General features: G+C 46.2%; 1 protein-coding gene across 1 annotated transcript; it reads left to right on the top strand.

The window, feature by feature from the left end:
- The first annotated feature begins 23,962 nt into the window (after positions 1-23,962).
- On the top strand, positions 23,963-62,609 carry LOC148524856 (fatty-acid amide hydrolase 1-like). Its single transcript, XM_088471591.1, has 13 exons — positions 23,963-24,014; positions 24,931-25,084; positions 26,418-26,624; positions 29,835-29,875; positions 33,939-34,063; positions 34,307-34,432; positions 36,121-36,215; positions 44,216-44,315; positions 47,156-47,199; positions 50,876-50,915; positions 58,393-58,501; positions 61,029-61,174; positions 62,198-62,609. The coding sequence occupies exons 1-13, from the start codon at positions 23,963-23,965 to the stop codon at positions 62,324-62,326; spliced, it is 1,368 nt and encodes a 455-aa protein (XP_088327717.1). The 3' UTR covers positions 62,327-62,609.
- Positions 62,610-72,089: the final 9,480 nt, after the last annotated feature.

The following is a 72,089-nucleotide window of genomic DNA, read 5'->3' as shown; positions in this document are numbered from 1 at the left end:
AGTGTATTACTGAGCTGTAAAAATTTTTTCCAGGTTGGAAGGTTCTAAATATAGCTAGGATTACAAGGGTCCATATGTAAATAAAGCGGTTACCAATGAGACCCGGGATCTAGAATGGGTACAAGTGTTATTTCCCACCTATAAGATATGATACCTCATTGTCACTGATGGAGGGACGTACTGTGGACCGCAGCGTTAATCACGCTGGGCTCCACGGGTTATACACTTCCTAGTGCGGAATAACATATTATTGGATCGTATACCGCTGTGGAGGAGGAGTCCCAGTGGAACGCAACGTTGTACGGCGTTGCGTTCCACAGGCCGCTCGCTTCCCAGCGGGCTGATCCTTATGATCTACATCTTTTAGCTCTGTCATCTGTTAGCTGTCAGAGGATCAAAACGAGGTTTGGGACGCAGGGATACTTAATGCCGCGCCCCTCCCCATGGCTATTTCTCCCTGCCAAAAAACATGTGGTTTATATACACCAATGGGAGATAAGCATATAATCCTCTATAGGACGGAAGATATGTCCATACAATTAGAATATAAGTAAGTGGGTTAATATCCTTATTATATTATATAAGAGATCGGTTTGCCTCCATTTGTGTTTTATATAAAACTTAATTTTGTATTAAGGATAAAATATGTCAATGTTTTGTAGATTTTAAGGGTATGAGTGATGCAATTACACTCAGCGGAAATTAATCAATTCTAATGGGAGGCACTATTTAAGAGGCACATTTGAGAGACCACAGACACCTTGAAAAAGCTGCCAGAGCGGCAGTGAAACGCGTTGGTGTTACACCAGGATTCAGGCATCATCTGCACCTGCATTTGCACTTCATTTGGAAACCTATTATCGTTGGGACTCAGTCCTTATTTGAAGAATTCATGATCTTCAGCCTGGTACCAGGAACTGTGGACATTGAACTGTGACTTTGAGCATTTTTCTTCTCAGACCACCGCTACTACGAATTATTGGACCACCCTTCAGAGACTTACAGAGGTAATATTTGTCCATGTAGGAGGGTCCATGCGGTGAGGACAAATTATGTGCTCAGTCACTTATTGGATTTCCTTTTTCGGCTGATTGTTCCACCCAGATCCACATACTGAACCCATTCCAGTGCTAAACATTTGGTGCGGTATATTTTGTATTGCCTGATATAGGTGTATATTGAGGATATCAAGTCTACATTCATTTTTTGACATGCATGTCTATTTTTTATCTTAAATAGTGCCTTTTTATATTATTTTTATTTTTAATTTTCTCTATATATTTTTTACTACTTGCAAGTAATATTTATAGGTTGAATGCTATTTAGTGTTATTTTATTTGATTTAATGTGCTTTTGGTATTAACCAATAAATGATTCAAAGATTTAGCGCTGCTTTTTATATTTAATTTTCTGCATTTAGTTACAGCTCATTATACCTGTATTCTGTTTTAATCTCACCATACTTGTATACTGGACTATTCCTGCCTGTCACTATCTGGACATTTTCTCATTAACCCCCACTACAGTAACCAAGTGCACTTTAGTGCTATACCTGGACTTTTTCATTTGCCATTCCCATGTCTTCTAAGTCACTTATTAAAAACTTCACTTTTTCATTTAAGTCTGCTTCTGTGTCTGCTCCTATCACCACCCCGGGTCCACAACAAATTCAGAACCTCACAGCCATGTTTATACATATATATTTAATGTGTGTGTATGTATATATATATATATATATATATATATAAACCCCCCTCCCCCCCTAAAAATCCTGCATTTGATCCCTGGGCGGCGGAAGCTGTGGCTGGAGCGTGGATTCAGCTAAGTGTATTTTTTTATTTTTTTTTACGTTTGTATCTGCACTGCATCGGGGGGGGGGCACTTCTGAGGGCATCACTATTGGGGTTGGGGATTCTACTGGGGACTACTATTGGAGGGGCTACTGCTGGGGGCACTGAATCGGGGGACCTCTACTGGGGGGGTACTACTACTGGGGGGGAACTACTGCTGGGGGCACTGTATCAGGCGGGGGGACCTCTACTGGGGACTACTACTGGGGGGCACTGAATAGGGGGATCACCACTGGGGGCATGCATACGGGGGACCACTACTGGGGGTACTGCATAGGGGAGACCACACCTGGGGGCAATGTATAAGGGGCACTGAATAGGGGGGATCACTACTGGGGGCCTGCATAAGGGGGACCACTATTGGGGGCACTGCATGGGGGGGACTACTACTGGGGGCACTATATAAAGGGTACTGCATAGCGGGTACCACTACTGGGGGCACTGCATTGGGGGGGACTACTACTGGGGGCACTATATAAGGGGCACTGCATAAGGGGGACCACTACTGGAGGCACTGTATAAGGGAAACTAATGGGGGGCTGCATTTGTGGGACCACTCCTGGGGGCATTGCATGCTGGGGGTACAGTATAAGGGGAACTAATGGGGGCTGCATAAGGGGGACCACTACTGGTGGTACTGTATAAGGGGCACTACTAGGGGCCTGCATAAGAAGGACCACAACTGGGGACATTGCATACTGGGGGTACTGTATAAGGGGCACTACTGGGGTTAAGTAGTGTTCCCACTAGGCTGTTTTAGCAGGGCGTGATGCCCTGCCCTCGTTCTGGAGGGCAAAAAGCACCCTGCCCTCACAGCCTGTGGATCCCGTCTTCACCCGCGAGTCGCAGTGTCTCGCGGGTGGGGAAATGTGCGGTGACCCAGTCACCGCCGGAGAATAGACGCTTGGCGCATGTGGGGCACTATATAAGGGGGCTGTCTGGCGTGTCCGTAAGTGCCGGGCACGCCCCCAAGAGTGATGAAAAGGGGACGCGTCTTATAAACATGTCCCCTTTTCAATGGCCACGCCCCCTTTTCGGGCGCGCACACCCAAGGTGCGCGCAGAGAAGTGCCCTCTCTAGCTCCAGCGCCCTGCCTGCCACCGGAGCTAGAGTGAACACTAGTTAAGGTGCATATGGAAAGGAATGTTCAGAGCGACAAGAAAGGGGTGTGTGTCATGTTGACACGCCCTATTTTTAAGTGACCACATCCATTTTTTTGACGCGCACATAGGGGGGTCTCCATTTTTAAATTTACCCTGGGCTCTAAATACCCTTGTTACGCCACTGCTTGTATGTTGTTCTAAGATTAATTATATTTGTATGAGCATAGACTAAGAAGAAGGAGGGGTCATGAATAGTAAGGGGAGGAGGCTTTGCCTGGAGCCAGATGCTGACGCGAGGTGGGTCTGTCTGCTCTTGAAATGCCAGGGCCTCTCTTTAGTCCCAGTCCGGCCCTGGATCAAGGAAAGCCAAGCCTACCAGGTTGGTATCTACAAATCTAGGCTGAAAAATGGCATAGGAGTATTTTGCAAGTATACCTATTTGTGATTTTAATTGAAATAAATACATTTTGAAAGTAAGAGTCAGAGCAGCAGTACAAACGCACAGTGCTTATATCATACCTCCCAACTGTCCCGCATTTAGCGGGACAGTCCCGTTTTTCTGGGACTGTCCCACTGTCCCGCCCGCGGGCCGCATGGTGCCGCGGTGGGGGGGAATTTGGGGGAAGCATACACGCTGCTCTGCTATGCGTGTATGCAATAGACCTCTGAATGGACAGCGCAGCACATCCCTAGATGGACAGTACAGTGCCAGATTAATGTCCACATGGGCCTGGAGCTGAAATTTATGAAGGGCCTATTGTGTGCCGCTGCAGGGGGTGTGACCAGCGCTGCAGCAGTGTTACTGGTGATGTGGGGTCATGACCAGTGTGGTATAGGTGTGATTTACATAGGGGTGTGCAGGTGGCGGAACTACCGGCAGTGTAGCTGGTGCATTCCACTGGGGCCCACTGCAATAAAGGGTCCTGCAGCTGGCTGCATTATAATGAGTCAGATTGACTGATTATACACCACCACGTGACTCCAACCCGTCCCAGTGGTAACATTATGGAATGATGCGCTACCTATGGTCGTGGATATGATCCGGCCGGAGTTGGCTGGGCCCCCCTCTCCTCCCCTTATATCCTCTCTCCTACTTGCTCCTCCCGGTCCCGCCCTGCTTTTCCCCAACTGGCCTGGCTCTTCCTCTCTGAGGTAGTCCTTGCTACTGGTGCCTGGGATCTGATGTCACAATTTTGTGACTGTCCCCGTTGTTAAAAAAATCCAAGGAGGAGAGGAGGATCCACGAGCTGCAGATCTGGGATCACGTAAGTAAATAGTAATATAAGTAATATATTTGTCATCCACTGCCTGTCACCCAGTGCCTGTCACACACTGCCTGTCACCTCTGCCTGTCACACACTGCCTCTCTCCCTGTCACCCTCTTCCTGTTACACACTGCCTGTCACCCTCTCCTTGTCACCCTCACCCTGTCACCCACTCCCTCTCCCTGTCACCCAGTCCCTGTCACCCAGTCCATGTCACCCTCTCCCTGTCACCCTCTCCTTATCAGCCACTGCCTGTCAATATCTCCCTGTCACCCTCTACCTTTCCCTGTAACCCACGGCACTATGAACTTGGGGTGGGGCAAGGAGGGGGGAATTGGTATGAAAAAATACCGCCGTGCCTAACCCTAATCCCCCCTCTAAGTGCCTATCCCTAACCACCCCCTTCCCCGCTGCCTACACCTAATTCCCCCATGGGGTGCCTAACCCTAACCCTCCCTCCCCCTAGCCTAACCCTAACCCTCCCGGGGGGTGCCTAACCCTAACTCCCCGGGAGCCCTAAATCTAAGTCCCCTCTCCCCCCCCCCGCGGCTGTCCGCTCGCAGCGCCCGGCATCACTACGATCGGGATGCCGGGCGCCGGTCTCCCGGCGTCGGGGAAATGCCGGGCGTCTACATCTAGACGCCCGGCATTTCACCCTTGCCAGGATATGACAGTCGGGAAGCCGGCTGCCGGTATTTAGGCAATCGGCTTCCCGATTGCATACCGAGGAGGGGGGCCCAAAACATATTTCTGCACATGGGCCCACCAGTCACGAGTTCCGCCACTAGGGGTGAAGCCTGTGTTGTGGGTGTGTTTTGACTGTATACAGTGCCATAACTACAGGTATGCAACTGGTGATGCTGCACTGCTCTGTTTGCAGCACTGTCGCTACCCCATGGCCCTTGTTACTGGCTAGCAGGGTGCTTGCACCCTGCAGTCAGTATCACTCCTGCAGTGCTGCCCAGTCAGACACCCTGCAGTCTTTACAGCATCTTCAGGATGCTCCGGGCAGTGTTGCAATTCCAGGCCCCTCTACGGGACAGCATGATGTCATGCACTTGGGGGGCAGTGCCAGACACAGGGCGGTCTGGAGTAAGCTGATTGCGTGTGTGTGTATGGGTGTGTGTGTATGGGTGTGACACTCTGGATGGCCTGTATAAAACACACTGACCCGTTTATGTAATCAATGTTTCAGAACTTGTATTTGTCCTTTTGGTAATCCTAACAAAGGAATGAATACAAGTTCTGAGACGTTGATTACTTAACTGGATTTTAGTGTGTTTTATACAAGCAGACAGTAAAGCTGACTGAGAGAATGCCAAGAGTGTGCAAAGCGGTCATCCAAGCAAAAGGGGGCTACTTTGAGGAATCTAAAATATAAAACATATTTTGATTTGTTGAACAATTTTTTTTGTTTACAACATAATTCCATATGTGTACTTTCATAGTTTTGATGTCTTTAGTAGTAATCTACTAAATAATTTAAATAAACAAAAACCATTGAATGAGAAGGTGTCTCCAAACTTTTGACTGGTACTGTATGTATGTATATATATATATATATATATATATATATATATATATATATATATGTGTATATACAGTCAGGTCCATAAATATTGGGACATTGACAGAATTTTCATATTTTGGCCTCTATTCACCACCACAATGGCTTTGCAATGAAACACACAAGATGTGCTTTAACTGCAGACTTTCAGATTTAATTTGAGGGTAATTAGATCCAAATCAGGTGAACGGTGTAGGAATTACAACGGTTTCAATATGTGCCTCCCACTTTTTAAGGGGCCAAAAGTAATGGGACAAACTAAACAATCCTAAATATAACTTTCACTTTTTAATACTTTGTTGCAAATCCTTTGCAGGCAATTACAGCCTGAAGTCTGGAACGCATAGACATCACCAGATGCTGGGTTTCATCCCTGGTGATGCTCTGCCAGGCCTCTACTGCAAATGTCTTCAGTTCCTGCTTGTTCTTGGGGCATTTTCCCTTCAGTTATGTCTTCATCAAGTGAAATGCATGCTCAGTCGGATTCAGGTCATGGGATTGACTTGGCCATTGCATAACATTTCACTTTTTAGCCTTAAAAAACTCTTTGGTTGCTTTTGCAGTATGCTTTGGGTCATTGTCCATCTGCACTGTGAAGCGCCGTCCAATGAGTTCTGAAGCATTTGACTGAATATGAGCATATAATATTGCCCGAAACACTTCAGAATTCATTCTGCTGCTTTTGTCAGCAGTCACATCATCAATAAATACAAGGGAACCAGTTCCACTGGCAGTCATACATGCCCACGCCATGACACTACCACCACCATGCTTCACTGATGAGGTGGTATGTTTTGGATTATGAGCAGTTCCTTTCCTTCTCTTCTCTTCGCATCACTCTAGTACAAGTTGATCTTTGTCTCATCTGTCAATAGGATGTTGTTCCAGAACTGTAATGGCTTTTTTAGATGTTGTTTGGCATACTCTAATCTTGTCTTCCTATTTTTGTGGCTCACCAATGGTTTGCATCTTGTGGTGAACCCTCTATATTCACTCTTGTGAAGTTTTCTCTTGATTGCTGACTTTGACACATATACATCTACCTCCTGGAGAGTGTTCTTGATTTGGCCAACTGTTGTGAAGGGTTTTTTCTTCACAAGGGAAATAATTCTTTTGTCATCCACCACAGTTGTTTTCCATGGTCTTCAGGGTCTTTTGGTGTTGCTGAGCTCTCCGGTGCGTTCTTTCTTTTTAAGAATGTTCCAGACAGTTGATTTGGCCACACCTAATGTTTTTGCAATCTCTCTGATGGGTTTGTTTTCATTTTTCAGCCTAATGATGGCTTGCTTCACTGATAGTGACAGCTCTTTGGATCTCATATTGAGAGTCGACAGCAACTGATTCCAAATGCAAATGTCACACCTAGAATCAACTCCAGACCTTTTACCTGCTTAATTGATAATGAAATAACAAGGGAATAGCCCACACCTGTCCATGAAATAGCTTTTGAGTTGATAGTCCCATTACCTTTGGCCCCTTAAAAAGTGGGAGGCACATATAGAAACTGTTGTAATTCCTACAACGTTCACCCGATTTGGATGTAATTACCCTCAAATTAAATCTGAAAGTCTGCAGTTAAAGCACATCTTGTTTGCTTCATTTCAAAACCATTGTGGTGGTGAATAGAGGCCAAAATCTAAAAATTCTGTCAATGTCCCAATATTTATGCACCTTACTGTATATATATATATATATATATATATATATATATATATATATATATATATAGTGTTCAGTCTAGCTCCGGCGGCAGGCAGGGCGCCGGAGCTAGAGAGGGCAACCCCAAAAAGGGGGCGTGGTCATGAAAAGGGGGCGTGTCTATAAAATGCGTCCCCTTTTCGTCATACTTGGGGGCGTGCCCGGCGCTTACGGACATGCCGGGCAGCCCCCAAGCGCTGCAGAAAGGGAGAATAGATGTCGGGCGCATGCGCCCGGCGTCTATTCTCCGGCGGTGACCGGGACACCGCATGTTTCTCCACCCGTGGGACACTGCGTCCCGCGGGTGAGAGCGGCACCCGCAGGCTGTGAGGGCAGGGCGCTTTTTGACCTCCAGAAGGAGGGCAGGGCGCCACGCCCCGCTAAAACAGCCTAGCGGGAACGCTATATATATATATATATATATATGCTCCTGTACCCACCTAATTTAACACACACACATATATATATGTATATTATATATATATATATATATATATATATATATACACACACACAAAACATACATAAATAATACACAGAGGGTCTGATTCAGACCCGCTCGCAAGCGCTATGCGCTCACAAGCGGGTTGATGTTTGGCCACTGCGCATGTGTGAGACCCGGCTAGCGACGGGCGCTCCGTCGCGCCGGGTCTCGCACCAAAAGGGGGCAGCTGTCGATGTTGATCGACAGCTTGCCCCGTTTTGGAGACGGGCAGGGGGGCGGTTGGCCAAATGGAGGCGTTCCCAAGGAACGCCTGCCATTTGGAGGCGGCCCCACTGACATCACGAGTGATGTCAGTGGTGAGCTTCCGGCTCTATTAAAAGCCAGAAGCTCACTGGGGCTTGCGGGATTGAGCCCCTACCACAAGGGTCTCGTCGCAACCCCCGATGGTTGAGACCATCGTGACCATCACCTGGCCGCTCGCAATAGCTGTGGATGGTCACCCACAGCCATGCGAGCGGCCAGGAGGCCGCACAAAAATTATTAAAAAACGCCCTGATTCAGAGCGAGCGCTCTTTCAGAGAGTCCGGCTCTGAATCAGGCCCAGAGGCCAAACCTTACACTGACCTTAAGCTTGAGCTTAAGGCACATAGAGGCAGAGCTTCGACTGCAAGTGGTGGGTGGGGCTTAGGTCGACCAGCCGAGAGGGGGTTGTGGAGGTTACGATGGGCTCAGCTTTGTGTGGCCGGGAGGTGAGTGAGCTGGGCAGTAAGTTCGGCTGTCGGTGGTGACAGGAAAAAAATCTTTTTTCCTGTCTGCACTGCAGTCAGTGTATCCTGTGGGCCTATTTTCAATGGGAGGTCTGGAGCTGTAGCTCCACCCGCCCAATTGTTAATCCGGCCCTGGGACAGTACAGCACACTCAACCAGCCAGCCCTCTCTGCATGGAGACTCGGAACCTGAGCCTGACTTGGATCCTACTTGGAATCATTATGTTTGGGTTGGTCCGGTTCTACACGTGACAGTATCCCACACACGGAATGACAGGGTGGGGCAATGGAACTGGGACTGGTGTACTGTGAGAAGACCAAAAATGAGACAATACAAAAATATCCTCTGTAAATCAACTCAACATAAGTCATGACAGTCGGTGGGTTAAATATCATTGCATCAACTGACCCACGATTTCTTGGAGTTAAAGAATTGATGCCCATGGGGCAGCTGGATCATGATGACATCACACTCTAGACCATTTGGGATTTGGTGGCTTTGGATGCTGTGTTTAGAAGAACTGTTTGGTGGAAGTGTCATGGGATCCAGTGAGATTTCAAGCTTTGCGAAGAGTACTTGGTCCCGTTCCACTGCTTTCAGACTGAGTATTGACTTGTCTTTAAGGGCTTGAAAGGGGAAGTACCGAGGATACTAATAGCTGTGCTGGTGTTGATCCCTTGTGATCAGTTGGAACTCTCAGAGACACTCAGTTGATTAGGAGGATTTTGCTAGTTAGAGAATATGGACAAAGGTGGGAGGGTCAACACAGCAGAGAGTGAATTTCATCAAAGCACATATGGTTAGAAGGACAGATTCACATATTTGGAATAACAAGGAGAAAATGATTTTAGCCAATGCAACGCACAGAACAGGTCTTTGCAATGTGGTCTCTAAAACGACCACTAGGTGGTGCAACAGGACGGTAATGTAACACTTAACCAGAAAAAAAAGCCTTATGTGGTTAAAAGGTTTAAGGCTTTAAATGTAATGTGATAGTTCTATAATATAAAAAAGGGGTTGGGGGTGGAGTCGAGTCTGCATTCTTAGAGAAAAGAAAAGCAAAACGTAACTTTTAAAGAATTTTTTTTTATAGAAGTTGATGTGCCTTACATTTTCTGTAATGGTTAAAAACACAAAAGGACAGTAGATGCAAGGAGTTTCTGCATGCAACCCTGATCGCTTACATCTCTAAGAAAACATACAGTACATGCATGCAAATGTGACTGAAATCACATATGTAATGGGTAGAAGAGACATTGGACCTCATTCAGAGGCGGTCATAAGCGGCCGCTCAGTCGTACGCCTAACGACCGAGAAACTGAAAAAGGAAGCAATCGCACAGCCGGTCGGTCGCAACCAAAGTGACGCCCATACGTGAACAATACACCTCCTCTGATAGTAGCTAGCGATCGAGTCAGTCGTTGTGACGCCCACAAAAATTAACAAAAACCATATAGAATAAACCATCCCCATGAAATGTATTTATTCTTATTATTTGCTAATGCAAACTCAGCTGAATCAATTACGAGCCAATTAACAGTGTTATTAGCTACAACAAACGATTATTAGCTGCTTGCATTGTGTGGCACAAAATAGATACATCAATCCTAACATCAATAACATTCAATAGTGTCGATTGTACGCTGGGGCTTGCGGGAGCTCCTACCCTACCTTAAGCTGTACGATCAGCCAGGCCTCTAACCTGCTCGCAGAGTGACGTTTTACTACTTCCGGCCTTCTATGTCGGTCGTAGCAGGTAATTTATGTACGCCCCTAAAATGCCCTGAAAACGGTGAGGAACGCCTGCGTTTTCAGACCACCACCCCCGTCAACACCCACAAACGGCCTTTCATGTCAATCAACTCTCGGAAGCCACTTCCTGCTCGTAAGCCGTACGATCGACAGCATTTTGGAACGCAAAGCATCGTACGCACATGCGCACAACTGACCGTATGCATGTGTGGTTTGGAAACATCATATGCGTACGACCGAGCGGCCGCTTACGACCGACTCTGAATGAGGTCCATAGGCCGGGATGTACTAAAGGCGAAAATGCTGTAAAACCCCTGAAAGTGCATTTTTAGCGGGTTTTACTGCATTCCCCAAATGCTAAGCACCGGAATGCGCCCTAAGAGGTATATTTACTAAAGTGCAGGTTTTTAGAAGTGGAGATGTTGCCCATAGAGTGTACCGTCACGGCCGCCCAATAAATGGCACCTCTTCCCGGCACCTGAGAAGCTGCCATAACCATATACTAATGGAGAGCTCAGTTTCAGACCACTACCTGCCGCTTCCGTCTATATAAAGCCTGTCTCCGCTCATTGGTATCGCTGCCCCTCAGCAACTTCTTATGCCAGTGTGACACATACGGTGCCCCCCCACTCACCCACAACTGCCTGTCCCACTTTCCCCTGGCAGCAGCCCTAGCCATGGACCTGTGCAGCAGTCCCTGTGCCCCCCCCCCCCTCATCCACAACTCCTTGTCCCACTCCTCCCTGGTGGCAGCTCTAGCCGCAGACCTGTGCTGAGGGCCTGAGCATAAACGCGGCTGCAGATCTTCTTGACCTGGATGTCAAGAAGGATGCACCAGATAGAGCTGCGAGTAAGAGGGCATGGGCAGTGTCGGACTGGGTCATGAAGGGCCCACAGGGAGAATGCAATGGTAGGGCCCACTGGGGTGCGACGGCATAAAGCTTAAGGTGTGGCTAGCAAACTGAGGGTTGTGGCAGAAAGTGTTACAGTGCCAGTATTATACAGAGTGCATTGCAGTGGCCGGTATATAATACAGAGACAACGCAGTGACCATCATATTATCCAGAGAGCAGTTATTGCCATATAATACAGGGAGCATGCAGTTAAATGCCAACAGTGACCCATAATATAACACAGATAATATGAATACAATCCCCACCACCACGCGCACACACACAGCCCAAAGCAGTGACTGTGAGCCTGTTGCTGCCCGCAGGTCCCAGTCAGACTCCCACAGCACAGTTATTTCTGGGCAGACAGCAGTAGCATGTGTGACTGAAGCACTGTGTCGCTGTCTGTGTATGCACATAGCTTTGCGAGCTTTACGCCCAGACAACACTACTTCCTAGAACCGTGGGCAGAATACGGAAACAGTACAATTCCCAGCATGCCTTGCGTCTGTGTAATGGCAGAATGGCATCACCAAGTCAGCCAATTGGAGAGCAGTTCTATAATAGTACAGTCCATTGCAAGCATCTCCAGTCTCCTCCCCTCTGCCAGAGCACAGCAGGTATAACTGATGGTCTGCAACCACCGCATTTTGATGTCCATCCCTACTACACTCTAAATAGCACATACTGCCTGACAATGCACAGGCCACAATAGACTGTGCACAACAGACAATACAAAGGTATATATTATATATATATATAAATTGTACAGGACACACTACACAGTGTACAGCAACACACATCTATAGCAATAGGCAGGTCACACTACACAATCACATATATAACAATGCAAAGGTCCTAGTGTACAATACAAATAAACAGGTCACACTAGAGACAGTACACAACATAAACACCTATAGCAATGCATAGGCATCACTAGAGCGTACTTGACTACTCTCCAGAAATTGTCGGGAGCCTCCCGAAAATCGGGTGTCACTCACGGCCCCCCGGAAGAGTGCGCAAGTCTCCCGGCCGCAACCACTGCCGGCGACCGTTCTCACCTTGCATAGGTGACCGGTCCTGTGGGAACTGATGATGAGATTCGTGTAGAATCGCGTCATCGTGGCCCCGCTCCCGCCTACACATTGCCGGTAATCTCAGCATTGTGAAGCAGGGGGGGGGCCACGATGATGTGATCCCGCGGTCCCACCCACAAAACTGCGTCACTCCCCCGCTTACTATGCCGAGCTGCCTCTCTCTCCCGGAAAAGGCAGCCAGATTGTCAGCAAGCCTGCACTAGAGTGTACAGCACACATACACATACAGTATACTGTATAACAAGGTATAGGTCACACTACACAATCACATAACAATGCAAAGGTCCTAGTGTACAATACATATAAACATATATAACAATATACAGATCACACTAGACAATACAGAACACAAACACCTATAGCAATGCATATTTATCACCACATACACATATATAACAAAGCATCTATCATACTATTGTATAAAATGCATTTTACATGTATAACAACATACAGGTCACAACACAGTGTACATAACCACCTACATCAATACATAGGCCTCACTATATACAGTGTACCTAATGCCTCAATTCAACCCCCACCCCTTCCCCCACTCACCTCTTGCAGAAGGATCTTTCATCTGCAGTCACTGAGCAGGCAGAAGGAGGTAACAGGTCCCGCAGCTGTGAGGAGGAGGAGCAGCCATGAGACAAGACAGACAAGACACTGTGAGTGTAGTGCTCACAGTGAGAGGGAGTCAGGTCACTGAGGGTTATAGGACAATGTTGCTGGCTACTAGGACTGATGCTGACAGGACGGGCTGTCTGTGAGAGCAGCAGGAATCTCCCCTGTAGTGCCCTCAGTATGTGTCTAACGCGGTAACCTCTAATGTGGCCACTGTGTGTGATTCACCTATTGCCAATAGGTTATTGGGCAATTTCACTGTTGCTAGGACTCTGCATACAAATACTTTCTTTCTCAACATGAACTGTGTCTGTCTCCGCCTGCCAGGTCTGCCAGATCTCAGAAGAGAACTGTCCCACAACATCCTGTGCTGAGGCCACTCCCCCTACTGTGCTAAATGGTTGACAGGCATGCCTGTTTTTAATCTCTGCTGCTGATTGGACTAAAACACACAAGCAGCAATGTATACAGCCTATTATTTTACCTCCGCTGCGCTTCTGACACAGTGTCCAGGACACATGCTGTGCAGCAGCACCCGGCCTCCCCCTCCTTCCCCGCTGCCGCGATCGCTGCCCACTAAGCCCCGCCTCCTCGCTGAAAGGGACGTGGCCTCGGAGCAGTCGGGCCCACCGGGGAATTACCCGGCTCCCCGCTGGGCCAGTCCAAGCCTGGGCATGGGAGGCGGGGGCCTGGGGCACCAGCGACTGAATATGGGGGCAGATCTTTGGTAAAGCAATCTTCCCGGAATGTGAAGTAGGCGGCAGTAGACTGGGAATTTTGTGATTTGTAGTCCCACCACAGTGGCGGTCTTACAATATCTTGACTCAAACTCAGTCCGTGGTTTTCCCCTCCATCAGTGGTATCAGGTGGCTTTCACCTCCATCAGGAGGACTCTGAGCCTCATACTAATTGCACTATACAGGTCACTATCTTATCTGTCCAGCTGGTTTGGTGTTCGTATTGCAGCATCTTACGCCATGCATGGCGTGAGACGCCCTCACGCAATCCGGGACGTGCAATAGCATCCCCATTCAATCCTATGGAGACGTACTGCCGCAGACGTGCAATTGCGTCTCCATAGAACTTAATGGACACGCGATCCCGGATGTGCCATAGCGTACTGTGGTGCGTGGCTGTATATACTATATGATAGATAGATAGATAAATAGATAGATACCATATTTATTTTCCCTTTTTTAGGAGGGGTGGCCAAATTGTAACTTGGCTCCGGGCGTCTGGGATGAACTTACGCTACTGTTTGAAACCCCTAAGCTGTAGGACAGTGGTACATCATAGCTGTATAGATAGTAGAGGGTTAATCTTTCTCAGTGTGTAGCCAATGGTAGAGTTATTAAGGCGTGGTGTGGGAGGAGCTACAGTTTACTTAGGGCAGCTGCAGATATGAGACGACCTCTTTTCAGCTTTTTCCCCTCTCTCCCAATTCTTTATTTTAATTTTTCTTTGCCTATTTTTGATGTCGCTTTTTTTCTTTGGCGTTGGGCGGGAAAGAACTGCAGCCGGGAGGTCAGTGGGCTGATTAATAGGTCACTCCCCTTTGATATACCTTTTGGCTGATTGTCGCTGTTGGGGTCAGCAGCCTTGGTTGGCTAACCGTGCGTTGGAAGGTATGGGGGAGTCTCATGTGACCTATGGACTTTCTGAGTGGGCAAGTGGCCCTGCAAGTTTTTCTAGTCATCTGATTTGGTAGTTGCTGACCTCTGATGGCTGCTGTTTCTTTCGGCCATCACCATAGTTAAGTTATTGATTGATTGATAATTAATAAAAAGGCTGACCAGTTTAATATATGCATTTAAGTTAATGTACTAGTGTCAATTGTCGATAGGGCATTAATCTTTCTTTTTTTACTAAGGGGTCTATTCAGCAATGATTTTTTTTCAGAAAAAATTCAGAAACTATCATTTCCGCATTTTTTATCTAAATCCACTATTCAGCAATGGGATAATGGAGAAGATAACACAATTATCTTCTCCATTAATTCCCATCTCGCAGAGTACCGCACTGTAGGGATCAGCCATTGATCTCTACAGTGCTTCAATGCTTTTTGCTATTCAGCAAAACAAAAAGCGTTAAATTGCTTGAAAAATATTTACTTTATATAACGTCATCTCAGAATGGCGTCATACAAAGAAAATCCTTACATTTCCCGAAAACTGCAGGGACAGAGGGAAATTTTCCCATAAGTCCCTGCAGGATCTTTAAACTCCACCCAGTCTCCATGCCTGCTTTGTGGTGATCGGCGAGGGTAAGAGTCTTCTACAGGGACGAACTGGGGTTGTAGATCAGCCCCGGCAGTTCCCCCTGTGCGCACACTGTAGGCACGTGAGCGCTCGCAAAAGGGGCGTGGTTATGTTTCACAGGAGTGTGAGGGATCATAGACCCGAAAGTCTCTCCATCACAAAGAGCCGCTCTTACCAAGAGAGCGGTCCTTTGTGGTGGTCATCATGCATACCGGGGTTATGAATGCCGGCATGCATGCGAAGGGCGGCAGGATGCATCCCGCCTGCGATGCTTCATGCATCCCACCCAGTGTGTGAATATTGCTCATCTGGTTTTACGCAGGTTTCCTAAAACATAGGAAAAGCTGACATGCCCATTTGTCATTTAGAATGGGAAATAGATATTAAGGAATGATATAACACTGATACCGTACATTTGGTTCTTATACTGTTCCTTTCAGTAAATAGGTTTAGCAAATCTTGTTGTCCTAGAGCAGGGGTTCCCAACCATGATCCTCAAGGCACACTAACAGTCCAGGTTTTAAGGATAGCCATAGTTGTTCACAGGTAACTTAATTAGTACCTTAGTTATTTTGATTTAACCATCTGTGCTTAAGAATGGATATCAGTAAAACCATGACTGTAATACCCCTTTTCCACCTAAATTCCGGGTCTGACCCAGAGTTGGAACAAAGTTCCTATCCGGATCAGACCCGGAATTTTGCCGGCGCCGACTCGGGATATTCCCGAGTCAGCGCCGCTCACACTGCAGACGTCATCTCCAAGCGCCACTGAAGCCGGACCAATCGGCCGGCTAGCAGCGCACTCCAGATCAACGTGACCCGGAGTGCGCTGTTCTCATAGCAGGGTTTCACGGGCTACGCCCGTGTTAAACCCTGCTAGTAACCTGGGTTGGACTGCCGGGTCACTCGACCCGGCGATCCAACTCTCTCCCCTTTTACACCAGGGAGCTGCCCGGGTTAACCCTTCAAAAACCCGGGTTTTAGCTCCGGTGTAAAAGGGGTATTAGTGTGCCTTGATGACCAAAGTTAGGAATCACTGTCCTAGAGTGTATAAGGAAAATTATTTTGTGTGATGAGGGAATGAGACCATACACTGCTGGTAACTTCCTGAGCCTTGTGCCTTATTCTACAGTGTGAGGTTCTCTCAAGAATTCCAATGCAATTTCAGTGCCTTGAGTGTGTAATGTGGAATAGCTGCAGCTGATTGGCTGGAATAGTAACCTGCAGCCTGGAGAGCCACCTCATATGCACCATCACTCAGCTTCCTGGTCTCATCCTCCTCCTCTGTGACATCATAATTGGGGGGTCAAAGGGTGCAATAGTGCCTTGCTATGATACTGAGGGCCCGATTGAGACCTGTTCACTAGGCTGTGTTCGCACATAGCCTGCCGATGTTTGCAATGTGCGCATGTGTATGCATTGCAATGTGTGAACCAGTCCATGCGATCGCAAAGCAATCGCCCCTTGTATACAGATGCCTCGCTAGCTTGAGTGACAGGACGAGCCGTTTGTGGGTGGTGACAGGGGTTGGTCGATGGAAATGGGGGAGTGGTGGTGTGAACGCAGGCGTGTCTGAGCGTCTTAACGCCATTTCAGAGGCGTGCATAATTAAGACGCAGTGTCATAGTACACGTCACATGGCTGAATTACACACGAAGCACTCGCAGTGTTGGCGGTTGGGTATGGTCTGCCACAAGTGCTGCGTATGGGTCCGATGTTACTCGATGTTACCGATTGTTGCATACACTTCCTGGAGAGTCAGGCTGGTGGGCGTCTAAATACACACCGCGATCGCACACCAAGACATAGTGGGCGTGCTAATGCCTTGGTGTGTGATCGCGGGATTTGCATACTTTGGCTTAGAGGTGAGCGGTTTGGATTCTGTGGAATCCGAACCACTCCGAACATTGGGGATCCGAGTCCACCCGAACGATGTTCGGGTGTTCCCCGCCTGACTCGGATCCCCGTTCGAGGCCGAGCCGCAGCTCCCTGATGTCAGATTCTCGCGAGAGAATCTGACGTTAGGGCTCCTCTAGTGCAAGGGCTGGCTGGCAACTTTTAGCCTGGGGGGCAAACACAAGTAAGTGGCCCTGGCTTTTCTACCAGCACATTGTGGAGCTTGGCCCCAATAGGGTTACGCCATCTCCAGATGGCGTTACCCAATAGTAGCCTATGGGCTAGTATTTTGAAAATTCTTCCGGAGAGGGGTGCTCCGAATTCTTCTCTGTTGGCCCCTGAGAGCAGTGTACACCGAGGACCCGAACCAGAAAGCAGTGTGATAGCTGTGATAGCGTAGCTCTTCCCCAGGGCAGGCTCTTATCGGAGCCCGTCTCCTGGCAAGAGGATTTTAGTAAATTTGCATCAAATTATTAATTTACACATTGCAAATTTGGGCGTAAAATATTTATCACATCCACATTTAAATTGCAGATTGTGATAAATAAGCCCGTTAGTAACAGACAGTTGTGATTACCTGTCATCCTTAGGTTCAGTTTTATGGCACAAATGCAATTGGTCCTCTGTCCAGCCACCTCATTGCAGCCACCAGCCATGCGGTAATAGGGCAGAGGCAAACATGCTGGGAGGGGACATAGGCACAGATGGGGAGGGGGAAGAGGTGCAGATGGAAAGGGGGAAGAGGTGCAGATGGGGAGGGAGTACGGGCATACCTTATATGGAGAGAGGGATGAAGCTCAAACTTTTCAGACAGTAAAAAAGACTGCCGTGGAAAAGTGACAGTGGAGGAGACTGCAGGAGAAAAGGAAATAGTGGGAGAGACTGCAGGAGATAAGGAAATAGTGGGAGAGACTGCAGGAGAAAAGGAAATAGTGGGAGAGACTGCAGGAGAAAAGGAAATAGTGGGAGAGACTGCAGGAGAAAAGGAAATAGTGGGAGAGACTGCAGGAGAAAAGGAAATAGTGGGAGAGATGGAAAGTGAGGGAGACTACAGTGTAGGGGATAAGGGGACCATGGGAGAGACTGCAGGGGAAAGGGGATAGTGGGAGAGACTGCAGGGGAAAGGGGTCAGTGGGAGAGACTGCAGGGCACAATGGACAGTGAGAGATACTACAGGGGTTAAGGGGACAGCAAGAGGGATTGCAGAGAAAGGGGTCCTTGGGAGAGACTCCAGGGGAGAAGGGGACAGTGGGAGAGACTGCAGGGGAGAAGGTGACAGTGGGAGAGACCTCTGTGGTGTGCACTGCAGTTACAGTAGGGTCAGCCTTCTTTTGTGTGGTGCCAGTAGAAGCAGGGAGGAAAGAGAAGTGAGGAAGTGAAGAGAACTGGGGGTGGGGCTATTGCAGAGCCAAGGAAGGGAAGCTGTTCTGGTGGGGGAGCTTGAGGGGGGAAACTGTGTTAGTATGCCGGGACCCTTCTCATGCTAGCTGCACTGTGCCACAGCCTGACACTGACAGCCAGGAGGCAGGTCGAGGAACCTTCTCGGCTGTCACTGCTAACATCGGCCCCTCACGCACAATTATAGTAGGTCTGACCTTACTCAGATATTGCAAGTCTTGTCACATACAGTAAGTATTCAAGCTGCGTATGCTGTCGCAATGGCTCATTTATGCACACCTATGTAAGTGTTCAAACGGGCAGGCACGCCTGCGTTTCTCTGACCACCTCCCCCGTCACCACCCCCAAATGCTGACCTGACATCACTCACTCTAGGATGGCTTTCTGTAGTCTGTGTGATCGCAATGCGAGTGCAATGCTGCTATCGTGTATGCGCAGTACGCAGCAATCAGCCATCTGCATATGCTGTTGCAGTTGCGATCCATGCTGAATTAGGCCCTAAATTCAGCAGACAACTATAAAACACATGCTACTCTTCAAATGATGGCACTACCGAGACATGTCATCGAAACCATTTCCTCACAGACCAAGGAAACAATTCACTTAATGCAACACCAACCACCCTCTGTGCAGCCATTTAACATCAGATACACCAAACACACTTCAGGGCAGTCTGGTAGAGTGCAGGAAGTCTATTTTCAAGAAGGATTAGAAATAAGACAAAGCTTCAGCTAACTACATTTCCCATACTGCGGGAGAACTACAAGTCCCAGAAAGCCCTGCCAGTCACCAAATACATGCTTCTGGGGCTCTTTATGGTACCAAAATTTGCATAACCACTAGATGCTTGCTCATCTGTATGCATTACAGTCACTCTGCTGCATGTTCAAGGTGAATGATTGACAGCTTTATTGCAAGATCTTATGCAGCAGGTCTCTTTGGAGTATGAGAGCTGAGGAGCCAGGGGTCACTGCATGCAGCCAGTTATTAACTGTACCTTGCGGTCCAGGAGGAGATGCAGCGGGAGTCCAGGTCTCCAGGATCTCCACCTGGGCTGTTGTTTGTAGAAAAACAGCCTGGCCTCCATCTTCTCTGTTAATTGGCCGGGGTTTGCGGCTCTCATAGTGTCGGTGCAGTGCGGAGATGGATCGCGTCTGGGTGAGACCTTCTCGGCTCACAGGGCATGTATTGGTTGCTGCTGGCTCCTGTCTCAGCTGCTTCCTCATCAGGTGGTGCGGTGACGGGGAGGGTGAGTGAGTGAAGCAGCTGACTCCGGGAAGGAGCTTACGGCCAGCGGCCCTAGTGCCACACAATATGTACCGGCCCGGGGGGCAGCTGGCACCCTGCCCCCCGGCCCAGCCCACCACTGTCTCTGTGTATCCACAATCACAACTCCCTGCTCCATTTGTTTGACGGTTATTTCTCTATTGTTCTGAAATTCTTTAAGTGCTTCTACTGTACCTTTGTTTTGGTGAGATTGGGAGTTCTTTTTTTTCTTTTTTAGTGTGTAATGATTCAAGGTGGTACATACTATCAAAGTCTATCAGAGGTGTTTATATTGTTGTCTTTCAGATAACTGAGATTAAAGTTTGAGGGTGGCTTGTGGTTACTGTTTATGGCTTTTGTCAGCAAATTACTGTGTGGGGTAAATTTTCTAAAGGGCAATTTAGCATTTTTGTGCAATTTGGTAGCTAGTTTGAAAATCAGAGATTTATTGAAGTCAAAATCGATGCCAAATCGGCCAAAAATGTAACTATAGAGCAGTTTAGAACATCGGAATGACCATCAAAACTTTACATAGATGATGGAGATTTACTAACGGTCGGTTCTGAATTTGACCGAGAAGCATCCAAATATCGACCAGACAATAGACCTGCTTGAGGCAGGTGAGTTTGGGAGAATCACTGCACAGATCACTATGATCTGAAGCCTAAAAACAATTAAACAGCTTTATATAAACTACTTTTATATGTTATGTTACATGTGCGTCCTAGACTGTCTTTTATACCGGTATTAGAAAAGCTAATATATACGTTTGTCCAGAAAGGTTGGCACTGTCCATCGGGATGTGTCTGTCCCGGGTTGGACTCTGCTCTTTAGCATGATCCTGCATGCCATGCACACGTGTGCAGGAACAGAGCCTTAGGGGTCTATTTACTAAGCAGTGTTAGTAGACAGAGTGAAAAGTGATAAGAAAGGGATAAGGTACCAGCCAATCAGCTCCCAACTGTCATCTCACAGGCTGTGTTTGAAAAATGACAGTTGGGAGCTGATTGGCTGGTACCTTATCCCTTTCTTATCACTTTTCACTCTGTCTCCTAACACTGCTTAGTAAATAGACCCCTCAGTCTGGTGAGATCGCCAAATGTGAGACTGAGTTCTGCAACCTGGCAACTGATCTAATTTGCTGCAAAGGCTGCCTGTTACAGACAAGTTACTGATGGGATGCGCCCAACTAGTGACTGCCTGACAGACCTACTCTTATTAATATAATCAGGGTAGATCTGAACAGAGGATGGCGGGCTTCCAGCGGTGGCCATAGGCCACAGGCTGTATGCTTTCCACGGTCTGCGGTTTGTGCACCAATGTTCTACTTCTATAGTACCGAAATCCTTTTATGAATTATTCACCGAGCCTTTACACTGGTAGATGGTATGCAGTCAAACTTTTGCCTATAAAGGAGCATCATCTCAGCAAGTTAAGTATAATTGTATTCTATAGCACTTAATGCAAAGCTATTAGCTTATGTTCTCTTACAAATAGTTGCTGTGCGCTCGCAAGTGGGTCGATGGTGGGGCACTGCGCACTGCATTCTGGGGCTCGCTACAAACGGGGCGGCTGTCGATGTTGATCGACGGCGCGCCCCGTTTTGTAGGCGGAGAGGGGGGTGGCCAGACAAACGGAGGCGTTCCTGAGGGAACGCCTGCCCTTTGTGGGCGGCCCTACTGACATCACTCGTGATGTCAGTAGTGAGATTCCTGCTCTATTAGAAACGCGCGTTTCGCTTGATGAACTTTTTTAAGTTGGAAACCCACAATAGCAATAGAAATAAATGCTAAACCAGACTATAGCTGTTTTAAATCAGTCAAAGGCGCCGATGACTGGTAGTTTTGACAACCCATTTCTTAGTAAATCAGGCCTAACATTAAGCAGACATACTGTATGCATAACTAATAAATATTCCATAAGTATTATCAGGAGTTTGTGACAGGAGAGTGCATATATGGAGATTGCAGTTTAGCGCACAGTCTGTGCAGCTTAAGCAGGCAAAGTATTAAATCAACATGGTATAGCAGTTTGTGAGACTGGTCCACATTAATCGGCCCCAGCGACCCGTCTGTATAAACCTCGGCAGCGGGGGAAGGGGGAAGTGACGAGATTCGCGCTGAATCGTGTCTTCGTGGCCCCGCCCCCTGCTTCACAATGCCATTAATCTCAGCATTGTGAAGAGGGGGCGGGGCCACAATGATGCATCATTTGCTGGACCACGCCCCCTTTTGCCGCATTACGCCCTCCCTGTGGAAGCCTGACAGCTCCCTCCCGGAAGGAGGGAGCTAAATGTCGGCAACCCTGTGTTATAGTATTGATCAGCAACAATAATGAAATGATACTCACAGTAGATTGAATGGGAAGTTGCCTGCGTCACGGCAGTCGGCATGCTGGCGGTCAGAATCCTGGCGCCGGAATCCAGACAGCAGTAGGAATCCCGGTTCCAGAATCGTAACCGCTGACATCCCGATGCTGAGTATTAGGGTTAGGGAAAGGGCTAGGTTTAGGGTTAGGTACTAGGGGAGGGTTAAGGTTAGGCTGTGGGAGGGGAGGGTTAGGCTGCGGGAACGGTGGGTTAGGGTACTTAGCTGCACGCAGAGCATAGACATAGGCATAGACAAATTAAATAAATACCTAGGGGCATGCATTCCAAGCCTAGGGCCAATTCAGCTTCACAGCAGGAAATGAAGGGATTGGGACAGGTGGACGCACCTCTGCTCTTGCTGTCCTAACGCGATCGGAGCTCTCAGCTCAGCTCTGATTGGGCGGCAGCTCATACAGCTGGCAGTTGCGGGACTGGGGAGCAGAGACAGCGGGCAGTAAAAAAAATTGCCACTGGAGGAGGGCTGCTGGGCATGCCCAGCCACAGCAGCTCCTCCTACAATGGACCTTTGCGGAGTCCAGTAACCTGAGACAAACAAGGGAGTGGGGGCGCCAATGCTCTTGCTGGCACAGGGCACTAAAATGTCTGTGGATGAGGATTGCAATGGGTATGGGGTGATGGATGTTGCTGACTGCTGCTGTCATCTGTGCTGCTGGTTGATAGGTGCTGTGCTTGGAGAGGGGTGCTGGGTCAGAGGCGGAACTAGCGATGGTGCTAGGGGCATCACCCAAAATCTTGCCTAGGGCATCAAACTGGTTAAGGCCGGCTCTGGCTGCACGTGTCAGGAGTCTGTCGGGATGCTGCTGTCTGTATCCTACAACTATATTAAGCTAGCTGAGATTTTGTGTGTGTGTGTGTGTCCCAGAGCCTAACCCTATCCCCCCGTGGTGCCTAAACCTATCCCTCCCCCCACGGCTAACACCTAACCAGGCCCCTCTATACTTATGTTTGGGGCGCCGGCTGTCGATATTCCGCCGAGATTTAAACAGCAGGCAAGGTAACTACATCTCTGTTCATCCATTCCCCAGAACTCACCTAATAGGAATGGAATAGTCTCTATTGACTGGAACCCTGCTTTTGTGCTCCTCCCACTTTGTCACCTCCTCCCCCTCCCATGCTACTGACTATTCTCATCTGCACTGCACTACCACTCATCTGAGTGTCCCAGGGGGAGGAGGGGGCTGGGGGCATGTAGGCTGTATTGTGGGCTATTCACAAATGAACGTGCAGGTATCGGGCTGGTGTTAATGCGTGTTGATAGTGATGACGACTGCTGTCACCAACAGACGGATAGGGGTGGTTCTGCCAAATTTGAATACAGGAGAATATTTGCATTTATTTTAGACCACGCAATGTGACAGCGGCTTCGGCAGCCTTGAGGGAAATTCTGAATCAGGATCTTAGTGCTTAAATAATGTAAAAATTGTAAATTATAATTTGGTACACACTCACTACTATACCATCAGATAACCCAATATATAACAATCCAACTTGCAGCAAGTGCCGAAGCAAATCATCATTGCTCCGACGAGGAGACAGCTGATCCAAAAATCTCCTGTCTCTCCGAGTCTTTAGGAGCAGTGAAACTAGTGCGCCTACGTGAACTAGAGTTCACACTTGCGCACAAAAGCCCTGGCGTCTGGCGGAAGCAGCCAAACAGGGGTTTCGGATCCCTCTTTGCAACCCGGAACTCCTTCCAATATGGAGGAGCGAGGTGTGCGCTGCGAGCAGGAGCACATATCATCTGAAGATGGTGAATGCTCCCGCAGGCAAGCTCCAAAAATATAGTATTTCCGGCGCTCAATAAATTTGTCTCCTCATACTAGTGTATGGGGACAGCGGGCCATTCCCTGAGAGGAAGGTAAGTAGGAGATTTCTGTGATACTAGTGTATGGGGACAGCGGGCCATTCCCTGAGAGGAAGGTAAGCAGGAGATATCTGTGATACTAGTATATAGGGACAGCGGCCCATTCCCTGAGAGGAGGATAAGCAGGAGATATCTGTGATACTAGTATATGGGGAAAGCAGCCCATTCCATGAGAGGAAGGAAGGAAGGTAAGTAGGAGATAGATGTGATACTAGTGTATGAGGACAGCGGACCATTCCTCGGGAGGATGTGATACTAGTGTATGGGGACAGCGGGCCATTCCCCGCGAGGAGGGTAAGCAGGAGATATCTGTGATACTAGTATATGGGGACAGAGGGCCATTCTGCGAGAGGAAGGAAGGTAAGTAGGAGATAGATGTGATACTAGTGTATGGGGACAGCGGGCCATTCCCCGCGAGGAGGGTAAGCAGTAGATATCTGTGATACTAGTATATGGGGACAGAGGGCCATTCCCCAAGAGGAGGGTAAGCAGGAGATATCTGTGATACTAATATATGGGGACAGTGGGCCATTCCGCGAGAGGAAGGAAGGTAAGTAGCAGATAGATGTGATACTAGTGTATGGGGACAGCGGGCCATTCCCCGAGAGGAGGGTAAGCAGGACATATCTGTGATGTCTCCTGCATTACCTTTTTGATGGATGGCCTGAAAACTTATTTTCTACAAAAGCAGGTGAAAATGTCAATTTTCACCTGCTTTTGTAGAAATAAGTGATAATGAATAGAACCTTTAATAAAAGGCTCAAACTGATTCACCTGTGAATCACGGACGCCCTTTTAACAGCACCTTTGTTGGATTTTCAGGGCCATCCTTCCACTTGCGGCCTTGTGCAGTACCTCGATGATGTGGAGGAAGAGGACAGCGTCCTGGTAAAGGTTTTTAAGAAACAAGGAGCCATTGTGTTTGCCAAGACAAATGTTCCTCAGACTCTTTTATGGTAAATTCAAGAAGTCTCTGCTGTTTCTGCTGGTAGTTCCTATCCCCAGGTCTATGTGATCTGGGTGCTCGATGGCAGTGTACCTAGCTGCCTATTCAGTGTTCCACGTGGCTCAGACTCATCCCATGCAAACTGCACAAAATGTGTCCAAATCTACATCAGCCCCAGTATCTCTATAGTTCAAGTTTCCCAACTTCAGTCTTCGGGGACCATCAACAGTGCATGTTTTCCAGATCTTCTAGTCTGTACAACGTACTGTTAGGGAACTCTGAGGACTGAGGATGGGAAACACTGCTGTAGTTCCACATGTGTCTAGCTCAGCTCATCTCCCACTTGAAACTCTGCTTATTGTATCTCGTATCTGCTGCTCTCTCTCTGTAAGCCTGATTCTCGTGATATGTAGCTGACTGCCCATACACAGTCAATATTCTGAATGTGGTCGCATTTGGACCTGAGTGTGACTTATATTCGGGTCCTGTATCTGTACTATTAGTCCTCATCCAGTCAGACAAGGTCAGAACTATCCTGTTGGGCTTGAACTCCATTGAGGCACTGATCATACTGATATAGACTTCTTAGTAGTTTGGTTGGGGTTGGATTTTAAACTACTTAAACTCAATTCATGGCACTTCTATTATCTCACACTCTTCACACATAGATCCCATGGGATTGGAAAGATCATTTATTGTTTCTTGCCCTGGAGTGCAGCTAACAGTCACCCTTACTATGGGGCACAGTCCACTAAGCAGTGCACAGTCTTATGCTGGCTACACACTTAACGATGAGTACCCAGCCGATGTCAAGTAAGGCGGATCCAGGTGGCAGTTCTGACATCGGCAAGTGAGTATGCCGGGAGTGACTTCGGGGGCCATTCAGCAGCATGGCCCCCAGTTGACGATATTGCCTGTTGGACCTGCATGCAGGTCCGATGGGTGACTACGCTGCCGATGCCCAGGAGCCAGCATCGTCAGTGACATAGTGGATGCACACTGCCCGATGTGGACGATATATAGTCCGATCCACAATATCATCTAGTGTATACCCGGTTAAAGGGGATTTGAACAGGATTTACACATGTCCATCCACTACTGGCAGAGGATCATGGGTAAGGTAATGCATACACAACTCTTTACCAACAGTCTGCACATGGAGAACACTGGACTGTAAAATCTACTCTTGTTATGTGAAACTCTTATATGTACATAATATATAATTTCCATCCTTTGCTGAATATTCTAATCACGCATCCATTATCTACATTTTCTGTATTAGGAATTTATTCCAATGCTATGTACTATTACATAATACTCTCTACCGCTTTCTCCTACTGTAGCTGTGAAACCAGTAACCCAATATACGGACACACACTAAACCCCCATAACAGAGCCAAGGTGGTATCAGGATCTTCCGGTGGGGAGGGGGCATTGATTGGTGGTGGAGGTTCAATTCTTGGTATTGGAAGTGACCTTGCTGGCAGCATTCGCCTCCCGTCCAGTGTTTGTGGAATTGCTGGATTTAAGCCAACTTCAAGCAGACAGAGGTGAGCCCTATTCCTCCTGCATATATTGTTATAAAAATAAATATATCACCTGATGACCGGGCCCCAGTGCACTGTGGGAGACCAGCTGACCGGAGAGGAGCCATCACCGGAGGCCCGATCACCGGTCCCTGGATTCAGGTAAGTAAAAAAAAAAATGTTTAATTTTTTTTTTCTTTTGTTTACAGCAATCAGCTTGCGGTCTATTTAGACCACATAGCTGAATACTGGTACCGGCTCCCGCCTCTACTCTCCCTGTTAGAGCAGAGTGGGAGCCCGGTAACCGGGGGAGACCCTGGATAACGCCACCTCCAGGTGGCGTTATTATCACAGGGCTTCCCCCGGTATTTTTTTACAATTTATTTTTAGTAACTTTCACACAGATCACATTTCCCATTACAATTATGGAAAATGCGATCTGCTTTACTAAAAATAAGTGATACTGGGGGTTGGAGTAGAATTTTACTAATTCTACTCCAATTGCCCTGTAATAAATTCAGGTGAAACTAAAATAATGTGAAAAGGGTGTGAAAACACCCTTTTTCACTTTATTTTGTAAAAATAATGTTAATAAATAGAGCCCAGTATCTTTTAAAAGATCTTTTAAATAACATTTTGTGGTCATGCCTAGGAACACCTCATTACTTTACATAGCAAAGCAGTGAGTTTTTTTTAAAACTCATACCTGCCAATAAGAAAAGGAGAGGGGTGGTGACAGAAGCCAATAAGAACGGAGAGGGGAGGGGCAAAGAGCCGATCCCATGGTAGATAGGGGAGGGAATTAAAGAGGTGAGAAGTGAATGTAATTAATCTGACAGTAAAGGAGAGGTGACAGAAGATGATCACAGAGGAGGGGGGGGCCGGAGGGGGACAATCTGGGCAGCTTGAGGGAGCATAAAATGTAGAAACGGATCTCCAATCTGTAACTTATTTAGGATATAGAGCAAAGAAACCGAGATAAAACTAACAGGCGGCCGTCATACTGTGCAGCGCCCCAAGAATTCCCGGGAAACCTGAATGGCGCCCTCTGTCCATTTTGGCGCCCAGAGCTCATGCTCCACTGGAACCACCCTCGCTATTCCCCTGCCTAGTATCAGAGGGAGGCGGGTGAGAACAGTATGAGCAGCTGCAACACTGCTGGGGCAGGGTGGAGCAAAGCTGGGGAGGTGATAGCATATGCCGGGGCCAATATACTTGTTAATATAATAAATATATATCACTAAATTATAAAGAAAGATAGGGGGCGCTCCATAGTGCATAAATGTTTTAATTGCATAAAAACATTAAAAGGACCCTCAGTTACAGGTGTAGTACCAAGTATAGGACAGTGTAGGCTGGTTACCACATGATTCAATGCAAAATTTCCATCGGCAATACTGCTCACCACCCACACAGGAATGAACTCGAGTCCACCATCCATGCCGGGCCTGTCTGGGAGTGTCGTTGCATGGGGTTAAGTGCAAAGACGCTGAACCGCTCGCAGGGGCGTATCTACAATGGGTGCAGGGTGTGCGGGGTACACGGGCCCCTGGGTCCAGGGGGGCCCCGCACTGCACACCCATTTTCCTGGTGACCTGTGCAAACTCTATAGACTCTGGGCACACCCTAGTGCCCAGAGTCTATAACTTCGGCGCTGGCCGCGCACAACTCACCGGAGAGAGAGGAGAGGGCCCGTGTCGGAGACTGCACACGGGCCCCCTCCTCTCTAGAAACGCCCCTGACCGCTCGCATACTCATATTCAGATGGAGAACCTGCCCATTCCATGGGGCTGGTCATTAATAAAATAGTGGAGAAGATATGTTTTAGTGTTCAATGAAAATACAATTTGTTTTGATGTTCAGCGATATATATATAATTAGTAGTCGAGAGAAGAAAATTCAACAAAAACATAAAATTAATTCCAGACATCAAGCAATATCCTAGTAATTAAAATTCCTAGAGATTGTTTAATTCTATAGTGTCATTCAGTCCCAAACGGGTGAGGATCTGTAGCCAAAAAATCCAATAGGCTTCTCTCTTACAGAAAAGGCTACAGCGATCTCCTCCCCTATTGGTCACTTTAATGTTCCCGGGGGCTGATTCACTACCTTACGCAACTGCGATTATGCACCCAATCGGCCAATTATTATCGGGACTGTGGGGAGGCGAACGGTGGTGTGCCAGTGCATTTGAACGCCGTTGCTGGGGCGTGCATAAATTATCCACTGCGATGGCCTACGCAGTCTGAGATCTCATAGTGTGCATTGTTAGCAATTTCTGATGTGCACGAGGCTGCGATGGTACTCGATTGTACCGATGGTTTTGCAGGCTTGCTAAACATTACGGATGTGTGCTGAGTATAGTGGGCCTCCTTGGGAAGTGCTGCGAGGGCATTGTGATCGCAATGTATTAGCATACTATCGTAGTTGAACTGCGTGCGTAATTGCTATTGCATATGTAATTGCTTAAGGTAGTGAATCATGCCCTCAATTCCTTTGATGGAAGCATTTTTTAGAGAACCATTCTGATATAATATAATTTGTCTGGATATTTATTTAAAATTCTTCTATGTAGCATAAAACGGGTGTGCAATGGTCTTATGGTGCGGCCCACAAACTGTAGTGAATCATTCTTGACCAATATATTCCAAAACAAAACATTTAATTTTATGCTGTAGGTAGCAACTTTTTTTTTTAAGTACACAATCCACAAACTGAAATCGTTGAGCAGATCCTGGAGCAATTCCCAAGAATGTACAGTGGGTAGAAATGGGCGAATCTATATGGACTATGACAAAGTGCTGCCAGCCCCTCACCAGTTTCTGATCCTCCTCCTCTTCATCAGTAGCAGCCATGAGCAGAGTTCCCTGGGCTAATGTCCATCACTTCTTTTGCAGGGGATTCCTAGTGAATTCCAAGGTTCCCGTTAGACCCAATTCCCCAGGTAACCCAGCACAAATAATGGTGCATAAACTATTTACAACTGGACCGATTCGTACAGTATATGAGAATATGAATTTCTAGCAGAATGCATGGTCAGAGAATTGTAGGTACGGTAATATCAGTTTCTAGAACAATATTTGGTCAAGATGGATGGGATTATATTAATTTCTAGCACAATATTCAGTCATGGTAGATGAAATAACATCAATTTGCACTAAAGACATGTAGTCAGGATTTAAAGTTAAATATTAATTGTTAGCCCTATATAATATATAATATTTCATTTTGCAGCCTTCGTGGAGTCCGGGCGTGCATTGATGGAATGACTGCAGGTAAAATTTGCATATTATTTGTGGATGAATAGATGTTGGAAATTGTATCTGGTTGGTTTAATTTAATATTGTATGTTATGGCGGGCATAAATTATGCAATTATGAGCCCAATATGTAGATTATCGGTGGAATAGGCCGATAATTGCATAGAGTATTGTGACCAATAAATCTTCCAACATGCACTGCTGCGGCCAGGGCCGGCTCTTCCACTAGGCAAGCTTAGGCAGCTGCCTAGGGGCGCCGGTCACTGGAGGGCGCTTCTGAGTCCGCCCTAACTACGGAGGGTGCGACTGCTGTGGGGACCCGCCGGCCCAGCGATCGCACCCCAGCGCTGGGATCGAGTATGGGATCCCATAGCGCAGGAACAGCAGCAGCATTGTGTAAGATGTGTCCCGCTGGGGACACATCTCAACAAGCGGCAGTCAGTGCTGGGACTGAGCTGGGACTAGCATCGGGTCCCGCACTGCAGTTCAAAGTTGGCACTGGTCGCCAGCCAATCCTGGCTCGTAGACCAGCTGCCAATCAAGAATGGGAAGCTTCTTAAGACTGGCTCGGCTGCGAGCCAGACGCTGCTTTCCAGCCAATGAGAAGCTACCAAGTGTATGCTTCTCATTGGCTCACGCCCGGCGCCGGATTTGAGTGAGTGATACCGAGTGAGTCATACCCCTGCAGTGGCGGACTCAGGAGGGTGGCACTGAGGCACCTCCCCTGTCATTCTTGGGCACTTTTTTTTTAAATTACTTTACAGGACTACAGCATAGTACTGAGTCTGTCGGCTTGGCAACAGCTGCCTTCCTGACTTTTATGTGACATTATGCCGCGCACCCTTGATGAGATTAGGAGCCGCCTGTCATGAGTAGAGGAGGAGCCACGGCGCAGCCACTGGAACTGCTGTCTGCGACAGGCACAGAGAGCAGCAAACACTCAGGAGAAGCCCCGGCAAGTGCTGCTTCTGTTGTAGAACACACAGCACCACGGCTCCGCCCCCTCACACAGCACCACGGCTCCGCACCCACACACAACACAGCACAGCAGGGCTGGGGTCCAAGGTCAGCCTGACAGAGATGACAGCCACTGCAGCAAGAAGAAACTACTGTATACATATACTGATACAGAGCTGTCACTTGTTGACAATCAGTGCAGAAATGATGTGCATTGACTGTCAGTGATTGACAGCTCATAGCCTACTTATTAATATAGTTTATTCTTGCATCTCCTGGCTCCTGTCCCTCGGACCCTCACTGATAAAGGTTTGTGCTGCTAATGCTAACGTGAACTTTTAAGTAAATTCAGATTTTTATTTTATTATAAACTACTGATTGATTGATTGTTTTTTTTGGGGGGCGAGGGGAAATGGAGACACAACAAAAAGGGGGAGGGTACTAGCGGGTATTGCACACAGGGCCACTTGTTTCTTAAAACAATATATTAATAAATTGTTAGTATTCTGTATTAATAAAACATATCTATATTAGTGCTGTTATTGAGGTCATGTGACAGATTGTAATCAATGATATATTTTAACAGGAGCAGAAAATGGCCTCTAAAGCTGGGTACACACCATACGACGGTGTGACCAAACGATGTGTCAAGCGATGTAACAATACATCACATGCGCCGTACACAGGGGCATCAAGAGGGGGGTGGAGCGGGTACAAGTTAACAGGTTTTTTTTGGTGAAAATAACTAGTCCCAGCAATTTGGGGTACATGAAAATGGGTGCTAGCATATTTTAAAGTTGCTAAAGTGAAGTTTTAAAAAACGTAAAATATCCACCTGCCGCAATCTTAAAAACACCTGGGACATACTTGGGGACCCCCTTGGAGTCTATTTCGCTAGTTTTTAAGTTTGTCCCCCAAATTTCGAATTTTTCGCCCCCAAAATTAAAGTAAATTTTTGGGGTGATCTAAAGTATTTTTTTAAACTTTTTTTGATGCAGTTTACCTTTGCGGATCTGTCCCAAGCTTGCAGGGGGGTTCTCGCTACTTTGCACCCCAAAACACCTATTAATAGGCGGAACTTTTTCGCCTATTCCAATACATTGACTTTCCGCAGCGGCGAAAAGTCTATGGAATTCTGGGCCTGATTCAGACCTGCTCGTGAGTGCACAGCACTCGCAAACAGGTCAATGGTCCCCCCCTGCGCACGCTGGAGCCGGCTCCGGCGTGCGCATGCGTGAGACCCGGCCAGCGACGGGCGCTCCGTCGTTACGGGTCTCGCACCAAAGCGGGGCAGCTTGCCCTGTTTTGGAGGCGGGCAGGGGGGGTTGGCTGGGCAAACGGAGGCGTTCCTGCAGGAATGCCTGCCATTTGTGGGCGGCCCTACTGACATCACTCGTGATGTCAGTAGGTGTACTTCCTGCTCTATTAGAGTAGGAAGTCCACTGGGGCTTGCGGCCACAAGACCCTACCACAAGGGTCTCGTCGCAAGCACGATGGTCTTGACCATCGCGACCATCACCTGGCCGCTCGCATAAGCTGTGGGTGGTCTTCCACAGCTATGCGAGCGGCCAGGAGGCTGTCTTTAAAAAAAAAAAAGGGACGCCCTGATTCAGAGCGAGCGCTCTCAAAGAGCGTCCGGCTCTGAATCAGGCCCTGAATACGGAGGAAACTTTTCACATGGCGAAATGACGTCACTCGCAATACTTTTCCGCAGAAACTGACTTTTCGCCGCTAATTGAATATGCCCATTAATCCACTGAGCTGCTCAAAGTAAAAGTAGAACTATATACCATATATATTGTTGTATATGATACAATTATCTATATATACGGACCCTATATTCACAGTGAGCACATGGGCCACACTCCCTCACACAGTTGGCACCCCCCCCACACCACACATGTCAATCATGGTGCCCCCCCCTGTAATTTTTTCCTGGATCCGCCCCTGTACCCCTGTCATCCAAAGTTACCAGCGTCGCGGATCCTTGACAGGCAGTTGTTCACCTGATGAGCTGGTTCAGGGGTGGGACAACTGCTGCTCTGCTGTCGGTACTCTTGGATGCAGAAACAAGAAGACACAGCTCAGCTGCTATGACTCTCCTGTTCAGGAGCATCAGCCATAATACAGCCTAGACAAGCTCCCAATTAAGGGAACCCTGGAGATCACTCCACAGCTCAGTGGGGAAGAAGGGGTGTGTAGTGTGCTGCTGGGGGGCTATTCAAATTTCCATACCCCCACCTCTAAATTCCCACTTCGAGCACTGATTTTAGTATAACTTAAATGTATTAAAGAGCTTTTGGAGCAGTTTTCATAAAAACTACTCCACGGCCCTTAAATTTGCACTGTTTTAGTAGGCATATCGCCTTACCCATACCTGGAAGGGAAAATGTGATCTGTTTCAGATTACTAAAAGAAATTGTGAAAAGATGCAGGGGATGGAGTCCTGCTATAATAACGCTATTTAGAGATGGCGTTATGCAGGCTTTTCCCCCATTTTCCCATCTCCAGCTCAGCCTTCCCTGCCTGCTGACAGGAAAAGCAGGGCCTGGAGCAGGCTTCTGTAATCAGCCATGTGTGTCTGATAGACCACAGGCTGATTACATAGAAAAATAATCAGAATAAAATAAATAAATAACACTCACCTGCACCAGGGGCTGGTGATCAGTGAGCTCCTTCGGGACTCCTGTCAGCTGATCGCTGGGCTCATGCTCTGTGACCCCAGTCAGCTGCTCCTTTGTGCTGTAAACTGAGATACCGGTACACAGCACAGAGTATTATATGTCTGTTACTTCAGTGAGGGTAATGGGGTACAAGAGAGGTACACTTTTAATGGGAGTCAATGGTGACATTAAAAACGTGTAAGAGAGGGTGCATATTTGTACAATGTGTGTGTTATATCTATGACAGTAATAGGATGTAACAGGTACTGTGTACATGTGTTGCATGTGTGTTATTTCTATGATAGTAATAGGATATAAGAGGTACGCATTTGTTGCATGTCTGTTGCACAGATAGTAATACATTATATTGGGGTTGGACGTTTTTTTGGTATCTCCTATTGCCCAGACTGCGATGGAGTGTAAAAAGGGTGAACATTTATTATGTATCTGTTATTTCAGTGTCACTATGCACAGGACCTATGGCGAGAGATGTGGACGCTCTGGTACTTTCCATGAGGGCTCTATGGTGTGATGAGTTTTTTCGCCTGGACCCAAATTTGCCACCCCTTCATTTCAATGAGGAGGTAATGAGACACACACACATATATAATAGGTGAGGAGTGTATGGGGATAGGGGAAGGGCTCCCTAACTCTGATGTTCCCATGGGAGGAGTGAGATTTATACCGATTTCCACAGAAAACCATAATAATATCATGTTTACAGCAGAAAACGGGGTATATCTTTCGGGAGCTTAGTACAGAATTTATAATTCACTTAGTGACCAACACTACGACACACCCTCATCTCGCTGATCTTTGTTCTATAGATTTACTCCTCTACCAAACCTCTCCGAATTGGATATTATGAAGAGGACGGATATTTCCAGGCGAACCCCGGTATGAGACGAGTTCTTCTAGAAACCAAACATCTTCTAGAGGATGCTGGACACAAGGTGAGAGGAGCACGCAGATGGGGCCCTTTCCGGTACATGTCAAGGTTAAGACTGGCCCACAGAGCAAACCCCTGGTAGGCCCTACTGCCTGGGGGCCAATCTCTCCTCTAGGGATCAGGTTCCAAGCTGTGAACTTGAATTATACATTATACATATGTTATAATTCACAGGACTATGATGTATTTTCTATAATGCATAGCTGTTCTTAATCTGGTACATTATCATGCATGCACTAGCAGTATTTACTATATATATATATTTTTGGGCAGTTCGACATGGTGCCTCTGCGAAGCAACTTTGTAAAGCTGTCAAGTGGTCCTCTGCCCATACCTTTGTGAAGTTCTATTCCTTTGATACCTTCGCCTCTTCTGTTGGGACTTTTGTGAGAAGAGTTCTCAGTGCAGCTCAGGAGCGTTCCCTCCCTTAGGAGATTACCTTTGGGATATCCCAGGGTAAAGCCTGTGTCCCCTATGGAGAAAGAAGAAAAGGAGATTTTTTGGACCTGTATGTGACTCGTTCTTCCTTCTCCTCCTTCTTGCTTTAGGCATGTTAACTTAACTGAGTTGCCTGTGGCTGGGAGAGGGTCATGGGGGTGAGGGAGCAGGGGCTCATGGGTAAAGAGTTTTAACTATTTGGTGCCTAGACTCCTACTCACCAACCTATACCAAGCGTAAAGCCTGTGTCCTATGGAATTGAAGAAAAGGATTTAACAGGTAAGCACATAAATGTCCTTACTAGAATATTCCGTATTTTGGAATAATTGCATACCATAATGAAATATCTTGGGAATGAGACCCAAATCTAAACAGACTGCATTTATGTTTTATATACACCTTATACACACAGCCTGCAGGTAGTTTTATACAATATTTTCAATAATTTTGTGGCTCAAACAAAGTTTGTGAACATATGTAAAATTAATTTATGTTTTATATATACCTTATACACAAAGCCTGAAGGTAATTTTATACAATAATTGTAATAATGTTGTGCCTTAAACATACTTTGTGTACATTGAACCATCAAAAAGTATAGGTTTCAATATCTCAGTCATGTGAAACAAATTCAATATTTCGTAATATTCCGTATTTCAGAATATTTGGATATGGGAGACTCAACCTGTACTACATTATTGCACTTTCTATCCTCACCTATAGACTGTCTCCTGTATTGCATTTACATGCTTCTGAGTGTCCTTTGCTTTGCCAAGTCTCATTTGGTAAAGTTTTCTTAGGAATAATTTTCTGTTTAAACTGGATCATTCATGCAGCTTCTGTAGTGCATCCCACATGCCCTTTGCAGTATTCTCGTGCCAGGTATGGTGACTGGGATGCATGGTGCCTGGTCCTATAACCTTGCTTCTTTGATCAGTCATCAAACAAACATAGAAGGTTTATGAAGCAAAACTGTAGTATGAACAGTGCCGGTTTATCACCATACAGACACAGCATAACTAGTAACTAACATGGAGTCGATTTGCACTAGACTGAAAGACCATCTAGTAACATGTTGGTAACAGCACCACCTGCAGTACCTCCAGTGTAACTACTTAAGCAATGTTAAGACTAGAATTGTTGTAGTATTCCAACAACAATTTCCTCTTCACTTCTACATTTACTGCTTACATTACTTATATTTCACCAATTTTAGATTATATAAAATTATTAAAATTAAATTTTTCTTTTCAGCTCATCTTGTTCAGGCCTCCACGAGTGGGTTATGCATATGAGCTGCTCTGGAAGGCGGTTCTTGGAGACAAAGGGAAAACCGTAGCAGATAAGTTGTAAGTGGCATGTGCTGAGTACAAGTAGTGAAAGCTGGATATTAGGGTGAGGGGTAAATACATTTAAACATAGCACCCTGGAAGAATAATCATTTATTTATATAACACCACCAATTTACTCAGCACTGTACAGAGAATATTTGGGTTTCATATCAGTCCCTGCCCTGTTGTAGCTTACAGTCTAAAGGGGGATGTACCAAGCCTTGGAGATACAGTGGTGTTTGAAAGTTTGTGAACCCTTCAGAATTTTCTATATTTATGCTGAAATTTGGCCTAAAACTACCTCAGATTTTCACACGAGTCCTAAAAGTAGAGAAAGAGAAGCAAATCAAACAAATGAGACAAAAAAATAGACGTGTTCATTTGTTTATTGAGGAACATTATCCAATATCACATATCTGTGAGTGCCAACAGTATGTGAACCTTTGCTTTCAGTATCTGGTGTGACCCCCCTTGTGCAGCAATAACTGCTTCTAAATGTTTCCGATACTTGTTGATTAGTCCTGAACATCGGTTTGGAGGAATTTTACCCCATTTCCCCGTACAAAACAGCTTCAACTCTGTTATGTTGGTGGGTTTCCTCCCATGAACTGTTCGCTTCAGGTCTTTCCACAACGTTTCGATTGGATTAAGGTCAGGATTTTGACTTGACCATTCCAAAACTTAAAATGTATTCTTCTTTAACCATTTTTTGGTGAATGACTTGTGTTCTTTGGGTCGTTGTCTTGCTGCATGACCCACGTTCTATTGAGACGCAGCTCATGGACAGATGTCCTGACATTTTCCTTAGAATATTCTGGTATAATTCAGAATACATTGTCTCATCAATGATGACAAGTCGTCCTGGGCCAGATGCAGCAAAACAGGCCCGAGCCATGATAACACCACCACCACCGTGTTTCACAGATGGTATGAGGTTTTTATGCTGGAATGCAGTGTTCTCCTTTCTCCAAACATAATGCTTCTCATTTAAACCAAAAAGCTCTATTTTGGACTCATCTGTCCACAAAACATTGGCCCTCATTCAGAGCCGCTCGCTAGCGGCCGTACGCTCGTTCCGAGCGATGTTCGCACATCTGCGCATGCGTACGGTTTTTAGTACGCATGCGCGAACCAGTCAGTGCGGCTGAAAATCGTTTGTACGCTATATAGCGAGTGCCTGCTATTTTGAGTGACAGAATGAGGCGTATGTGGGTGGTAACAGGGGAAGGTGCTTGTAAACGGGGAGTGGAGATCAGAACGCAGACGTGCTTAAAGGTCAAAACGGGCGTTTTAAGGGTGTGCATAATTAATACAGCAGCGTCATTGACCACGTCACTTGGTTTTTTTTAACTCAGAACTGCTCGCAAAATAGCGGTTGAAAAAACCAACCACAAGAATAGCGAGCAGTTCATACGCTGTACGATGTACTCGATTAATCTAATAAATAGCGGACATGACGTATGGTGCGAGCGGCCAGGGGGCGTTTTTAACAAATAAACGAGCGTATGTTTTGCTCGCTCGTTCAGACTTAGAGGTGTGCACAGACTGCAATTTGCGAACGGATCATTTGAATAGCCACCCCTTGTTTTAGAACGAACGACCGCAAATAGCGAGTGGCTCTGAATGAGGGCCATTGTTCCTATAGTTTTCAGGCTTGTCCAGGTGATCTTTAGCAAATTGCAGATGGGCAGCAATGTTCATTTTTTTTGCTTTTTCATGCTTTTTCAGCCATGCATACCATTGTTGTTCAGTGTCCTCCTGATGGTGGACTCATGAACATTGACATTAGCCCATCATGAGAAAGGCCTTCAGTTGTTTAGAGGTTACAATGGGTTCCTTTGTGACCTTGCAAACTATTTGAGGCTTTGCTCTTGGTGTGATCTTTTTTGGCCGACCATTCCTGGGGAGGGTAATAATGATCTCGAATTTTCTCCATTTGTACACAATCTGTCTGACTGTTGATTGATGGAGTCCAAAATCTTTAGAGATAGTTTTGTAACATTTTCCAGCCTGATGAACATCAACAACTCTTCTTCTGAAGTCCTTAGAAATCTCCTATGTTCATGGCCTGATACACTTCCACAAACATGTGTTGTGATCATCAGATTTTGATAGATCCCTGTTCTTTTAAAAAGACAAGTTGTCCACTCACACCTGATTGCCATCCAATAGATTGAAAATACCTGACTCTAATTTCACCTTCAAAATACAGTATCTGCTAACAGGGCCGCCATCAAGGGGGACGGCCGGGCCTGGAGTCCCGGGCCCGGATACTCTGGGGGCCCGACCGCTCCTCCTACCGCCTGTCCACTATTTCCACCCTGCTAAACTTACGTTCACTGACAGGCTCGGCTGGTGGTCCGCGGCCGCCCGTGCCCACTACTACAATATACCCTCTCACTATCTTTCCAAACGCCCGTCGCTGCTGCTATGTATGTGGCTGGCTGTTGGAGGCAGGCAGAGTGGATGCTCCCAGCCTGCTCTGTGCTGCTAACCAATAACACAATCGAGCAGACGGGAGCATCCATAAACACTGCAACAGCAGCGGGCGGTTGGAGAGGTAGGGAGAGGATATAGTACTGGGCGCAGGTGGCGCCTGTCAGTAAATGTAAATTTAACAGGGAAAAAGTAGTGGGTGGGAAGGCCCCGGGGCCCTCGTTGTGAGGAGGGAGGGAGATTACTCGGGGAAGGGTGAGGCTCTGTATAATGGGGGCTGGGGGGGCTCTGCCTATTTGGCCCGTCCCAGGCCCCATGATATCTGAAGGCGGCCCTGTCTGCTAAGCCTAAAGGTTCACATACTTTTGCAACTGTGATATTGGATCATTGTCCTCAAAAAAATTTAAAAATTAGCATGTTTAATTTATTTGCCTCATTTGCTTTAGTCTTTATCTAGTTTTAGGACTTGTGTGAAAATCTGAGGTAGCTTTAGGCCAAATTTCAGTAGAAATATAGAAAATATTGAAGGGTTCACAAACTTCCAAGCACCACTGTAGATAAAGTGGTGTAATTGCCCAATGCAACCAATCAGCATCTAACATTTCAAATGCTGCACTAGATAAATGACAGGAGCTGACCGGTTGCGTTGCGTAACTTTATCCCACTCTGCGGCTTGAAACATCTCCCCCTAAATTCCCTAACATACACACATGGAGACTAGTGTTAATTTAGAAGGAATCCAATTAACCTTTCAGTATGTTTGTGGCATGTGGGAGAAAACCATGCAAACATGAAGAGAACATGCACACTATACACAGTTAAGCCATGTACAGGTATTTAAGTATTGTAGTCAGCAATTATCTGAAAAAGTGAAATGCGAACATTAATTAGACTGTGTATGAAGTACATTTATGTGATGTCTGCACAATTGGCTGGTAACAATCACTGTCAGGGTATGGTACATGAAAATGCTGCTCTGTGTTATATAGGGGTTTATTTACTAAGCTTTGTTAGGAGATAAAGGGCCGTATTCAATTTGAGGCGTTAAGTCCGGATCCGCAGTAATTTACTGATGATGACGTCATTATCGCCTGTTTTGGTTTTACCCCGTATTCAACTTCAAAGACTTTCCGCCTAGGCGGTAAAGTATCGCCTATGAATGACAGGCGGTAAAAAGTGCAGAATTGGGGTTTTGGGGTGCAACATTTCGAGAAACGCCGTGCAGCCTTCAGTCAGTCCCCCAAAGGTAATCTGTGTAAAAAAAACAAAACTTAAGGACACCCCAAAAATTTACTTTGAAAAAGGGGGCGAAAAAAAAAAAGTTGGGGCACAAACTTAAAAACTAGAGAATTTGACTCTGGGGGGTCCCCAAGTATGCCCCATGTGTTTTTTGATTGCAGGTGTTTGCGCCAGGTGGATTTTTCACGATTTGTTTAAGTCACTTTAGCAAGTTTAAAATATGCTGAACCCCATTTTCAAGTACCCCAAATTTGATGGGCATAGTTGTTTTGCCCTAAAAAAACTCCTAAATGCTCTTCTGCATCACCTTATTCAAAGCCGCATTTATGCACCTGCTGCGGCTATTAGAAACCCCGACTTCCTTCAGGAGTTAAAAATGGGGGTACCCATAGTGATCCCCCATATCTGCACATCTTTAGGGGGTTCCCTAGAATATTTCCTGAAAATTCCCCTTTTGTTTAACCTGTAAAAAAACGGGGTAAAAATTTACAAAAAAAATTACATAAGGTTCCCCCCCAAAAGCCAAACCAGCCCCAGGCTTGCCAGGCAGTGGTGGTTTCTAAAAATATGGGGAACAAATTGTGTATGGTTCCACCGTATTTTAGAAACCAACCCAAGGCTGCAGGGACCAGTTCTGGTTTTAAATATAGTTGGAAAAAAAACGTGGGGATCCCCCTATAGTTAAGACCTGCACCAGACCCAACCGACTGGGGTGTAATGCCACAGCCAGGAGACCCAATCACCGGGGCTCCAGGTCCAAAGCATTAGCATCCCAAATCGGTCAGCGCAAGCCGGTGATCTCTGGGTCCCCCCTTCCCGAGCACCACAGGCTTACGCTGAAGCCTGGGGCTCTTCCCCATACCTCTGGTTTGGTGGGTATGGATGTAATGGGGGGGGGGGGCAAATAATGTAAAACTATTGTGTTTTACAGTGGAACTACAAGTGACAGCATGCCTACCATTTTGCACTTGAGGAACAACAAGTGCCAGCAGACATGCGGCACCTGTAACTTCACTGTAAAATAAATAGTTAAAAAAAGACAAAACACACACACCGTGACAGTATAACTTTATTACACACACCTACCCATTCACACATACTTACCTATACCAGATGTGTCTGTCCCCTTGTCCAGTAGATTGTCCTCAATGAATGGGTCTGCAAAGAAAAATTCATACTCACCTATATCCTGGCGCCGGTCTCCGCAGTAATCCAGGAACTTAGCAAAACAAAAAAACGAGTTTACACGACCCACACAACAGCTATCAGTATGTGTGTTGCCACACATACTGATAGCTCCCGAATGCCAGCTGACGGAACATGCATGGAGCTGGCACTTCCCGAGAGCCAATCAGCGGCTGCACTGACTGTAGAGCGGCCGCTGATTGGCTCCGGCTACTGACAGTTCCTACGTGGTGTGAATCGCCCAAACATGTGTAGACATGGGGGATCACTATGGGTACCCCCATTTTTAACTCCTGAAGGAAGTCGAGGTTTCAAATAGCCGTGGCAGGTGCATTTTTGCAGAATTTATAAAAATGCGTTTTGGGACTTAAAAATATGCTAGTACCCATTTTCATGTACCCCAAATTTGATGGGACCATTTTTAAAAACGAAAAAAATTAGCTAAGTGCTCTTCTGCATCACTTCTTCAAAGTCAAGAAAAAAAACACCTGCAGCGGCTATTTAAAACCCGATTTTTCTTTTGCAGTCAAAAACGGGGGTACCCAAAGTGATCCCCCATGTCTGGACATCTTTTGGGGGGGTCCTAGGATTATTTCCCGAAAATTCCAGTTTTTTAACGCCGATCCAAGTATCGCCAGGTCCCGTTTTCGCCTACTTTAAAATTGAATACGGGGATACGCGGGCACGCGCGCGATACTTTAACACCTACAAAACAGGCGAAGGCAGCGTTAAGTCCGGGCCGTAGCTCGGCTCAAATTGATTACGGGCCAAAGTGAACGGTGGTAAGGTACCGTTCACTTTATCTCCTAACAAAGCTTAGTAAATAGACCCCCTTTTCATATTGAAGTGAAAAAGAACAGAAAAAATAAAAAGGGTTTTGTCATATTTATAATTATAATATGACAAAAGTATGGAAAAACCAAGAGAAAACATAAAAATATGAGAGGAAAGTCATAAACACAGCCATTACCAATGATCACATCTTCCTACAATCACTGTGAGGAGCACTGCTCTACAAGGGAATAAGGGGAAGTCATACACCTTGACAGGATCAATTATCACATCTTCTTACAGTCACTGTGAGGAGCACTGCTCTACAAGGGAATGAGGGGAAGTTGTACACCCAGACAGGACTAATGATCACATCTTCCTACAGTCACTGTGAGGAGCACTGCTATACAAGGGAATGAGAGGAAGTTGTACACCCAGATATGACTAATGATCACATCCACCTACAGTCACTATGAGGAGCACTGCTACACAAGGGAATAAGGGGAAGTTATACACCCAGACATGACTAATGATCACATCTTCCTACAGTCACTGTGAGGAGCACTGCTACACAAGGGAATAAGGGGAAGTTATACACCCAGACATGACTAATGATCACATCCTCCTACAGTCACTGTGAGGAGCACTGCTATACAAGGGAATGTTGTACACCCAGACAGGACTAATGATCACATCCTCCTACAGTCACTGTGAGGAGCACTGCGACACAACGGAATAAAGGGAGCCAGGGGCCCATGTGCCCTGCATAGCCTGCACCCATTATAGATACGCCCGCCAGTGACCCTCCTACAGTCACTGAGAGGAGCACTGCTACACAAGTGCAAGAAGGGAAAGTCACAAAAAACAGCCATGACAAACAATCTCTAAGGGGAGCATTAGGAGAATGAAGTGAGAGACATACATGGAGACATGGCCATTGGCCTCCACCATCTGTAATCACTGAGAGGAGCTATATGACCCAAGTGAATGAGGGAAAAGTTATTCAGTACATATAAAAAATCGGTATGAAATACCGCCCCCGCATGGCCGGTGGTTCAATTCCCGGCAGCGGCAGCACGACACTGGAACACATCCCGGCAGTGTGAGCCCGACAGCGCTGGAAATCCTGATCGTTGTAAGGTAGGTATAGACTAACCTAACCCCCCTAACCCTAACTCTCCTTAGGGGTGCCTAACCCTAACCTCCCCCCAAGTGCCTAACCCTAATCCTCCCGTAAGTGCCTAACCCTAACCAGCCCTTCCCCGCTGCCTAAACTTAAGTCCCCCGGGGGGGTGCCTAACCCTCCCTCCCCCTAGCCTGACCCTAACCCTCACGGGGGGGTGCCTAACCCTAAGTCCCGCCCGGGTGCACTAAACCTAACCCTTCCCCCCCACGGCTGTCCGCTCGCGGCGCCCAGCATCCCTTCGATCGGGATGCCGGGCGCCGGTCTCCCGGCATCGGGGAAATGAGCAGCGTATACATCTAGACGCCGGGAATTTCACCCTCGCCGGGATATGACAGTCGGGAGCCAGCTGTCAGTTTAATGTCAGCCGGCTTCCCGATTGCATCCCTAATTATCACATAATTTGTCCTCAGTCACAGGAACTTTTTCTGGATTTACCTAATGTTCTGGATACCAGATTCCATGCTGGACACCTCTAACAATATACAGTATATATAGAAATTAAGTATTTTTTATTTATTTGGTGTTTTTTTTACCTCAGACAGAGCCAATAATATGAGAATATTGCCAGCTGTGGAATGGAATCTCCAATGGATCAGAGCACAGGGATGAGGATAATTCTCTAGTTATATATAGATAACATTGCAGTAAGCAGACTGGAGGGCACTTAGGAAAGCGGGAGAGAATCCCTTTATGTTACGATGAGTTGATGTGCATAAGGATCTTTGCTCAGCATCTCCCCCCTAGCAGAGCTCTTAAAGAATATCTTATGACAATCGGTGTAACTATCAACGGGGGGCCTCAACTGTCTGCAGGCACCATGTGGCCACCTGTGATGCTTTCTGGCCTTGCTCCCCTATGCGGCCTATAGTCAGCAGGGAACTAAATGTTCAGCTGTGGGACTGCTGAAGCTCTAGAGTGCTGTGCACATGAGGCAGCACTCTAACGGATCCATAATAAAATCCTGGCCAGCGTTTGTGGGGCAGTCTCTGATGCCATGACCTCTGTGATCAGGAAATGCAGGGGGGCTAATAAAGATGGCGGGGGCTGATAACCTGGCATAGTATGTATAGGCAGGGGAAACTAAAAACCTTTGTCCGTAAGTTGCCCACTCTCCTGGAATGTTCGGAAAACTCATGCATTTCAGGGGTAGTAAATAAATGGGGCCACTTTATATAACCACCTTGTATTTTATTTCTATTAGTAAGAACAACTTCATAGACCCCAACCTGGGGGAATGCGCACAACTCTGTAAGATGCCCGACGTGGTGAAGAGGATCCTGGGCTTCATTTTCCGGCCGATAGTATGTAGATACGAAAAAAAAAAAAAAAACAATTCTTACTGTAAGTAAATTTGTGAACTTAATTAAATTTAACACGGACAATTTCATTATAAACAAAAATGAAAAAAACACAACATAATTATAAACACTAATTGGTCTATTCAATATGTTAATTATCATTGTCCGAACGGACTTCGATAGTTAACGTTTCTTCTCGACGAGAGCGCCGGAGGAATTCATCAAATCAGCTGTCTTCCCGAACACTTTCATTGCTCCTCTCGGAGGAGGTCACGCATGCACACAAGAGCTCCGACATCCGAAAGGATCCCTTTTCACGACCCAGGACTCCTTCCCATACGGAAGATGGCGAATGCTCCAGCAATCAAGCTCTGAAAATATTGTATTTATGGTGCTTGATGAATTCTGTCCCCATACTAGTGTATGGGGACAGCGGGCCACTCCGCGCAGGAGATATCTGTGATACTAGTGTATGGGGATAGCGGGCCATTCCGCCAAAGGAATTTAAGCAGGAGATATCTGTAATACTAGTGTATGGGACAGCGGGCCACTCCGCGAGAGGAAGATAAGCAGGAAATATCTGTGATACTAGTGTATGGGGACAGCGGGTCATTCCGCCAAAGGAATTTAAGCAGGAGATATCTGTGATACTAGTGTATGGGGACAGCGGGCCATTCCGCCAAAGGAAGGTAAGCAGGAGATATCTGTGATACTAGTGTATGGGGACAGCGGGCCATTCCGCCAAAGGAAGGTAAGCAGGAGATATCTGTGCTACTAGTGTATGGGGACAGCGGGCCATTCCGCCAGAGGAAGGTAAGTAGGAGATATCTGTGTTACTAGTGTATGGGGACAGTGGGCCATTCTGGCAGAGGACGGCAAGCAGGAGATATATGTGATACTAGTATATGGGGACAGCGGGCCATTCCGCCAAAGGAAGGTAAGTAGGAGATATCTGTGATACTAGTGTATGGGGACAGCGGGCCATTCCGCCAGAGGAAGGTAAGTAGGAGATATCTGTGTTACTAGTGTATGGGGACAGCGGGCCATTCCGCCAGAGGAAGGTAAGTAGGAGATATCTGTGATATCTCCTACTTTACCTCCTTAATGAATGGCCCAATAACTTAATTTTTACAACTTTTGTAAAAATTAAGTGATGATGAATAGGTTCCTTAGAACTCTATTCATCAATCAAATTTCTCCTTAAATAATGCGGAAACGAGCAATTCATTCCAGAGCTTGGCCCTGGTAACTAACGTCCCGAAAACTGAAAGCAAAGTGGTCACATTAGTGATCACTTTACTTTTACAATCAGCAAGGACAGATTCCTGCGAGTGCATTTAAATACATGCATGCGGTACATCATTCCTTATTGGCAATAATCATTTTCTAATTATTGGGTCTAAAACCTGATAATAAATAAACAGGCCCCATATTGTAGCTATACTTTTATCCCACTAATTAATAAATGATTTTTCTATATGATAATATATAACATATCTAGCAGAAGCCCATAAACTGAATACTACTGTAAAGAAACAGACTGCTCCTGTCCCCCAACCCCTGTCCCTGTGTTTGGTAAGTGCGCCCAGGTGCCCTAACACTGATTAGTAACTTTCTCACTCTACAGCATAATTCCGAAAATCTGTCATTGCTCCGGCAGACACAATGGTTACATAAGTGAATATGTTATGTTTTATTGCTTCACTTAATACTCGCTAAAATCCTAAGTGACACTTTGATAATGCCCCTGACATGGGTTTCCTAGCCCCAATAGTAATCCTTAGACCTTGAGTCCATGAGAAGAAATTAGCGGTGTGTAAGCAGCAGGTACATTAAGTTGTGACCAATGGGCATTTTAACTTTTTAACCCAAAGTAATGTCCCATATACACAATACCCACAGTAGTAGTGCCCCTAATACACATAATGCCGACAGTAGTAGTGCCCCTTATGCAGTTCCCGCAGTAGTGGTGCCCCTTATGCAGTGCCCCCAGTAGTGGCAGTGGCCCTTATGCAGTGTCCATAGTGGTAGTGCCCCTTATACAGTGCCCCATATGCAGTGCCCCCTATGCAGTGCCCCATGTAGTAGTGCCCCCAGTAGTAATGCCTCCCAGTAGTAATGTTCTCTGTAGTAGTACCCCCAATAGTAATTCCCAAATAATAATGCCCCTAGCTGTAATGCCCCCTGTAGTAGTGCCCCCAATATTAATGCCTGCAATAGTAATGCACCCAATAGTAATGCCATCAATAATAATGCCCCCTGTAGTAGTGCCCACAATAGTAATGCTCCCTGTAGTAGTGATACCAATAGTAATGCCCCCAGTAGTAATGCTGCTTACACACAAAAAAACCCCAACACAATACTTACCACAAGAACCGTACCTGAATCCCCGGCCGTCCAACAGGCTGCTCCTCGGAACTATGGGAGAGACCTCATGACATCTCTTCCATAGTGCACACTTCAGGAGCTGGAAGCCGGAGCTCTGGAGTGAGCTCCACCCTCCACCTGCCAGTGTTGTTGTGGGGAAAGATCTGGGCGCCCGCTGGTAACAGAATATCAGTGGGCGCCCAGCAAATGGAGCCTACCTGCGGCGCTGGGCTGAGGTGGGCCGGAGGAGGCGTAACTGGTTCCGTCTCCAGATATTTGGCCGCTGTTGGTTAGCTACATAGCCACTGATTATAAAACTTCAGCATTCAGAGCAGATCCTGAACCATCTGTATAGTACATAGAACTCAGTGTTGCAATGCGGCATCTAATATTAACTTGAAGATAAAATATTTTAAAATTTATAGTGATGCTGATATTTTTTCCCTGTACGTAAATCTTATTTTAAATATTTCCAGTATCCGAGGATTTCCAGGTTTCTAAATTCCAGTGTTGGTGCAAGGTAAGACCCTGTGTGCTCTTCCAGATTATCTCTAATATACAATGTACACTATGTAGACAAAAGTGATTGGACACCTCTGCATTGCAGCTGGTTTAGCATGGGTCCGTGCATGGTCACATTAACTCTGAGAAGTATAAAGATGTTCATTGTGGCAGTTCTACAGAAGCAATTAATGTTTTTATCAGGATGACAATGTCACCTGCCATGTTTCCAGGGTGACGCTGGACTAGTATACAGAAAATGTGGTAACCTGGATGTACTGGCCACCTCTGACTCCAGATCTTAACCCCAGTGAGAACCTCTGGGACGAATTAGAACGATGGGTGCGTTGTAGGCTGACTCGACCTTCTTCAGTGTCACAGTTGGTCAGTGTACGTAAGGCGGAATGGCAAAACATACCCCCTGCTGTTATCCAGTAACTTGTGGACAGACAGTTTGCCAAGAAGGGTGTCTGCAGTAATCACTGCACGTGGTGGACCTACAAAGTACTGACGTCAATAAAATATTGTTTATCTATGTCCTGTCAGTGTCCAATCACTTTTCTCTACATAGATATATTACCCTGGTGGATTATTCCACATAAATTCCCACCCGCTCACACTCTGCGTCCTTGGTGCAAATTTAAATAGGGGCGGGACCAAATGACTTGATTATTGCAGAATAGCGTCATTAAGCCTCGCCCCCTACACGGGAATCCACGTTTCCTCTAGAAATTCTCCCCCATTCTGCCTACTTCACTAGGAAGTGGGCAGGAATGCAGGAGAAGTGCCTACTCTACGGGGTGTGCGGGGAGTTACCCGAAAAATCGTGAGCCTCCCACGACTTCCGGGAGAGTAGGCATGTATGATACAGAGGGAGTGATAAATCTATGGATACAGCTTTGGAAGAAATAGCAGAGCAGCGGTGGAAGGAGGCCCCCAGTATGATTAAGATTGGGGGCGTGACGTATGACAAGGCCCCCAAATTTACGTGCGACCCTCGCAAATGTTGGGTGGTATGAGGAATTGTCTACTGACCATTGTGGTTGGGGCTTACACAGTAAAAGAATTGGAGAATACATGGTGTAAACATGCGGATATTTTTAAGACCAGTCTAAAATGCATGTAGTCAGGAAGCCGGCGGGCGAAATGCCGACCGCCAGCTTCCCGACTGTCATATCCCGCCAAGGGACTAATAATAGGCGTCAAAATCCTGCCGCCTATCATTATCCCTACGTTGGGATCCTGACGCCTGGCACACCGAATGAAGGTAAGCCGGGCGGCGGGTGCGGACAGCCGCAGGGAGGGGGTTATGTTAGGGACTCCTGGGGGGGATTTAGGATTAGACACCCCCCTGGGAGGGTTAGGGTCAGGCTAGGGGAAGGTTGGTTTAGGGTTAGGCAACCCCAGGGGTAGGTTAGGGCTAGTCACCCCCCCGGGAGGGTTAGGTTTAGGGAGCGGGGAGGGGGGGTAGGTTTAGGCACTTACTGGGGGAGAATTAAAAAGCAATGGGAAAAAAGATCTAAGGCGATACAGATAAAATTATACTTAAATCGTGGAGGTCGTTGATATGGAGGTTTTTACTTTTCTAGAGATGATCCACTCTGTGGAATACAATTTGAAATTTAAACACAAACATAAAAGACCATATGTGAAGTAATGTCAAAACGTAAAACCACAACAAAATGAAATAGTCCTTTTGTGTTTCTGAAGAAGAAAAGGGTGATATCCGTTTTTTTCCAAAAGTTTATGTCAATCAAACAAATCAGGATAGATCCTCACCACCTAAAGGTATCTTTCAAAATACTTCACCGTGTGTCAAACGTAAGATTGAAGGATAAGCGTACCCAAACTCACGTAATAAGAAGTTGGGATCAGCATATAAAGGTATCTTTTCCACAAAAAATGAAAAAAACCATAGGTAAAGAAGACTTTTGATGAAAAATATAAAGATCCAAGGAGGATCGAAACGGCGTTGGTGGAGAGATTTGTGGGCATTCTATGGATTACAAGAGAGACTTGGATTTATATTTTTGAGGTATATAGTAGATCCATTACGGGTTTCAGTCCGGACCTTTTACCTGTAAGAGGAGATACTACTGTTAATACTTCTAATTTTCATCTTTACTTGTTCAAGGATTTTTTATTTTATTTTACATGTTTTTAATATTTGTATTTTTAATAAACCATTTTTGAAGTGATACCTCATCCTCTATTTTAAATCAAAAGTCTTCTTTACCTATGGTTTTTTAGTTTTTTGTGGAAAAGATACCTTTATATGCTGATCCCAACTTCTTATTACGTGAGTTGGGGTACGCTTGTGCTTCAATCTTTCGTTTGACACACGGTGAAGTATTTTGAAAGATACCTTTATGTATATTTCCCATTCACGTATTAAGTGAGTTTATGGTACACCCATCTCTAAGATTTGTGGTGGTGAGGATCTATCCTGATTTGTTTGATTGACATTTACTTTTGGAAAAAAACGGATATCACCCTTTTTTTCTTCAGAAACACAAAAGGACTATTTCATTTTGTTGTAGTTTTACGTTTTGATATTACTTCACATATGGTCTTTTATGTTTGTGTTTAAATTTCATATTGTATTCCACGGAGTGGATCATCTCTAGAAAAGGAAAAACCTCCATATCAACGACCTCCACGATTTAAGTATAATTTTATCTGTATCGCCTTAGATCTTTTTTTCCCATTGCTTTTTAATTCTGTATGTTTTACTTGTCTGGGCAGGTATAGGGATTAAGATTGGGCCGACACAGTTACCGTGCGCCAGAGTTCTACCTTTTTATCAATTTTGTGATAACTATACAGGGGGAGGTTAGGCATTAGGGGGGGTTAGGCACCCCTAAAGAAGGCTTAGGGGGGGAGAGGGTGAGAAATAGTACAAATACTTACTCTTCTAGTGCCCTTTCTATAGTACAAATATTTACCCTTCTAGGGATCTTCTAGTGCCGGTCTTCAGGCATCGGGATTTGAACTCATACCGATTCTGTCTAAAATATACAATAAAAACATAGAGCCTGATTCATTAAGGATCGCTTTTGCGATTCCAGCTCCATAATTGCGCGCAGGTCTGCTGTGAAAATATGCTAATGATTGCAGTCACAATGCCTTCGCGCTGCCTGCATAGACGTCCACTGCCTCCTATTACTGCTATCTCACATCCGTAATACCTTGCAAGCCTCCATAAAAATGGGTAATATCGAGCACCATCGGCCATGCAGAATTACAGCAGCCCTGACCCTACTTAGACATTGCTAACCTCATTGCACGCAGTAAGTACTCAAGCTGCTTATGCCATCGCACTGGCTAATTTATGCACGCCCATGCAACGGCGTTCAAATGGTCAGGCATGCCAGCGTTTTTTTTCTGACCACCTCTCGTCACCACCCCCAAACGCTCACTGCCTGTCAGTCACTATGTGATCGCTCTCCGTGCTCTGGGTGATCGCATTGTGATCACAGTGGTGTCTTTGCACACTGCGATTCATGCGCAGTACGCAACAATCGGCAGTCTTTGTACGCTTTAGCAGTTGCGATCCTTAATGAATCGGGCTCACAGAGAGAGCAGACTCGGTGGATCTGTAGGTTTTCTTCCATCAAAGTTTCTGTGATTTTGTGTTTTCTCTGTTATGTTTTGCTGTTATTGTCTGTATTGATCTCTCTCATTCCTCCATCTAGATCTGTGAAGCATCTCTGGGAGGAGCAGATAGCCGTGCAGGTAGTATACATTGCGTATATATTAATAATAATTTCTTCTTCAGTGTCCATAGGGATCCACAGGGATACCATGGGGGGTGTGTGGTTGGAGAGATCCACGCACCAAACAGTTAAAGCTTTAGCTCCCAGGATGCCCCGGTCTTCCTCCACTTATACCCCGCCCCCAGCCACAGGCAGACAGTTTTTCATTTGGTGCCAGCAGGACCGGTCGCACCTTTAGACAGGGGGACTGCTTAGGCAGCCCCAAGATTTTTTATGAGGTTTTTTTGTTGTTTATCTGAGCAAGCAGCAAGGCGTCCTAATGGGTGAGTGGTCCGATGATCACGGTGGGCGCCAGCGGGGCTCTGATTGCAACTCCACTGGGGACCCAGGGCTGCAGCCAGACAGACGAAGAAGAACAGGTAAGGCATGTTGTGCAGTCCTTACCTCCGGCGGTGGAGATCTGCCAGAGGACGCTGCAGTGGGGTGACTGCTTCATCCGCTCCCCCACTAGACCAAAGGTGCAGTTAAAAGCTGGCATCGGGGACCATGAAGAGGCCAGCGGCACCCGGCGGTTGGTGTAGCAGCGGGGAGGTAGGCTCTCCCCCGGCATCCTCTCCCCCAGCCCAGAGCACGATCCCTCACTTTGAGATTTCCCGCTTCTGAGCTGTTCCTCCTCCTCACCCTCTTCCCTATAGGCAGGGCCGGATTAAGGTCTGTGGGGGCCCCTGGGCAACAAACATGTGGGGGCCCCCATTACGTGCCCTTTATGCAGTGCACCCAGTAGTAGTGCCCCCAGGAGTGTTGCCCCTTATGCAGTGCCCCCTATGCAATGCCCCCTGTAGTTATACCCACAGTAGTAGTGTTCCCAGTAGTAATACCCCTGTAGTTGTGCCCCCAGTAGTCATGCCCCCTGTGTGTGACCAATAGTAATGCCCTCAGTAGTAATACCCCTGTAGTTGTGGCCCCGTGGTAGTAGCACCAGTAGTAATGCCCCCTGTGGTAGTGGCACCAGTAGTAATGCCCCCCCGAGTAATGTCCCCTGTAGTAATGTCCCCCCCCGAGTAATGTCCCCTGTAGTAATGTCCCCCTCGAGTATTGCCCCCAGTAGTAATGCCCCCTGAGTATTGCCCCCAGTAGCAATCCCCCCCCGAGTAATGCCCACAGTAGTAATGTCCCCCCCCGAGTAATGTCCCCTGTAGTAATGCCTCCAGTAGTCCCCCCCCCCGAGTAATGTCCCCCACAGCAGTGGAAAAGCCGCTTGCGCTAAAAAGAGAAAAAAATTAAATCATACTTACCTTAAGCCCCGCTCCCGCTGCCTTCTGATCCGCTCGGCTGGCGCTGCTCCTCTGCACTATGAGAGAGACGCATGACGTCTCTCCCATAGTTCACTGCCTGAGCCGGAAGCCGGAGCTCACGTGTGAGCTCTAGTCACCGGCTCTGGCTGCCGCTGCGGGGAGGGAGCCGGGTGCCCGCTGGTTACAATCTCAGCGGGCGTTTGGTGTCTCCGTGCGGCACCGGGGTTAGGTGTCCGGAGGAGGCGGAACTTGTTCCGTCTCCTCTGGTTCACTTTAACCCCGATGGCTGGGTGTGGGGGCCATTCAGGTGTGGGGGCCCAGGGACGATCGCCCCTGTCGCCCCCCCTTTAATCCGGCCCTGCCTATAGGAGACACTCAGCAGCCATTAATTCTGAAGCTACAGGTCTCAGGAGATTTGGGTCCAGTCTTCCTGTATAACTCTGCCAGCCCTTTGAGGCTTGAGTAGTTGATTTAGTGCCCATTATAAGTAGATTTATTTATGTGCATTATACTGTCTTAAAACGTTCCGTCAGTTATATCTATCCCTGCTGCTCTTATTTAAACCCTCAACTACCAGGCGTGTAGGGGTTCATTATTACTTCACATTTACTTGTATTTGTGAAAGGTGTCACTCTGCATTACTAGTCATACACTGATTATGTGCTGCTAGCTGGTTATTACTATGTCTTCTAAGGGTAAAAGGGAGCCTGAGGCCCCTGTGCTGGTTACTTGCAGATCCTATTCAGCGGGCTTGTCCCCTTAGGATTTCATGCAGAATGGTCTGTGTGTTATTTGTTATGTACCACCTCCTCAGTCCACCGTACCAGCCCCTGTCCAGGAGCCACCTTTGGTGTCCTCCTTATCATAGGTTATGACGCAGCTAGTGGACCTCTTATCAGCCCTCATGCTGCCTTCCACCATGGGGTACCCACAGCTATCACAGCCTACTATGTCAGTAACCCCTATGCATCCTCCTTGGATGGATGTTTATGTCCACTCAGTGCAGAATATGGCTCAATCGTCTGCCGCCTATCAGCAAAAGGCGGACAGACAGCCACTAAAACACTTAGGCGGACTGTATCATCCTCTCAGTCCACCCCGCTTTCGGATTCTAATGCATCATCTGTGGAGGCAAATGATGCACAGGGTTCTCTCTCCGGGTCTCCCTCGGGCAAGGAGAACCGTCATTCAACAGTGGATGTCCCTCCTTTAGTGAGGGCGGTTATATCGATCCTGAATGTAGAGGATGATGAGCCGGCCCCTAAGCCAAAAACCCAGATGTTTAAACGTCAAAAGGTGGTTAAGGCTGAATTCCCTCTATCAGAACAGCAAACTGAGCTCATGGGGGAAGCTTGGGGTACTCCTGGCAACGGTTCCAGGTCCCAAAAAGACTAGTGTCTTTTTACCCTCTCCCTAATAGTGAGTGTGCTAAGTCAGAAATCCCTCCTACTGTTGATTCGCATGTGGCACGCTTTGTCAGAAGTTCTACTCTGCTTTTACTTGTCTCAAGTCAGTCTGCTTGCTTTCTGGCGCTATCAGCAGGCCAGCTACAGTATGGCCGTGGCCTGTGTGGCTAAGGCTATCGAAGGATGGGCAGAGGCACTGGAGGAGAGCCTGCCATAAGACCCTACCAGGGTAAAACTGACCTACATCTCCCATATTTAGGAAGAAGCTGTCCCTAAGCCTAGGCTGTCCTCTTCTCTGTTCTTTAGCCCTCATGGTAAGGCAAGTGAGCAGTCCTTTCCCAGGCAGTCTAGTTCTCACAAGACTACTAAGCCGCGATCCAAGCAGTCTTGGTTGGCCAGACGTCCAGGTTCCAAGTTTGACGACAAACTCTCCGTCTGATCTTGGCATTAAGCAACAACAGATGCTTGGGTCCGAGAAGTGATCTCTCAGGAGTACGCCCTCACCTTCCTCAGGTGTCCTCCCCAGCTATTTTTTTTGCACATGTCCCCCATCAGACCCTATCAAGGCCCTGGCCCTCCAGGAAGCTATTCACTCCCTGCTGCGTTCATGTGTGAAAATACCGGTTCCTTCGGCTCAACGAGGAACTAGGTTTTTATTCCACTCTCTTTTTGATTCAGAAGCCGAATGCGTCTCACCAGCCTATTCTAAATCTCCATCCCCTCAACAGATTTATCCGAGTACCCAAGTTCCACATGGAAAATGTGTGATAAATTGTCCTGGCATTGGAGCCTGGGGATTTCATGGTTTCTCTGGACATTCAGGATGCATATCTGCATGTACCTATTACTCCAACCCACCAGCAGTTCCTACAGTTTGATGTTCTGCAGCAACATTACCAGTTTCGGGTGCTGCCCTTTGGTCTGACAACAGCCCCTCAGTTATTTACCATAATAATGGAAGTTATGGTGGCCCACCTCAGGTGCCATGGAATCAGAATCCTGCCATACCTAGATGACCACTTAATCTTGGCACATTCACCAGTTGTGTTACAACGACATCTCCAGCTGACCGTTGACTGCCTGCAAACACACGGCTGGCTCATCAATTGGATAAAGTCCTACCTATCTCCGACATAGCGGATTGTACATCTTTGGGCACTCCTGGATTCTCGAATACAGAGGATTGTTCTGCCAGCGGACAAACTTTTTATACTACACTTGCGCAACTTGCTCTACAATCAGGGGGTATCCATTTACTTAGCAATGCAGGTCCTGGGGTCCATGGTATCTCCTTTGATATGGTAGAATACGCCCAGTTCCAGGCCCCTTCAACAATTGATTCTCTCCCGGTGGAACGGGCAGTATCATCTGATCTGCTCCCAGATGATCCTCATCTCTCCGGAGGTTCGGTTTTCCCTCTCATGGTGGCTACAGACGTCCAATCCGGACAAGAGTCGCCCCTTCTAGATTCCAAATTGGGGACTTCTCACTACAGATGCCAGCCTTCGCGGATGGGATGTGGTAATCGGTCATCATACCTTTCAGGGATGGTGGACAACCGAGGAAAGTCGCCTGCCCATAAACATTCTGGAGGGGCAAACAGTGTACAGAGCGCTCTCTCTGGCACAAGATCTGCTTCAGGACAGGCCGGTCTAAATTCAGTATAAAACCTGACTGTGGTAGCCTACCTCAACCATCAGGAAAGCACGCGAAGTCGGGCAGCCATGCGGGAAGAAGCACACATTCTGGTCTGGGCCGAATGTCATCTCCCGGCAATCTCAACAGTGTTCATCCCCAGAGTGCTCAACTGGGAAGCGGACTGCCATCAGGACATACACGCCAGAGAGTGGGCTCTAAATCTGGATGGCTTTCAACTCCTGGTGGACAATGGGGCCTGCCAGACATAGACCTGATGGCTTCACGTCACAACCACAAGGTCCTCAGGTATGGGTCCAGGACCAGAGATCCCTCAGCTGCCTTCGTGGACGCTCTGGCAGTGAGGTGGGACTTAAATCTTGCATACCTCTTTCCTCCAATCTCTCTCCTCCTGAGAGTTCTCCGAAAGTTCAAGCAAGAAGTCGGGATGGTGATACTAATAGCCCCAGCCTTGCCCAGGCGACATTGGTTCATCAACCTATGAAGTCTCTCCATAGACAATCCATTCCCACTGCCTCTATGGCAGGATCTACTAGCAGAGTCCTTGCCTGTACCCATACCTACCTCATCTGTCTTTCACGGCATGACTCTTGAGAGACCCCTTTAAGAGCCCAGGGGGACCCTATACTTTTTAGGGTCTCCCGGGGGCTTGCCTTTCTCCAGGCTGGGTTAGACCTCGACCTCCATCTGGCCTTCCTTAGAGTTCAAGTTTCTGCTCTGTCAATCTGGTTCCAGTGAAGGATCACTCCCCTGTCTAATGTTAGAACATTCTTTCAAGGTGCTCTCCCCGCCTTCAACCTCCTTTTTGTCCATCCGGTGGCTCCGTGGGATTTGTCCTTGGTTCTCCGGGCTGTACAGGCTCCTCCGTTTGAACCTCTGGACTCAGTAGACCTCAAATGGCTGACAGTGAAGACGCTCTTTCTCTTCGCTATCTCCTCTGTGAGCAGGGTATATAATTTGACAACGCTCTCCTGTCACTCCCCATTCTTGATCTTTCATCCAGACAGAGCTGTCTTCTGTACCAGGGCTGGTAACCTCCCTAAAGTGGTATCCCGATTCCATTTGAATTAATAGATTGTGGTTCAGGCCTTCCAGTCCTTGGATATTTCTGCAGGTGAAGCCTCCTTGGATGTGGTTCGTGCTTTTCGGATCTATGTGGATCGTACTATTTCCTTTAGGAAATCAGATTCTGTATTGTATGGCAAATTTGTATTGTATGGCCTTCATAAGCGAGGCTGGCCAGCTAACAAACAGACTCTGGCTCGATGGCTCCGAATGACACTCTCTAAGGCCTACATGCAAGCTAATCTTCCTGTTCCAAACAGGGTTACAGCACATTCTACTCGGTATGTGGGACCCTCGTGGGCGGTTCGATGTGGCGCTTCTGCTGAACAATTGTGCAAGGCAGCCACGTGGTCTTCCGTCCACACCTTCCTCAGGTTCTACACCTTCTCCTTTCTGCTCAAGAGCGTCCCTGGCCTTAGGGGAAACTGCTATGGGACATCCCCATGGTATCCCTGTGGATCACCTATGGACCCTGAAGAAGAAATTGAGTTATGGTAGACTTATCTTTGTTAACTCTATTTCTTCAAATATACAAATAGTTGATACCAGCGCTATATATAGTTGTTGTATATAAAAACTCAGATACGGATGTGTAGTCAATTAATATCACATTTAATACATTACAATATAATAAAATTTGTTATATGGAAAATAATAAAATGCACAAAATAAGTGCTGTATTAAAAATAGTTGTAGTCATATGTAATCGCTATTAGGGGAGGCTGGTTAATCCATATTCGATAAAGACACTAGCTGTGGGACAATTGTTGGTTCCGTGTAATTAGGTACAGCAAATATTTACCAGGTGGCGTATCCTTAATCTCAGTCCAAAGAAATTATCATGTGTCCAAATCCTTTTGGTATTATCACAGAGTATAGACTGGATGGGATCCACTTGTAGCTGTTATCCTGTGGAGTTGATGCAAATGTCCCAAAAGCAGGAAAATGTGTCAAAGTGTCCAAGATGAATGGATATAGATGGTGGAGAGGCTTAACGCGTTTCGTTGGTAAATCGATATCCAGCTTCTTCAGAAGTATACCTATTTCTTCAAAGTCCTTAGGATCCACAGGACGCCCACAAGGGTTCATTAGGGCCTTACAGAGTACGCAAACAGAAACAGTATGAACAAAACAAGAAAAAAATAATTACAGTACAGAACATTTGGTGCCATTGTTGGGCATGGGGAAGAGATGATTGTATAAGTGAGAAAAGCAGAAGCACATGAGGGAAGAGGGTCCTGCTCGTTAGAGCTTACAATCTAAAGGGGAGTGGGAGACAGATGGGGGTGACACAGAGGGGAGAGACAGTGAGTAAGGAGCATGGAAGGTAGGTTAGGATAAGAGCTGGAAAGCTTTGATAAAGGAGTGGGTCTTGAGAGCCTGTTTTAAACTTTGTAGAGATGTGGAGTCTGATAGGGAAAGGGAGAGCAAGAGAGTTCCAGTGGTAGGGAGCAGCACGGGCAAAATCTTGCAGGAGGGAGTGGGATGAAGTAATTAGTTGGTGAGCATTAATTTGTGGAGCGAAGTGGATGGGCGGGAGGGGATACAGTCAATATCCCGGCAATTAGAATACCGGCGCCGTAATCCAGACACCTGTCAGAATCCTGTTAGGAGGAGAGTTAGGGGTTAGGGATAGACACTAGGGGGAGGTTTAGGGTGCAGGGAGAGGGAGGTTAGGTTTAGGCACTAGGAGGGATGTTAAGTTTAGGCATAGGGGAGGGAGGGTTAGGGGAAGCGTTAGGATACCGACTGACAGGTGTCGGTATCCTAACCCTGTCGGGAGGACCACCGGCATCCCGTACCCAACCCGCGCAGGAGTGTGCACGGAGATAAGGTCAGAGATGTAAATAGGAGAGGATTGGATATATATCTGGTAAACATGGTATATGTGGCAAGTGTGTTCATATTTAATTAATATATGTAATTCTAATTTCAAATAATTTCTCAGTAATGTCTCTTTAATGACACTGTAAAATTTTATTCACATATTAAATACCTATAATTCATGTACCCCAGTCTGTTCTCGGAGGTCTGTCTGTGATTGTCAGCTCTTATGATAAGTCTTTTCTTTTAGGAATACCAGACAGAATTCCTCACTGAGTGGAGAAAGCTGAATCTAGATGTGGTCCTATGTCCCATGTTGGGCCCGGCCTTCAACATCGGTTATCCGGGGAGACTTTACGGTATTTCTATAAGTCACAGTGTTTCGTCACTAATTTATATATATTATTATACAGGGTGTAACTGGAGATTTATGGGCCCCACAGCAACATTTATTACGAGCCCTTTTGTACATTTTGTCCGCTGGAAATGGTGTGCCTTAGGTTTAATAGAAAACCATTCTCAGCTGTCTGGTCCTTGTAGCTGCACCCCCTCTCACTACAGTAGGACCACCTTAGGTCCTCCGATGGGGTCCTGCAGTGTATAATGACAGTGGCACATGCAACACTCACTAATTATTAGCAGCCAATACAGCAACATCAGATATAGAATGTGCATAATGTAATGATAATGATATAACTGGTGTACTTCATGTAAGATATAAGAAGTTCTTATTGCAGAATAAAAGGGAGATCTCAGCATGTGCGCTATGGTACATAAGGATATATTTATTTCAGTACAGAGAAAAAATATATATTCAATGTTCATGACAAAAGAATTATCAGACTCAATTGTCTAACTTACTTCCATATGGCCAGTATACCCATAGAGCTTTGTATGCCACCAATCTAATGTGCCCCATATGGCCAGTATACCCATAGAGCTTTGTATGCCACCAATCTAATGTGCCCCATATGTCCAGTATACCCATAGAGCTTTGTATGTCACCAACCTAATGTGCCTCTTATGGCCAGTATACCCATAGAGCTTTGTATGCCACCAACCTAATGTGCCCCTTGTGGCCAGTATACTCATAGAGCTTTGTATGTCACCAACCTAATGTGCCCCATATGGCCAGTATACCCATAGAGCTTTGTATGCCAACAACCTAATGTGCCCCTTATGGCCAGTATACCCATAGAGCTTTGTATTCCATCAACCTAATGTGCCCTGTGTGGCCACTATACCGATATAGATCTTTGTATGCCACCAACCTAATGTGCCCCGTATGGCCAGTATACCCATTGAGCTTTGTATACCACCAACCTAATGTGCCCCTTATGGCCAGTATATGCATAGAGCTTTGTATTCACCAACATAATGTGCCCTGTATAGCCACTATACCGATATAGATCTTTGTATGTTACCAACCTAATGTGCCTCTAATGGCCAGTATACCCATAGAGCTTTGTATTCCAGCAACCTAATGTGCCCTGTATGGCCACTATACCGATATATATCTTTGTATGCCACCAACCTAATGTGTCCCGTATGGCCAGTATACCCATAGAGCTTTGTATGCCACCAACCTAATGTGCCTCTAATGGCCAGTATACCCATAGAGCATTGTATTCCATCAATCTAATGTGCCCCGTATGGTCAGTATACCCATAGGCAACCAGCCAAATATGCCCCATATAGTCATACTCACAGAGCTTCATATACCAGAAGTATATGGCAGCGGTTCCCAAACTCTGCCATTACAGTCCAGGTTTTAAAGAATATCCATACTTGAGCACAGATGACTTAATTAGTACCTCAGTCAATTCGATTTAACCATCTGGATTTCGGTATGGCTATCCATAAAACCTGGACTGTAAATGTCAGAGTTTGTGAAACTTTGGTATATGGAATAGTTTTAAGCACCATAATTATGGGGATCAAATCCAAGACACAAATACAGTATACCACAAGCCACAGACACTGATCAAAGATCCATTCTCATTTATGATTTATACTACAAAACGTTACGTATAGAAGCACACATCAAAATACACTGAGCAGGGCTGTAACTAAGGTAGTGTGGCTTGTGCCATGGCACAGGGCACCACAGGTCAGAGGGCACTGTTTGGGCCTGTCAAATTTCTGTTTATTATCATTCTTGCTTGTAGCTTCCTCTTATTTCATCCCCAGCATCTCCTGGCCTCTTCTATCACTTCCCTGGCCCTTCCCCATGAAGCCATGGCCCTTTTTTGGGTTCATTATGTCCCTATTTGAAAAATGTGGGGGCGCCAATGCTCTTTCTGGTACAGGGCACCAAAAAGTCTAGTTACGGCTCTGGCACTGAGTGATTGGTCTGTAATGAGCAGGTGTTTGGGGACAGTACATATACAGAGCATTGGTCTTATACAAAGGAGAAGTGCTCAGTAATACTGTAACCTCATTTTGTACACAATGGCAATTAGTGTGCAACAGTGACAAAATAAGACGTATGATGTGAAGCTCACAGGGGATACAGTTAATATCCTAGCAAAGGGGATGCCGGTGCTTAAAATACCAGTGCCGGCATGCCGACACCGGTCAAGGTCCTGGCGCTGGAATCCCGACCACCGGCATTCTGAAGGTGAGTAGCGGGGTTAGGGGGAGGGTTAGGGGTTAAGGTTAGGCACTTGGGGGAGGATTAGGGTTAGGCACATGATGTCACAAAAGTCTTCCTAAATGATTTATTATTAGTATTAACATGTATGTAAATAGCACCAGCATAGTCCACAGCGCTGTTCAATTATGAAGCAATACAGCTATAAGTTTGGGTTTGGGTATTAGACAAAGCGATAAGAGGGCGCCACTTAGAAGCTTACATAAGTCACCAATCTCTCTTATGTCTCTCAGCTCCCATTGCCTGCACAATGCTGTACAATGTATTAAATTATCCGGCTGGAGTCGTTCCTGTTGGTTCCGTCACTGCGGAGGACGAGAAAGAGCTAAAAAATTACAAAGGTTACTGTAATGATCCCTGGGACAAACTGTATAAGAAGGTAATTATTATAGTGGTTTTTAAGATATAGGTGAGGTTTATTTGTGCTATCTCTCATAGGGCTCTATTTATTATCATTATTTTCACACCCTTTTCACATTATTTTAGTTTCACCCAAAGTTACTAAAGGGCAATTGGAGTAGAATTAGTAAAATTCCCTGTGATATTTCCTGAATTCGCAATACGAATTCAGTCGGTAATATCACACTACAATCTGCATTCAAAATGCGGATTGTATTAAATAGAGCCCATAATATTATTGTTATAAAGTGTCTAATCTCCAGGATTGTGTTTATTTATATATATGAGTACAAAGGGCCTGATTCAGAGCCGCTCGTAAGCGGCAGTATGCTCGTTCCGAGCGATGTTCGCCCATCTGCGCATGCGTACGGTTTTTAATACGCATGCGCGAACCAGTCAGTGCGGCCGAAAATCGTTTGTTCGCTATATAGCGAAGGCCTGCTATTTTGATTGACAGAATGAGGCGTATGTGGGTACAGGGGAAGGTGCTTGAAAACGGGGAGTGGAGATCAGAACGCAGGAGTGCTTAAAGGTCATAGCGGGCGTTTTATGGGTGTGCATAATTTAAACTGCAGCGTCATTGACCACGTCACTGGGTTATTTTATAGCCAGAACTGCTCGCAAAATTGTGGTAGGAAAAACCAACCACAAGAATAGCGAGCAGTTCATACGCTGTTCGATGTACTCGATTAATCTAATAAATAGCGGACATGACGTATGATGCGAGCGGCCAGGGGGCGTATTTTTCAAATAAACGTACGCATGTTTTGTTCGCTCGTTCAGACATGGAGGCGTCAACAGACAGCAAGGAGCGAACGGTTCATTTGAATAGCCACCCCCTTTTTCTGAATGAGCGAGCGCTAATTGCGTCCGGCTCTGAATCAGGCCCAAAGCCTGGACAGGTGTCTAAACATTGCTGGGGCTCAGTGGTTATGTGCTCTGTCTCTCTTCCTCCCCCTACTGTTTACTCTGTGTAACTGCTTCTCTATCACTATCTCTGCAGGCTTTGGAAGGAGTGGTGGGTCTACCGCTGTCTGTTCAGTGTGTGGCGCTTACCCACCAGGATGAGCTCTGCCTGCGTCTCATGAAAGAAGTCGAGACCCTTAGCGGCCATCACCAAAAGAGGCGATAAGCCCCTGCCTGGCTCTTGGGCAACTCATTAGAGATGACTATAAACTAGGGATGTGCAGGCTCGGATAGGTTCGAGTTTGCACGTGGAGTTCGGATTTTTCCCTCCAAAAAAACGGAACTCAGAAAGAGGCAAAACATCATCTTACATGGACGAACATCATCATTCCTGGACTTTTGTCCAAACTCGAACCTATCCGAGCCTGCACATCCCTACTATAAACATATATTATTAGTTATTATTTCATTAGAGAAACCTATATCGCTACTCTTTATTACTCTGTTATCTGTAGAGGTTACTAGTCGTTGACTGATCCTCTTCAGGGACAGCAGCAAGTGACAGCCATAGGTAGACTGAGCAATGAGGATTCTTATAGCAAAGCAGTTATTTTCATCTGTATCGTGTGTAATATAACTATGAATGTTCAGCTATAATAAACATATTTACGTTTGTTAAACACATATTCACTCCATTGTATTTGAAATCTTTCTGACATTGCAACGTTCTTTGTGTGGAAATATTCCAGCACAGAGTCTGTATTTGGATCCTGGATGCTGGAAACAATCAGATTCTTGTTTACTCTCTGTAGAATATACTAACATAATAATAATACTACTACTAATAATAATAATAATAATAATAATAAATAATAACGGAAGCTTACAGAAATACACCATGTGGATACCATGTGACAAGTTTTGAAATCAGACAGAAATTTTGGGAATCACATATTTAATATAAGTGAAGATTGACAGCTGATTTGGGTTCATTGCTTAAGGGCTGTGACCAACCACCAGAGGGGCAGAAGGAAAGAACAATAACTGCTTGGTCACCTCACCTGAGTGATCCTTCCGGCACAGTAAAAGGGACAGGGGCTGATATTAGTCACACAGGTAAGAATGATATCATACAGTCACTATACACAGGTAAGACTGATATCATACAGTCACTATACACAGGTAAGACTGATATCATACAGTCACTATACACAGGTAAGACTGATATCATGCAGTCACTATACACAGGTAATAGAAACAAGTGGAAAGCAGCATTGATAATGAAAATGTACACAATTTAATATACATACAAAATACACTAACGGCACCTAATATTTTGGACATTGACACCTACCCTGCATTGGAATACCAAATTGGATTTGGGACCTTATCCATTGTTTCCAGCACTGACTGTTAAGAGGCAGCATCCCTTGCGTTGGATTTTCGCTGACTGTGATGCCATCGCTAATTTCAGGTTCCTCAATCATCTTGGTCTAAGCTGGTAAAACTATCGCTATATCATTGGATTGCTTTTACAAACTTCATCCTACCCTCTCCTTGAATGACGTTTCATCGGTGTCCATTCCAATTTAATTGCAGCAGTATTTAGTGCCCACAGGGTTCATTTATTTGCATGAGATTCAATATCATGTGTTTTATTTCTCCATGTCACATGTGACCTTTTGATGCTCCATATGTTTCAATTTATCTGTGGTTTTTATATTGTATTTTATTGCATTCAGTGTATTTTGTATGTATATTAAATTGTGTACATTTTCATTATCAGCACTGCTTTCCACTTGTTTCTATTACTCTATAGGAGGCTGACTACCTCCCTCCAGCAGCTGCTAGGAAAACTGACACATGACAGCGCCCTCTATACTATAATATCTTTATAGACATTTCTCTACTATACACAGGTAAGGCTGATATCATACAGTCACTATATACAGGTAACACTGATATCATACAGTCATTATACGCAGGTAATACTGATATCATACAGTCACTCTACACAGGTAACACCGATATCATACAGTCACTATACACCGGTAACACTGATATCATACAGTCACTATACACAGGTAAGACTGATATCATACAGTCACTATACACAGGTAAGACTGATATCATGCAGTCACTATACACAGGTAAGACTGATATCATACAGTCATTATACACAGGTAAAACTGATATCATACAGTCATTATACACAGGTAACTGATATCATACAGTCACTATACACAGGTAATACTGATATCATACAGTCACTCTACACAGGTAACACCGATATCATACAGTCACTATACACCGGTAACACTGATATCATACAGTCACTATACACAGGTAACACTGATATACAGTCACTATACACCGGTAACACTGATATCATACAGTCATTATACACAGGTGACACTGATATCATACAGTCACTATACACAGGTAACTGACATTATACAGTTATTATACACAGGTAACCGATATCATACAGCACTATACACAGGTAACACCGATATCATACAGTCACTATACACAGGTAACACTGATATCATACAGTCATTATACACAGGTAACACTGATATCATACAGTCACTATACACAGGTAACACCGATATCATACAGTCACTATACACAGGTAACACTGATACCATACAGTCATTATACACAGGTAATATTGATATCATACAGTCACTATACAAAGGTAACACCGATATCATACAGTCACTATACACCGGTAACACCGATATCATACAGTCATTATACACAGGTGACACTGATATCATACAGTCACTATACACAGGTAACTGACATCATACAGTTATTATACACAGGTAACCGATATCATACAGCACTATACACAGTTAACACCAATATCATACAGTCACTATACACAGGTAACACCGATATCATACAGTCACTATACACAGGTAACACTGATATCATACAGTCATTATACACAGGTAACACTGATATCAGTCACTATACACAGGTAATACTGATATCATACAGTCACACTACACAGGTAACACCGATATCATACAGTCACTATACACTGGTAACACTGATATCATACAGTCACTATAAACAGGTAAGATTGATATCATACAGTCACTATACACAGGTAACACTGATACCATACAGTCATTATACACAGATAACACTGATATCATACAGTCACTATACACAGGCAATATTGATATCATACAGTTACAATACACAGGTAACACCGATATCATACAGTTACTATACACCGGTAACAATGATATCATACAGTCATTATACACAGGTAACACTGATATCATACAGTCACTATACACAGGTAACTGACATCATACAGTTATTTTACACAGGTAACCGATATCATACAGCACTATACACAGGTAACACTGATATCATACAGTCATTATACAAAGGTAACTGATATACAGTCCTTATACACAGGTAACTGATATCATACAGTCATTATGCACAGGTAACTGATATCATACAGTCATTATGCACAGGTAACACTGATATCATACAGTCACTATACACAGGTAACTGACATCATACAGTTATTATACACAGGAAACCGATATCATACAGCACTATACACAGGTAACACTGATATCATACAGTCACTATACACAGATAACTGATATCATACAGTCATTATACACAGGTAAGACTAATATCATAGTCATTATACACAGGTAACACTGATATCATACAGTAACTATACACAGGTAAGACTGATATAATACAATCATAACACACAGGTAAGACTGCTATCATACAGTCATTATACACAGGTAACACTGATATCATACAGTCACTATACAGAGGTAAGACTGATATCATACAGTCATTATACACAGGTAAGACTGATATCATACAATTGTAAGACTGATATCATACAGCCAATATACACTGATCACTATACACTGTTTATGCTGATTTCATACAACTGATATACACTGATCACTACTATGCACAATTAACACACAAGTCACACTGATATCGCACAATGAAATACCTTCAATGTAGAGCCTAACTATGTATTTGAGGGACAGAGATGATTTTATAACATTGTATATTCTGTCTGAGCAACTTACTGTAGGGCCCCATTGGTTCATAGTCTGACAGTTTTCTAATCATAATATGAGTTTTCTAAATATTAACACAAGCTTTAGGGCTTATGTATAAAGTAATTATAAGATATCTTTCCTGCAAGAATGCCTCCATAGACACAAAGCATTATATACCATCTGAAGATTGTGTAAATCGGTGAGTTCAAACTTGGTACATAGGGGTCAGACTGTAATCCTCATTGATTATAAAGGGGACTGCGATCTCCACTGATCCTGCATTAGGCTATTCCAGGCCTCCCATTGAAAATAGTCACACAGGATACACTGACTGCAGTGCAGACAGGAAGAAAGTTTTTTTCCCTGTCACCACCGACAGCCTTACTGCCCAGCTCACTCATCTCCCGGGCCGCACAAAGCTGAGCACATCGTAACCCCCACACCCCCCCTCTCGGCTGGTCGACCCAAGCCCCGCCCACCACTGCCGGTCGAAGCTCCGCCCCTATGTGCCTTAAGCTCCGCCTCCTGGGCTGTCCTACTGCAAAGCTGTGACTCACCAGACCAATTGCCTAGTTCAGGATGGAAGGCACTGCAGCCCAGCATGTCACTTCAGGTTAACAGGTCAGTGTAAAGTTTGGCCTCTGTGTATTATTTATGTATGTTTTGTGTGGATGTATGTATCTAATCTATATATTTATTTACACATATATATATATATATATATATCTGTGTGTGTGTGTTAAATTAGGTGGATACAGGAGGATATATTATACATATATATATTTATAATATGTGTGTGTGTGTATATATATATATATATATATATATACACACACACACATATAATATGTGTGTGTGTGTGTGTGTGTGTGTATAGAGAGAGAGAGAGAGATATCACACACACAGTGGTAAATAGGGAGGGTACAGGAGCTTGAGGCACACTTATGGCGACTGAAGAGGGTGTGGTATGATATGTCGACATTCATCATGTAGACTGTGATGGAATAGCGACATATCATCCCTGTTGGCCCACTTACATGCTCCTGACGGCTGTGGCAGCTCCAGCCCGGCTTCAGGGTACCAGCATTTATGACCTGACCTCTGCTGCTCCTGCCTTCCGGTGAGTATTCCCACTTCTTCCCCTGCAGCCTAACCCTAACCTTCCCCTAGTGCCTAACCAGGGCCAGCTCTTGGGATGTTCGACCAGTGCAGTCGAAAAGTGGTGCTCTCCCCAACATCCCGATTTCAGCGGGACAGCACTGTCCCGCTGTTCCACCCATGGGCCGAAGTGGCCCATGGGTGGTCTGGTTGGGAGGTCGGGTACCCCCACCGATGCACCTGTGCGGCTGTGCTGGACCCCGGAGTCTGAATGGATGCTGTGTGCAAACGCGCGGATCCATTCAGTGCTGGGAGAGGCCTGGGGGATACCCAGCTAGTGACAAAGTGCTGGGCGTTACACCTGACGTTACACAGGACGTTACACGGGAGGAGTGCCATGCGGGCATGCCCCAAATGTCATTTAGGGGGCATGGCCTATAGTAATTAGGGGGCGACTACCACCTGGGCGGCACAGGGGGTGCTAACCCTGGAGCTGGCCCTGTGCCTAACCTCCCTGCACAGCCTAACCCTAATCCCTACCTCTAACCCTCCCTGTAGTGCCTAGCAGCCACCCTCCGCAATCTAACTGTATACTCCCCTAGTGCCTAACCCTCCGTGCAGTGTCTAAAACCTATCCTCCTCCCCCACAGCCTAGCTTCCACTAGTGCAGGGGTGGAGAACCTCAGGCCTCGGGCCATATAAGGCCCGCCGAGTCATTTGGTCTGGCCCTCTGAGCTTTTCTCTGCTAACCTCATCTGGCTAGCAGGGGGCCTAGAATGGCACCCTGCAGCCAGAATCTATGTAGCAGTGCCGCCTGGAGCTTAGGACGCCTCAGACGGTCACACCGCTGCCCTTACAGCTCCCTAGAGAATCCTCAGGATGCTCCTGGAATTACTGTAATCACCGGCGACGTCACATCAAGGGAGCGTAGCCTGCACCGGGCCCGTGAATAATGTTATATATATATCATAAAGTTCCCCACACCTGCCCTAGGGCCTAACCCCCCCCCCCATACACAAATACACAGTCATTTTTTCATTAATTTGCATGACAACATGATGAATGTTAACATTATGACTGTCTGTTTGTATAAAATACACTAAAATCCATTTAAGTAATCATCGTCTCAGAACTTTTATTCATTCTTTTGTCAAGATTACCAAAAGGACAAATACAAGTTCTGAAAAATTGATTACGTAAATGGATCAGTGTGTTTTATACAGGCCGTCCAGAGTGTCACACCCATACACACACACACATACACACACACACACACAATCAGCTGGCTCCAGAGCGCAACACACACACACAATCAGCTTACTCCAGACCGCCCTGTGCCGGCACTGCCCCCCAAGTGCATGACGTTATGCTGTCCCGTAGAGGGGCCTGGAATTGTAACCCTGCCCGGAGCATCCTGAGGACGCTGCAAAGACTGCAGAGTGTCTGACTGGGCAGCACTGCAGGAGTGATACTGGCTGCATGGTGCAAGCACCCTACTAGCCAGTAACAAGGACCATGGGGTAGCGACAGTCCTGCAAACAGAGTCCTTCGCTCTGTGCAGCATCACCAGTCGCATACCTGTACTTATGGCACTGTATACAGTCAAACCAGGCCCACAACACAGGCCACACCCCTAGTGGCGGAACTCGTGACTGGTGGGCCTATGTGCAGAAATATGTTTTGGGCCCCCCTCCTCTGCCCCACCCCAAGTTCATAGTGCCGTGGGTGACAGAGAAAGGTAGAGGGTGACAGGGAGATGATGACAGGCAGTGGCTGATAAGGAGAGGGTGACATGGACTGGGTGACAGGGAGAGGATGACAGGGACTGGGTGATAGGGACTGGGTGACAGGAAGAGGGTGATAGGGAAAGGGTGACAGGCAGTGTGTGACTGGAACTGGATGACAGGGAGAGGGTGACGGAGAGGATGATGAAGAGGGTGAGAGGCAGTGGGTGACAGGGAGAGGTGACAGGGAGAGGGTGACAAATATATTACTTATATCATACCTCCCAACATGACCCTCTCCAGGAGGGACACAATGCTCTGGTCCTGGACTTCCCTGGTAATAGGCGGGGCTACAGCGCAGTTCAAATAGGGGAGCCACACCAACTGTCATTTCACACACTGCCATATATCACTGGCTGGGACTCACTGGCAGTTGGGGTGACTCCCTTATTTGAATTTTGGACTGTGCTGCAGCCCCACCTCTGGAGCCTCCACCAATCATAAATTACCAGGGAAGTCCAGGACCAGAGCATTGTGTCCCTCCTGGAGAGGGTCATGTTGGGAGGTATGCTTATATTACTATTTACTTACGTGATCCCAGAACTGGAGCTCGTGGATCCTCCTCTCCTCCTTGGATTTTAACAATGGGGACAGTCATGAAATTGTGACATCAGATCCCAGGCACCAGTGGCAAGGACTACCTCAGAGAGGAAGAGCCAGGCCAGTCGGGGAAAAGCAGGGCGGGACCGGGAGGAGCAGGTAGGAGAGAGGATATAAGGGGAGGAGAAGGGGGCCCAGCCGACTCCGGCCGGATCACATCCACGACCACAGGCAGCGCATCATTCCATAATGTTACCACTGGGACGGGTTGGCGTCACGTGGTGGTGTATAATCAGTCAATCTGACTCATTATAATGCAGCCAGCAGCAGGACCCTTTATTGCAGTGGGCCCCAGTGGAATGCACCAGCTGCACCGCCGGTAGTTCCGCCACCTGCACACCCCTATGTAAATCACACCTACACCACACTGGTCATGACCCCACATCACCAGTCACACTGCTGCAGCGCTGGTCACACCCCCTGCAGCGGCACACAATAGGTCCTTCATAAATTTCAGCTCCAGGCCCATGTGGACATTATTCTGGCACTGGATGTAACCTCCTATATATTGCATCACTTAGTACTCAGATATATCGATAATAAAATACACATATTGTGGCCAGTGCAGAGGTGGATGCAAAATCGGGCGCAATTGCTTCTGCATTTTGAGCACAATAAATGCGTATTTTTTACCTGTATAAAGAGCAGTTGGTGTATCAGCAATCCCGCTAGTGTCACTATTATCACCGCCAAATAGCGCACACATAACAACAATATCTTCCCTTTATCTGTCACCTAGACACAGGGCAAGCAGGTGCTCTGAGGGCTGAACCAATATTCCTCCTACCACCTCACTGAGAACTAGTGACATCAGAGGCACAAAGTGTACGTCAGTAGTTCCTAGTGTACTGAGAGGCAGCATTACCGGTCATTCTACCTGTATAACTACTGATACTTATACAGGTCACTTATTATTGAGGTGCAGTTTCCCTGTAAAGCAGACTACTATGACATCACAGTGTGTGATGTCATTACTGCCATATAACCTCCCCTCCCAGACACAGGCCCCTGATTTCCAATGAGGTGTACACAGAGCAAGATGCTTTGGATCCTATGCTGTGAGTATTCCAACATTTAGCTTGCATGCATGTAACATTATTTTATATTTATTTTATAAATGTAACCAAAGAGAGGCAGGCACATTTCTCGGGTTCCTTTACATAGACGCCACTTATCCCTGGGACATACATGCCACAGTTAGGCTTTTATATATCATATTTGCCAGGGCCGGACTGGGACCAAAAATAGGCCCTGGCATTTAAAGCACACAGGCCCACCTCGTATCAGCATCTGACTCCTGGCATAGACTCCTCCCCTTACTATTCCTGACTCCTCCCACTTCTTAGTCTATGCTCTTACAACTATATATAATATTAGGACATAGAAGTGTACATTATTCTCTGTATTAAAATACACACACTACAGAGCTCATCCTGCAGGGGATTCATAAATGTGCTATAGTTAATCATTTGGTATTTGGTTGGTTCTGTTAGGTAACGCTGGCACTACATTGGCATAACTCCCAATTTTTGAAGATGGGGAAGAGGGACACTTGTGAGCACGCACCCAAAAATAGGGCTGTCATTCTCAAGGGCTGCTGCAGGCGGCAGGGCGTGCGCAAACAAATCCAAAGACCAACATTGGCCAGGCCGGTCCAGCCCATCTGGGCATTGGTCCTTCTAGCATTTGCCAGAACTTCCAGATGGGCAGTCCAACCCTGATATTTGCCAAGATTGCCCAGCCAGAAAGTGGAGCAAGCTGTGCGTGTGGGGCTCACACTAAAGGGGGGGGGGGGGTTTCCAATGTTTATTCATGTGTATTTATTAGAATACGTACATAGCAGCACATGAACATAACACACTATTGCATAGTCATATATACACAGGTAAAGGCTGTAACATGTTGTCTTTGTACTTACAGTCCTTGCATTTCTCCCTGGCATACAGTGCCAATTGGAAGATTATGAATATGATGGAGATATTGTGAGTATCATTTTGTTTATTCATATTTAATAGTATTTAAATGTTTTGTGACACGTGCATCAAAATGCCATTGAGTTATGAATCATACTTGCCAACTCTCCCTGATTGTCAGGGAGACTCCCTGAAGTAATAGCAGATATCTCCCTGACTCCCTGAAGAGTCCAGCAATCTCCCTGATTGCACCTTACCCCATTAGGAAGCTGTTATATACTTGGGAAAATAAAATTCAGAGACATATACATTCAAATGGGCTCATCAGTGTCATTTCCCTGCATTGAGATGTGTGGCTCGGTCTTCCAGAAATACGAATCCATCCGAATTTCATGAATCCGGGTAAATCCAAGTCACGGTTCTGATCTCCTGAGTCGCGGTTCTAATGTTTTCGTGGTTCAGAATTCAGATTTTAAATCCGAATTTTGGGTTTTGGATTGCATAAATTACATGATTTTAGCTGTTTT

Source organism: Taudactylus pleione, unplaced genomic scaffold, assembly GCF_031769625.1.
Source record: "Taudactylus pleione unplaced genomic scaffold, aTauple2 ptg000115l, whole genome shotgun sequence".
In the NCBI taxonomy this organism is placed as follows: Eukaryota; Metazoa; Chordata; class Amphibia; order Anura; family Myobatrachidae; genus Taudactylus; species Taudactylus pleione.
Note: the sequence above shows the minus strand (reverse complement) of the source record. Positions and strands in the feature narration are given on the sequence as shown.

What these genes read in the sequence shown, in the direction of transcription:
- LOC148524856 (XM_088471591.1), top strand. Translation starts at nt 23,963, where the DNA reads ATGGAGGAGCGAGGTGTGCGCTGCGAGCAGGAGCACATATCATCTGAA. An exon ending in AGGAGCAGATAGCCGTGCAG is followed by an intron (nt 50,916 to 58,392) that starts GTAGTATACATT and finishes CTTTTCTTTTAG; the next exon opens with GAATACCAGACAGAATTCCT. An exon ending in GGGACAAACTGTATAAGAAG is followed by an intron (nt 61,175 to 62,197) that starts GTAATTATTATA and finishes CTATCTCTGCAG; the next exon opens with GCTTTGGAAGGAGTGGTGGG.